We start from the raw sequence: 60948 nt of genomic DNA, 5'->3' as shown, positions 1-60948 counted from the left end.
GAATTCCAAAATAGCTCCCACGCCCCTTACTGTTTTGCAAATGGCTCACTTAGCCTGAGGTGGGTCTGCCTGGGAGACTGGCTGCATCCTTCTTCTCTTTGAGTCCTGGGGTCTAAGGAATTGAGTCTGGGGTCTCTGGGGAGGTTTGGTACCTGCAGCGTCACTCTAAAATCATTAGCTACCCCATTGGGCAAAAAGAGCACAGCCTGCTGTCGAACCAGGGTCTGCCAGTCACCCATGGCCCACCAGTTGCCTGCAGTCCATCAGTGGCCCGTGGCCCACCAATTCCCCAAGGTCCGCCAACGCCCCAAGGATTGCCAGATGCCTGAGGCCCGTCAGATGCCCGTGGCTTGCCAGTTCCCCTGAGGCCTGCCAGTTGCCCGCGGTCCACCAGCTGCCCGCGGTCCACCAGCTGCCCGCGGTCCACCAGTTGCCCGCGGTCCGCCAGTTGCCCGCGGTCCACCAGTTGCCCGCGGTTCGCCAGTTGCCCGAGACCTGCCAGTTGCCCATGGTCTGCCAATTCCCCATGGCCCACCAAATGACCACAGACGGTCAATTCCCTGGGACCCGCCAGTTGCCCCTGGTTCGCCTGTTGCCTGCGGTCCGCCAGTTGCCCGAGGCTGGCCAGATGCCTGAGACCCGCCAGTTGCCTGAGGCCAGCCAGATGCCCGCGGTTCGCCAAGTTGCCCGCCGCCCGCCAGATGCCCGAGACCTGCCAGGTGCCCATGGTTTGCCAGTTGCTCATGGTCCACCAGAGGCCCACGGTCTGCCAATTCCCCATGGCCCACCAAATGACCACAGACGGTCAATTCCCTGTGGCCCGCCAGTTGCCCCTGGTTCGCCTGTTGCCTGCGGTCTGCCAGTTGCCTGAGGCCGGCCAGATGCCCGCGGTTCGCCAAGTTGCCTGCCGCCCGCCAGATGCCCGAGACCTGCCAGTTGCCCGTGGTCCGCCAGATGCCCGTGGCCCACCAAACGCCCGCGGACTGTCAATTCCCTGCAGCCTGCCGGTTGTCCGCGGTTCGCCAGTTGCCCGTGGTCCGCAGCGGTCCGCCAGAGGCCCGTGGTCTGCTGGACGCCCACGGTTCACCAGATGCTCGCGGACTGCCAGCTGCCCAAGGCCCACCAATTCCTGGTGGCCTGTCAGTTGCCTCAGTCCACCAGTTACCTGTGGCCCACCTGTCATCCTGCAGCTTTGTAAGTGCCACATGGGATCTGCCCTGACCCCCCAGGTCCCAGGCTTCTTTGCTTCTCTGTGATTCACCACCATCTATCCTGTTGCGACTTCTTGGATCTCCGCGATGCTCAGACCCGCAGCTTCTCATTTCCACGTACCTGCATGTAATCACGCCTACCCCAGTGGTTCTCGGGCAAATCTGTGTACCCTCTTGGGGATTTGCTGAAATTCTGCAGTCAAAACTGCCCCTTCCTCCTACTTCGGGAAACTATTTAGGGGGCTCCAAAGATCCAGTTCTCCTTCTGACAGCCCGTGTGTAACCCTAAATCTTTCCCCTGACGGTTGGTATGGTTCTGGCCCCCCCGCCCAGTGAGTGAGAGAAGCCAGTTTGGGATTCTCCAAAGCTGGAGGACAGACAACCCACTTCCTCGCACAGTTGTGGTAAACAAATGAACTAAGTGTTGTAGTGTGGTTCCTGAAAATGCTATGAACTGTGTGAGCGCGCCAGGACCAACGCCCTCAAGAACCACAACGTGGTTCTCTCCACGTCTGGGGAAAACAGTGTCACCAGAATGGCCTTGCCTGGGCTGTTCAGGCAGCTCATCTCCCGCTGAGATGAGCTCCTTAAATTTCAGCCTTAGATGCTGTTCCTTGCAGCCCACCCAGGGACACCTTTCTCCTTTAAGAAGAGAAAGATGGGCTAGAGAGAAAAGACTAACTCACCTCCCAAGCTCCAGAGGCGGGGTGGCCCCCGACCTGGCCTGCTGTTTTGCAAATGGCTCTCCCCCGCGGAGGCTGAGCTACGAGGTGGGGGGCAGGGGGACGGCCCGGTTTGCTCCAAGAATGAGCTCGGCGGCATCTTCCTCCTTCAGGCCCGGGATCTAAGCTCTCGAGTTTTGGAGGAGGTTTGACTCCGGCAAACCTCCACTCTTCGAGAAAAGAGAGGACTGCTCTGCTGTGCCGAGGGTAGGCTGCTGGGCGGCTTGGGGACCAGGGCAATATTCAAGCCCCAGACTCAAACTGGGGATTGCTAAGGGTTCGTGGGTCTGAGCGGAGGCGGCACTTGCCGGGCTGAAGTCCGCCAGTTGCCAGCGGTCCGCACCGTAATCCCGCAGCGCTGTAACCGGCACACTGGTCTGCCCTGACCCCCTGGCTTCCTGGCTCCTCTTCGCCCAGATGCATTTCTCTGCAGCATAGCTCCCTGGGATTTACCACAATTCGCCACGGTGGGTGACGTCATGGGTCTCCGCCGTTCTCGGTGCCGCGGGGTATCCACGGTCTTCGGGCAACTTTGTGCGCAGGCTCAAGTCTTCGCGGGTAAGGCTGCGGCCAAATTGCTCCAGGCCCTGGTCCTGCACCTCCTCCATCTGAAACTCTGCTTTTCCAGGCGAATTGATACTTGACTCTTAGTCGACCCTCCACCCCGCCCCAAGGCTCTTGGTTCCCGGGGAATCACGCGCCTGTGGTGGGGGGGGATGGTGGAGTCAGACGGAGGTGCAGCCTTGTCTCCTGCTCCCAGGCAGACTTCAGCCCTCTAGGCGGTTTGAGCAGAGGTGATCGAGTCCTGGGGGCCCCCGTCAGCACTGGGCTATGATGCCAAGCTGGGTATCATACTCCTGCAGGCGTTAAGTCTGAGCAGTGTCCCGCGCTGCAGCCCGACTCACTATCACTGCCTTCACACGCACGTCTGGGCCAGCTCCATCCCCGGGGGCGGACCTAGGCCGCTTCCTAGCGCCGAAGGTGCAGGGACTCAAGCCCCGTTACTCTGAGGAGGATCAGTTCTTGTTCCCCAACACCGAGCGGAGTGCTGAGTCCTGCTTTTCCAGAAGACTCTCCTGCAGCAGTGAGAAAGCCCTGGCTATCTGCAGACTGGTCCTCGTCTTAGCCCTGCCAAATCATAGCTGGGGAACTTGGGTGAACCTCAGCCCAGGCTTTTATAAAAGTGAAGAGTGGGCAGGATTTGGAGGTGAATACAAGAACACAGCACCATAGCACGATCCCTTAGATCACGATAAATTGTGAGGAGAGGCCTGAACTGGTTCCCTGGGGACCCAGAAAGAGCCCTTCTACAGCGGTGTCGGATGGGGTGCCAGTCCCTCCCCAGGCTGTAGCATGAAAACTGCACAGCCTGCGGGATCTGTGGGTTCCCTCCCTGAGCCTGGAGTGAGGGGAGTGCTGCTTTTAGCCCAGGAAGTGATTGAAAACGAATTCCCCCAGGGGAGGGGGTCTTTGACCCTGGGGCTGCTCCCAGCTGGGGTTGCTCTGTTCCTTTAGGAAGGGGAAGAACTCTCCAGCGTGGGAGGTTTCAGGCCCCCAGCCCGGTCAGGCTAGTTTGCAAAAGACTGTGTCCTCCGTGGGGGAGGAGTGAGGCTGCCCATCCCCCACCTCCTGCCCAGCCCCAAGGACTGAGGAAAGGGTTTTGGGGTCGGGGAGTCTCAGAGGAGGCCTGGCACCTGTAGGGTTCACCCCAGACCTCCGAAGCCCCTTGGACACTTGCTAGCAACATTTGCCCATTGTGCTAACGCAAAGGGGGCTTTGGGAAGCACCGGTGTGTGCCTGGGCTGCTTGATGGCCTTGAAAATACGGTAGTTTGAATGCGGTAGCCTCCAAGGCAGTGATTTTGAGCCACTTAAGGTCCTGTAAGAGGCCAGGATCCTGGTGCGTGCGCCTTGCTAGTTCCCCCTGTGCTGCCGCGCTTCAGCTCAGCCAGCTTCCCCAGCACGCTGTGGCCTCCGGGGCCCTTGGTGTGTGGGCACCGGCTGCCCTTGCCAGGGGGCCTCTGTGTACAATACCACGGCTCACTCGGACGGCAGCATCGGGAGCCCCAGGATTGTGGAGCTGGGGCCCTCCTTCACCGCACTCCCTGCGGCGCAGTTCACGGCAGCTCGGTCAGTGACCCCTGGGGCCATGTCTTGCCCCTTGTGGTATTTGCTGAAGAGTCGGGGTGGGAGCCGCTACAGGCCTTTCTCCCAAGTTAGGGAAACTGAGAGGCCCAAAGACCCAGTTCCTCTGCGGAGGGTCAACTCATACTGATTTCTGCGTGGAGTTCCGTCGTACACCAGAGTGCCCTCCAGGCGCAGCGATGCCACCTCCCCTGGCCAAATATGGGGGTGCCCGTGGCCCTTATCACGGCTGGAGGAGAGAGGGATAACTCCCAGCCTGCAAAGTCCTGAGCCCCTGGGGGTTCCCTGTCAAGACCCGCGTTCAATGCCCTCCCGGTGGGCAAGGGGTGGGGGGTTGTGGAGAAAATGTGACTACAGCGCAACAGGGAGGAGCGCCTTGTGGCCCGAATCCCAGTTCGGTTCGTCACTAGCCGTCTCTCAGTGCCTCGGTTTCCTTACCCACAAACAGGCTTGATCAAGTACATGGGTGAAGGTTAAACAAGCTATTAAATAGGTACTAAAAGCCTTGAGAACCCACCGCGCACAGTTTTTGCTTTGCCGACTGACAGCCCCAGGCCGGATACCCCCGTCGCTCTGCATCTCCGCCTTGCGCAATCCTTTCGGTGGGAATCGTTTCTAGAGGAAATGGCTGGGCTCAGAATCCTGTGCATTTAAATGTTTGGTCTCTTCTGCCAGAAGGCTTTTCAGAGAAGTCGTGCCTGTTTAGATGGCAGGCGCGGTATCGAGCTGATGAGGGAACCTGCGTGTGTTCGTGTGTAGGGGGTGGGCGAAATTTTATGGTGAATCTTCTAACAGTTTAGTAAAAGAATGTAGATCTCAAACAAAGTCCTGCAGAGACATCTTGACGTGGTCCAAATCAAGCGTTTCCCTTTTCGCTTTGTAGCCCCTCTGCGGAATGATGCTGGCCCGGGACCTAGAATCCCACAGGCCATCACTCCTGGCTGCAGGTCTGGGGTGAGGGGTGTTAGAGGGTCAAAAAGCTGCATGTGGCCTCAGCACACGGTTTTGCTGGGAGCAAGTGAATCTTGGCACGGAGTGGAAGGACGATACGGGCTTTTTCACTTTATTTAGGAGGAACATGGGCTCAAGTCTGAATCCTGACCTAGGGGAACGCAGCTCCGCGTCTGTGCTCTGCTCAACACGAACGGACACCCGGGCGGCTGCCTGTTGGCCTGAGCCCACATCCACGGTTCAGAGAGCCCCGCCCCACCCTTCGGGGTGAGGCCACCCTGAGCCCCGGAGCCGATGTTAAAGTCCCTCACATCTTCCTTCTGCCTCCCTCTGCCTTTCTTCCGTTGGGTTTGAAATGTAGGCACGGCGCTGCCTTTAACATATGGGAAATGGTACCAACTTCCCAACCCCCATCCGAGACCTGCCTCGCGCCTGGGGCCACCCTGGAAGCGCCTCCGAAAGGCTGCAGTGTGAGTTGCTTCCTGTCTTCTGCTCCAAAGCATTTTTGAGCGGGAGGGGCACAACAGGCCCCGCCTTTTGGGCTGCCCTCCTGGACCCCCAATCCTCCTCTTAATTCACAGAACATGCAAGGACCCTGGGGAGGCCCAGAGTGAACAGCGGCTGCCTCTGATCTCCAAGGTCCCCCCAGCTGAGGGTTGGGGTCTCCCTTCCCCCGTGCCGGGACAGCCTCTGATGGGGTATACGACCCCAGACCTGGGACCCCTCTTTCTCCCATCCCACATTGCTCACCGGGTGGGACGTGCAACGCACATGGCGGCAGCATCTCCGCCAGGCTCCCAGGCACCTGTTCCATCTTCTGCCTCATTCACTGGGGATGTTTGTTTTGAGCCTCTGCTCTCTCCGGTGAGCTGGACTACGGGAACTCAGCTAGGATGTTTTAATATGAGACTGCAGTGATTAGGATGCTGGGAACAGAGGGGCTTCTCTTAGGACTTAGAGCCTTCCTCCTGGCCCCCTCGTTGGTCCACATTTCTTCTGCCGTGGTCGCTCCTGGGTGGGATTTGTCAGCACATCCTTTAGACAAGGTCCTGGGCTGGGGCAGGGTGGCGCCTTCTGGTTCCAAGTGGAAATGCTCTTCCCCTGCGGAAACCTCGCCCAGGGAGGGGACTTTGAGGGGGCTTGCCGGTGAGCACCCAGTCACCTGGACCCCCTGCCCACCCTCCCCATCTTCCTCTCTCCACCTTCGGGCCCCCACCTCATCCCAGCTTCCTCTCCAGCCTGGCGGGAGATGGCAGCTTGCACACGCCCGCAGCCGCTCCCTGCTCCCCGCCCTCTGCCCCAAGTCGAGATGCACTCAGGCTTCTCCAAATGAGGGCCTTGATTTGGTCTGTGGAAATCAGCCTAAATCCGGGCCTGGGTCTGCACTGGCTGTTCAGGGAGTGTGTGAGGGCCCCGTGCGAACCCCCAAAGCAGGGGGCGGGGGTATACACTGAAACCTTTCAGGGACAGTTCAGGCCGGGCAGCCAGACAGTTTTGCTTGGATCTCTGGGGTGGCCACGTGGCCATACGTTCAACGTTCTGAGATGTCTGTGCCCCGAGCCAGCCAGAAAGTGACTTACGGCCGAAAGCAGCATTTGAACGACTTCTGCTGTGTGGGGAGGCCCCTCAGAGTAAACAGTGAGAATTTCTGGGAAATGTACATAAGGCCAGACTGTCGGGAAAGGACATGGGCCCAGGATTCCTGATACTCGGAGCTGGGAGAGAGGTCCCAGCTTTCCAGGGGCAGCCCAGCCCCAGTGGCTCTGTCTCTTTTAGGTAAATGACAGTCTGCCACTCGTTGGCTCTTCCTTCTAGGGAGGGTGGGGCTCACTCACTTGCTCTCAGGGCCTGGACTGAGCACACTGTCCACCTGAGATGGGAGCAGAGACAGCCAGAGCTGAGCCCGGCACACAGTAGGGGTGCAGCCCAGCTCCCGGAACTCCCAGAGGCAGGGAGCTTGCCCATCACTTGCCGTTTTATCCCCGGCCCTTGAAACAGTGCTGGTCCTAGGCACCCAGTAGGTGTTTCTTGAACTGAATGAATGAACGCATTAACAAAGTTATCTGGAATTCATCTTTCAAAGTTGACAAAGCTCAGGCTAAAGACGCAGTGTATTTGAGGGTGTATTTGGGGGGCAGCCAGTTCTGAGTGTGCCCGGCCTGGCTCCCCTGCGCGTGTGCCCCTACCCGGTGACTGGTTCAGAGAGAGACGCCACCACCCCAGCCCTGGACGTTGACCCTCAGGGTCCCTCCGAATAAAGCAGGAGGCTTCTCGTTTTTAATAGTCTGTCAGTCTGTCTCAATCTGTGTTCAGGGCAGACCCGTGGTGTGAGTCCTGATTTCCGTATTTTTGCAGTGGAAACCGGAGCTCAGTGGGGTGAGTGGGCAGGACCCTCCTCAAAGGGCCTGGGCCTCCCAGAGTCTTCCTGAAGCCCTCCACCCCCACCAGTTCACAAAGGCAACGCTGTCTTTAGGTTGGAGCAGGCTTTGAAAGGTGGCCGTTGTTTGCTTTTCTTTATCATCAAATGTGCAAGGGCAGCTCTGTTTACCTAAAGGCAGGCGCCTTTAAGCTCATCCTTTCCGCAAACACCTAAAGGGTATGTTGAACATTTGAGCCCGTGTCTCGGAGGGCGAAGCGTTTGCAGAGCGTAAGCCCAAGCAAGTGGGTAGATGGGGGCGAAGTGCGGAGACCCGCGGTGACCTGCGGTGTTCAGAGATGACCCTCGGTGACCCGCAGTCACCCCCAGCAACCCTGGTGGTGAAGTTGCCCTTCAAGGAGTGGTGGGGGGAGCTTTTCAGGGGCTGAGGCTGCAAGATGCGCCTGCATTCTGGCTCTAGGAAGGGCACGCAGCAGGGGCTGGCATGCAGGGCACCTGGCCACCCTCGGAATCTTTGCCACTGTCCCTATTCCGGGAGTCCCAGGATGGAGAGACTCACAGCTCTCGTCTGCCAGGCCCAGGGCTGCTCCCCCTGAACCAGGAGACTGTGGCAAAGGTTTCATGCCCTGTGTCCCTGCGGAAAAGGTGGCCTTGTTAAATCAACTCTCTCTGTGGGCAGCAGGGCTGTCTGCGTGGGCAGGGGGAGGATGCCACCTTGCTTGGTTTACTGAGCCTCTACTGGGTACTTGGGCACGGTTCTGAGGGCTTCACATGTATGGCCTCATTTCGACTTCTCAAGAACTCTCGGGGGGCAGGTACGGTTATTATCCCCATTTTATAGATGCAAAACCCGAGACACACAGAGGCATAAGAGACTCACTCAAAGTCAAGCTGCTAGTAAGTTGGTGGTATCAGAATTTGAACGAGCCTGTCTGATGTCAGAGTCTGTGTTTTCATCCACCTCTCCTTGCTGCCTCCTCGCAAAACGTTTGGTGCTGGCCGCAGAGGGCTTGTGTCCTACCACGGACAGGAGAACAGCAGGAAAGTGGGGGGAGGCAGGCCAAGTGTTCTGGGAATATTTTTATCTGGAAGATCTATTTCCCTACTGAGCTTGCAGGTTGCATCTCACATCCCGGTCTTTGGGACGGGGGTCCTGCTGAGGAAGGGAGCTGGCTCTTGTTGGTGGTGGGGATGGAGGGTACTGGTCCAGGTGGCTGCACTAGGGTGGCCAGCCTGGTCCACAGAGAACCCACGGGGCTCAGCAAAGAGGCTGAGAGTGGGGAGGCATGTTTCTCTTTACTCCCCAGCTGATTGTGCAGAGCCCATCCCCCAAACTTCAGCTTACAGCAGCCCAGCTCTCAGGACTCATGGAGACAACAGCATTCAGGGGTGTCCCACCCACATAGGAAGGGCATCTCCATGTCCGTGTCAGGGCAACACGTGGCACAGACCTTGGCTCACTTCTAGCACGTATGTTGGATTTAACTTTGTAAACTACAAAATAAATGTATGCTTCATAGAGAGCAGCATAGAAAACAAGAAGGTCTCTCCCCATCCCCAGCCCTGGTGTCAAACAGACTGGGGACACATGGTGACTACAGCACACATTGTTTTCTGCCCACTTAATCTCCCCTCCCGAAGGAGGCATTTACCCTCATTCTACAGATTGTGCACTGAGGTTCAGGGAGGGTAAACAACTAACTCAAGGCACGTGGGTAGCGAGTGGACTTGCACCTGAGGTCTGAGCTCAGGGCCCCAAACCCTCACCCACCGGCGAGACTGCTGGTCTACCCAAGAGCTGGGAAACAACGCTACCAATCGGCATCGTGATTATGGGGTCTTAGCCCCTCACTTCGGGTGGCACTGCATAAAGTGGCCCCTACCTGCATGCCATGCTCTGCCCTTGGTTTGTTTCTTGTCTCCTTTCAACCCTAGGAGAGCCCCAGGTTGCAGGATATTATCACCCCCTTTCACGGTGAAGAACCTCGCCTGTCCCTCCCCGCTCCTGCCCCACGTTCCTCCCAAGCCTCTCACTGGCAGATGAGCTTCTGAGCTGTGCTCTCAGGCAGGAGTCTCGTGAGTGTGGCTCCTTCTGGCTTTTTGGTGCAGGGGCGGGGGGGTTCCTCTGTTTCTGGGTGACCTCTCTTGCGCACCGACTGTGACATGGACGTCGGCAAACCTAGGGTCAGCCAAGGAGGACGGTGTGCGCCCTGGAAGTCAACCTCTGAGGGCGCACGGGCTCCAACTGCAGAGTCCCCCAGGCACCCTTGATTCCACCAGTGGGCTAGTGGCTTCTGGGTGAGCGCCGAGACTCAGGTACCACCAGGCTTGGCCCAGGGAAGCCAACCGTGGGCTTTGGAAGGATCCAGACCTTGAGTGTTTAAACCGCAAGCGAGCCTGCAAATGGTCCCCTTGCCCTGGCCATTCAGGAGAAGGTCTCTGCGACCGTCTTTGCTGAAATCCAGCGCAGATGTCTTCTCTTGGAGCCTCTTGGGTGGGGTGGTAGTTTTTCAACTGTTAGCAATCTTTTAGTTAAAAAAAAAAAAAGCCAACTTTCCAGTCCTGTTCTACCTGGAATACATTTTCTCCTGGGGGGGGGCCCTCCCCAGGCCTCTGCAGTTCTGTCAACACAGTGAAGCCAGCCCCCTCCCTAGCCTCAGGCAGTTGAATGAAGCAGTTCTTTGCTCCACCAAAGGAAATATTTCCATGGAGTTGGGCCAGGAAAACCCCTTGCTTGAATCCGGGCTGGCCCACGCCCAAAGCCACGGGGGCTGTATGTGGGCGGGGTGGGGCAAGGTGGCCACCTTCTCCTGGGGTCAGGGTGTGACTCCTAAAATCCACCTCTGGGTGGTGGGCTGCTTCGCCAAGACCCTGCTCTCGGCCTGCCTCGTTCCTCCAGTAAGTGGGTTTCCTGGGGCCCCTCCTGCATGAAGGCAACCATTGAAGTTCATTTTCTTTTGCTGCTAACAGCTTGGAATTTCTTCACCTCTGCGGCAGGTTCAAGGGAGCCCTTCCAGAAGTCGGGTGTGGCTGTAGGGCTGCCCCTGGACACCCCCACGCCCACCCCATGCTCCAATCCTCCAACTACTCAGGAGGGGGGGTCCCGAGTCTCTTGATTTTTATTTACTTATTAGAAAAATACTTCCTATTCGCAGTCCATCAGAAAGAGGCTGAAATGGTCAGTCTTCTTGGGTTGTTGCATAAGAAAAAATACACATAATAAAAGCAATACGTGTCAGGAGAGAAATCCACAAATCATTCAGAATTTATTCACCCAGAACAACTAAGGGTTTGGGGTGGGTGGTATTTGGGGGTAATTGGGGGTGTTACCTTTCAGCTCTTTTTCATTGGCTCTAGTCATGAGAAAGATCCCTAAAGAGCAATGCCCACCCTCTCTCCCACATACCACACACCCCAGAGTCCAACACATAATGCTCTGCCTGGAAGGCCAGCAGTCTACCGGGAAGTCAGCTTTATCCGTGGCCTTTTATGAAAGGCGCTGAATTTTATTTGTCTTTTAGTATCTACAGTTTGGCAAACTCTTCTATGCAAAGGTTGGGGCTGAACCCGGAACTTAGTTTTCCTGGGTAGAAAATCCACAAGTGCCCAGGCGGCCGCGGTGCTCCCACTTACCAACCCCGGGATCACGACGCACGGCAGGGACCACCAAGCATCCAACCGGCAGGAAATGTGGGTAGGAACTGTGTTTGGATAAGTGACCAGCAAGAAAAAAGGGAGCCCCTCCTACAAGTCGTTAAATGCCAAACTCGAAAGTTTAGACTTGGTTTTGAAGGCAAAATCAAGTTCCTGAAAATTGGCTAGCATGGGGGCCGCAGATTAGCGTGCATTCTCGAAGAGGTATTGTCAATTCCAGGATCCCAGAAGACAGGACTGTATTTGATCATTTCCCCCAAATCCTTGGGGGCTTGATGCCCTATAGAAGGCACAGAGGTGGTGCCCGACAACTCCAGGCTCCCTCACTCCAAAGCAGCTTCATAGGAAGACCCTCTGTGTGCCCTTCTGCTTCTCTGACTTGGGATGAGGTCTAAGGGTGCTGGGGGTGGTTCAGGGGCGTGTGATCTTGGGTGGTTTGAATTGACAGAGGCTGGTACTGGAACTAGGGATCAGAAAGGCAGCAGCATTAGCCATCACGGTAGCCACCCTCGGGATGTGTGGAGGAGGGCCTGGAGGAGAGACCTCTGGGCTACACGAACATTTTACCTGGAAGCCTGGGGAGGCCTGCTTAGAGGGGCAGGCACTCAGGGGTCGCTGTTCAGTAAGAGCCTGAGTATTGTTTTTGAGAAGAGACACATTTACCCACGCCTGGAAGATGGCTGTAGGAGGAGCTTGTCTTCATTTCCTAGCTGAAGCCTAGGACGTTTGTATACTTGCCCACAAGTATGTACATGTGGATAGGAGACTGCTCACACGGCTTTTGAGGGTTCCCAAGTATGAATTAAAAAAAAGAAGAAAAATGTATGCTTTGAATTAGATCTACGTGAAAAAAAAAAAAAAAAAAGAGGCAGCAGGCTAAGCCCTGCGCCTGGGACACTGGCTCTCCTCCAGGGTTCTTCAGGAGGGTTGGGTTTCAGCATGTACAGAAAGAAAGTGAGCCGTTTCTCAAACCTGGATTTCCTTGTCTGTTTTGCCCTATAGATATGAATCTGAGCCCCTCAAATGTCCTTTTCGAGCAAGTAAAGCGTGCACGACGTTGTTCAGATGGAGAAACAGTTCGGGTCCAAATATTACCATAGATTTAGCTCTTTCAAGTTATTTCTTTTTTTGCTTTGGACCAACAAATATTTAAAAAGTTAGGTTCTGAGCTCCAGAAAAGCCAACGAAAACATTTCAACATATGGATTTTGTGTGTGGTTGAACCATGCTCAGTAGAGATTAGTTTACAGCAGTCTGTCTTTCTCTCTTTGCCTTTTCTCCCCCCCATCTTTTTCTTTCTTTCTTTCTTTTAGGAAGCCAGAAGGATAAACATGTTGCCATGGAGTTCTGTTTAAAATAAAATACAATGGAAAGAAAAGCAGCATGATGAAGTAACCACATGGACGGCAGGATACACCTGATACTAATTACTGTCATGCAGAATGTTCTGGAAGACATTTGACTCGCCTGATGTATACATTCAACTCAAGCAAAGCAGGACTGGAGGGCTCCTTGGGGACCATCTTGTCCAACTCTTTCCTTTTTCCAGATGAGGAAATAGGGGCCCGTAGTGAAGGGCCTGGACAGCAGCCTCCCAGTTAGGAGGGAGGAGAGCTGGGAATAAAACCCGCGGTGCTTTTGTCAGAAATATAGAATTTCCAGGGTCTTTTACCTTGGCCTGTCAGTGAGACCTTGAAAAAGAGGAGTGGGATTTACTGGTAAATTCTGAGCAGCAGCCTGACGAGTCAGGGAGTCCGGAAAAAAAAAAAGCAGAGAGGCGGCCTTTGCGCTGGGAGGCCCACCTCTCCTCCCGGGGGCCAGGCCTTGAGGGCAGAGATGCACATTGGCCATCTGGAGTTTCTCCTTCCAGGGCCTCTCAGAGGCACCCCAAACAGCCGGGGGCTCCTCCCAGAGCATCACTCATGTCCTTTTGGGGCGGCAGAGATGACGCCAGGAGGCCCTGTCGCTAGGACAGCCTCCGGGGACCCCAAGTGCGTGACTACCGAGCCTCTCCGGTGGCCGCCTCGGCTCTCACGCAGGCCTCCCACGCGCGGAGGGTGAGCTGGCGCCCCCATGACAATGCGCACCCCTCGCCTCTGCCCCCGAGAGGCTAGCAACCGGGCCTGCGGGTGTCTGATTGGCCGCGCCGGCTTGACGACAGGGGCTCCTGGCCGCTGATTGGTCCCCGCTGGCTCCGGCTGTTTCCTAGCTATTAATACCGTGGCTAATAAACGCTCTCCTGTTGACTAGGATGCTCGGAGCCATGATTTTTTGAAGCTTTCTTGACGTCCGCGGTTCGTGCGGGCCTTTCTGTTTCGCGAGTCCCGCTGCTGCGGCTCTCGTCTCTGGGGCGCCGTGCGTGCTCCGCAGGCTGTAAATGGGGTTCTCTCCCCCCTTTACGTTATCTGACACTTTAAGGTAGCTCCCCGCCATGGCCTCCAAAGGCCACTTTATCTTCATCTCCCCAATAGCCCGCCTGCGCATCTATAAATGAGCCCTCCCACCCAGGCTCGGTGTCTCGTGCAACCTGGTGGCCCATTTTCACCTCCCTGTCGCTAGCCGTGGGCTTACAAATAGACCTGTCCCTTCTTTTCAGCCCTGGAATCTCCCGACTGGGCTATAGTTACCTACAGGATCGCCGGGCATGGGGGGGGGGTCGCTCTGAAGCCGCTGCTTTGAAGCCCCTCAGAAGTGCGGGGGAGCTGTTCTAACTTGATACCCCCGCGGGGCCCCTTCGCCTTTCCCCTTTGGGACACATCACTCATCCTCACCCCTCTTCTGTCACCAGGCGCTTCATCCTTGCCCTCCCGGCTGCCACCCACCTGTCGCCCTAAGATAGATCCTTAGTCCCTTTCAACAGCATTTTGACCTTTGCGAGAGGACATTTGATTGACGGTTCTGCCCGCTTTGCCACTCAGTGCCCGGCAGAGCTGCCGAAGGCGCCACCTGTTAAGGATTAAATCTCATGTGCCAGGTCCCGGAGCACGAGGCCGTGCAGCTATGTTCTGCCGCAACATGTGTCGCTGCCTGTTTCCCCCGGGGGCGGTGTGTGTGGGGGGCTTTTCAAAGTGTATGTGTGCGGACGTCATCTCACATTTGGGGGGTACTCTGTGCATCTCCTTGTGGGACACAGTCGTCCTCCAAAAGTACTTTCCCTATAGGAACACGGCTCGTGTCTAGATTATTACAACCCTGGTTAGGGGGTACCCCCTTGTTAACGTGGAGGAAACGGACCCCCTGGCAGAGGAGGGGGCATTGCAGGGTTCAGGGCACGCAGGTTGTAAGCGGCAGAGCTGGGGACTCAAAAGCCAGTTTTTCTGACTCGGAGATGCGATATCGAGTCTCCCAGTCGAAAATGGACGAGTGGGCTAAGAGGGGGGTGACAGACGCTGACTTACATTTGGGTACCGCTCATCTTGCCCGGGGCATTTTATTTCCCAGGACAAGAAGCAGACAGCATCGTTTTCTTCTCCTAAGCCGCATCCTCTGATGGAGGTTCCGGAATAGCCAGGTGTGTGATCTGCTGCCTGCGGTGCCCCAGCTTTACCCTCGGCCCGCCTGAGGATAACCACCCCTTGTCCAGTTCTCCCAGCAAATTGTGCACAGAAATCTGCCCGCCTGGCGCGCGGGGCTCATGTAGGAAAAAGCACCAGCGAGCTCAGGGTGTTGGTCATGGCGGCGAGGGGCACTGCGGCAGAATTTTTTCCTCCCTTCTTTGCTGCAATCTGGGTGCGGCTAGAGCAATTTGTCATAGAATCTGGGGGGCTCATTTTTCCGGCCAATCGCTTTTGGAGAAATGAGCGCATTGCAGCAGAATGCGCTGACGTCAGAGACCACCCCTTCTGCGCCTCGATATAAACCCCACCCAGCCAGCCCCTAGCGCAGACGGCGGAGAGCTGGGATGGAGCGCGCCCTGGCCCGCTGGCCTTGGCCGCAGCTCCTCGGGAGAGCCGGGGCGCCCGCGCGAGAACCTCCCTACTTGGTGAGTGGTTGGCCATCCTTTGCCCGAAAGGATGTGCAAAAGGAAGACGACACCCCCTTCTGGGCTGGGCTCCGTCCTCCTGGACATGCCGCAAGAGAGATGCCGGGACCTTCTCCTGAAGGCGGCCACTTCGCCTTGTCCCCGAGCATCGGCAATGAAATTCTGTCAGGAAGGAAAATCTCGAGGCACATTTTCCTGGGGGGGAAAATCACAGGGCCACTTTCCAGTGCAGCCCTTGAGGGAAGGCCGGGTGGTAGGAGCTTCAATGAGGACGCGTGGGAGGAATCTAATCAAAGCCCTGTCAGAGGCCAGTGTGCCTCAGTCCCTGGGGTCCAAAACCCAGATTTTCTGTGTTTGAAGCCACCTTTAGAATCACGAGTGGTGGGAGATATGGCGGCGAATGTATTCTGCATGCCGTAGATTTAGGGGGGAGAGCACCCGAAAACAAGAGTCTCCTGGGCAATATTTTCCCGCTAGTTTTTGGCCCGGTTCTTGGTGGCCGTAGGCGTGAGGAGTAGAGGTACTTACCCGCTAGGGATTCTGAATCCAAGTGCACAGGTTAGTGCAAAGCCTACTCCAGTCAAAATTTAGACAGTAAAATTGCTACCTGGTATCATCTGTTTATTTAAATAGTGGAGATGTGGCGCTCAAGTGCAAACCTACCAGAAACCCCCCTAGGATGAGTTTGGTAGAGAAGGGCGGCTGGGGGGAGGGTCAAGTAATAGGGGGCGAAGGCAGAATAGAAGCAGGGGGTGGGCTGGGGTGGAAATAAGGCTGTGTCCTTGGGTCTGGGAGAGGCTAATTAAGAGGGAAGAGAGAAATACAGAAAAGGGGGCGTGTTGGGGGGGTCTGGGCACTGGGAGCTGAGAATTGGGTGTCGGGGGTCTTTTCAGTGTTGCGTGGTGGTCGCTGGAAGACTCTGAGATGTTGTGGGCTTTTGACTTTTGATAAAGTCGCCTTTTGCCATTTCCTTTGTCCCTGTCAAGCTCCCCCCCCCCCCACGTCGCCCCCTCCCCACTGTGGGCCGGCGGGCTTGGGGAGGGGAGCGTGAGAGAGTTGCTACGTGGCAGGTTTCTGGAAGGTTTTCTTGCTGGCCGCCAGAGGGCGCTGGTGGCACTGCGGAATTTTGGGGGGCGGGGTGGGGAGGGGAGGTGGCCTTTGTTCTCCTGCTGGAGGGGGTCGGGCACGGGATTTACTGGAGAATTCTGAATTCATTTACCTAAGGGGGAAATGTTTTAAGACCCCCGGGTTCACTGGGGAGCAGTTGCAGGTTTCGCGCTGGGCAGAGATGCCGGGATCGGCACTGGTTGCATGACCTAGGGTGTCGTGGAAGAGCGTGGACGCAGATTAGTTTGTTTTCGGTCGGTTTTGGTTTTGAGGGTCTTGGGAAGATGTGTGGCTCATTTGAGTAGGATGTAGAGGGTCTAAGATGGTTCATCAGGCGCCATCGTGCGGGGGTCTTGAAATTCTTACTGTGACGTGGAAGGGAGGTGAGATTTGGGGTGGGGGGCTCGATGGTGGTCTGGATAATTTTAGGCGGTTTTGGTCGCCTTTATATTATTTTCTAGTGGTACCATATTTTGTAGCATGCGTCCAGAGACCATAAGTGAGTGAAAATAGTGTATTGAGAACTGGGGCTTTATAATTTTAATTAATTTATGTTTAATTGCATTTTCTGGAGGTTGGAGCCAAGATTTCTGTGTTTTTACCTATTAAAAGTGGAATCTTGTTCTGAAAAGACCCTTATGGCGACTGTCTCCTTGAAATCCTCGTATCTCTCTGGTGCAAGATGACAGTTGGGGGGCGCAGAGGGACCCCAGGACGTGTATGGGGGCGTGCTGCCTGACGTCCACAGGTGGATTCTGGCTGGTGATGGCAGGCGTGGCGTTTAGGGGACACAGCGGCCGTGCGCGATGAGCTGGGGTGGCCCCTGTCCCCCCTTCCTAGCCTGAGACCTGTTGGACCCCCCATCTTATGCCATATATGCCCCTGGCAGCTGCGGGCCAGGCGCGGGTGGCGGCGCAGAAGTTGTCTCCCGCGCGCACGCCGCAGGTGTCTGTGCTCTTGGGCTGTGGGTGCTGGCCGCGCGCCCCCTAGCGGTCTGTGTCTGAAAATGGTTCTCGGCCCGCTAAACCGGGCTTCAGGTCGCGCATGCGCACACAGCGAACACTTGTGCCCTGTCAATCAAATTTTCCTTACCCCCTCCCATTTCTCTCCCTCCTCCCCTTTGCTCTTCTCTTCCTCCTCCCCCTCCCTTTTCTCCTCTTCCCCCACCTCCCCTCCCATTTTCGTCCTCCCTCCTTTCCCGTCCTCTCCCTCTCTCCCATTCCTTCCTCCCTCCTCACCCCTTCCACCTCTCCCTCTTCCCCCCCTCCTTCCTCCTCTTTCTCACTCCCCCCTGCCTCTCCCTCTGACTGCCCCCTCCCTCCCTCTGCTGTTCCTGTGCTGGCCATTAGAGGTCATCAAGATGGTTTCTAATCCCACCCCCTCCCTGCCATAGGGTCTCTGTTCAAGGATGACATCATCCGCTTGCCTCCCTGTCTTCAAGGACCACCTCTGGATGCCAAGCTGATGCCAAGGTGCTTGCTGCTCACCTCCACCTCATGGTACTTCAACCCCTCCTTGTGGCAATTTACACACAACATGGTGGGCAGAATCCCTCACCCCTGCCACCCTCCTTGCACCACCCCCAGACCCATTAGCAGTTAAAAGGCAATTTAAAATGTTAACGAATTAGTTTTAGTTGTAATTAATTCATTTAAAGTTTAATTAATACTGAGACTTGGGCTTGTAAGTGGGTCCTCTAACCTTTGATCTATTGCAGAGGATGCTAGGAGCACGGATTCCTGGATGCCACCAGCATACAAAGCAGCCACTGGCAGTGCCCCCCGGGACCAGGACGACGAAGGATGAAGAGGACCAGAACTGACCAGCTGTCCCTCTTGGCTAACGGCTTAAACCAATGCCCTAGTGAGGGGGCATTGGTCATTAACGCCGGACCTTTGCTATGCTTCTGCCTTGATGCTATGACTGCTTTTCTGTGTGTCTCTGCTTGTGTTAACATGTCAGCGACCTGGAGGGTTTCCAACCCCAGGGAGGTGTCAGTCTTTCTCAGTCCACCCCGTTGTTACCCCCGTGATGTTCTGAATGGAAGAGTCCCTGTGGGAACTTCTCAGGAGGGGGACCTGGGCCAAGGGCTTGACCAGCATCTCACTGGCGATTCCAAGGCCCAGGGTGGGCTTCTGGAATGAGCATGTGTCCCAACGCCGTGCTACTGAACTGCCAAGGGCATCCCCACCACCTCTGAGATCACCCTGTCCTTTCTGGGGAACGGGGTTGAGAAGAGCAACCTCCCAGGGTGTTGTGAGTATTGAATGAATCCAAGCAGCCTTGGGTAGGGCCAGGCATAGAGGAGGCGGTCAACAGATGTTTGTTGAAACAGTTTGGTTGGCCAGTCCGTCCCTACCCCTCTCACCTGTCTTACACCTCTTATTTATTCTCCCGCAGCGCTCCGGACAGCCCTAGTCCACGGGGCTCTCCCTGCACCAGGTAGGGGCTGCACCCAGATGGGGGCTGGGCTGACTTGAGTAAGGACATGCATGGCGCACGTGGTCATTTCCAGAGCACTTTCGATGTTCTGTGCCTCTGTTATTTCTATGTCCGATGTCCACGTGAATGAGGCCGCCTCGTTTACAGGTGAGGATGAATTTGGCATCGACTTGAGTAATTCTAAAAGCTGGAGAGCGAGAAGACGTATGTGAACAGAGTGCCCCTCCCTAGGGGACGGGACTGAGTCACATTTACAGTGAGGTCGCTGAGGCTGGAGGAGCGTCGCTGCTGGCAAGAGAAGGGGTCAGAGTTGGACCCTGGGTGCCATTTGTGGCCGCCCCTTACCCCCTGCCCCAGTTCTACTAAGAGCCCTTTGATTTCCAATCAAATGTTTGACAATGGGGCAGCCTGTTTGAAATCCCAGCTGCCCAGGGTGGTCTTGGGGGTCTTGGGTGGCCTCAACGCTGGTACCATGTGCTGGCCTCACCTCTCAATAATGGTGTGACCTTAAATACGTTGCTTAACTTCTCCAAGTCTCAGTTCTTTTCATGGCCTAAATGGGGATTAGGGGAAAAAAAAAAAAAAGCAACACAAAAAAACACCCGCGTTTATCTACCCCACAGGGCGCTTTTGAAGGCCAAATGATGTAACCACTATGAAAGTGCTTTGTAAATTGCGAGATACGTAACACCAGGAAGCTGTCCCTGATTATCGCATGCCCAGCCCTGTCTCCCCTCAGTTAATAACAGCTAGCACCCACTAGGTGCTGTGCTTGCGCTCAATAAATAAATTCCAGAAGAAATAAAAACAGAATTAATTCAACAAACATTTTCTGGACCGCCTACAATATGCCCCGCACGCCAGGCCTGGTATGTGATACAAAGATGATGAAAACGGCCTCTTGGAAGCTAATTGGGGTCCTCGTTCGACCGGCACTTTCTCTCGTCCCCTTTTAAGCCAACCAGTTTTGTCCGGACGAGACAAAAACAACTTGGGCTGCTTTAGAGAAACCCGGCTTGGTGTAGACAATAGCTCCCGGGCTTCTGAAAGGGGCTGATTGGATTATGTGGCAAATGAAGGTGGAAGGATGACTTGGAAGGTGACAAATGAAGTGGGCGGAGATCTGCTGTGAGTTAATCCAGGCTATTAGGAGGGACCTTTTGTCTTCCAGAGGCTGGCAGGAGCTTTCACCACTGGGTTTTACATCCTTAATGCAAAGGACGCATAATTTATGGTCAGTGAAAACCCAGGCCCCGGTGAGATTTGAGTGGGCTGTAAAATTGCGCCTAGTGAGTAATTACAGGGAGCATTTATGTCTCCCTTTGCAGTTGGCAAAGACCTTTTTGCAACCATCAATTCATTTGAACCTCACAACTCCCTGTCCAGACCCGGGGCTGGCCTGAGCCTCCTAGGGGAAGAGGCCGTCAAGCGGCCTTCAGATTGGGGCGTCTGAGGCATCTGACACGGTCAAGGGAGAGGCGTCCCCTGCCCTGGCCTCTCCTGTCTCAGACCTGGCCTTCCGGCCAGCAGCGATTCCCTCCGAATTCCTAACTTTGCTCGGTCGGCAGCTCTGAGCCTCCGGGCCCCTCCTGCCCTGCTTTCTAGCCACTCTCTCTTTCCTTTCGCAGCCAAGCTTCTCGAAAGGCCTGTCTACACTTGCTGTCTTCCTTCCTCACCTCCAGTTTCCTCTCCAACCCACTGCTTCCTGACCTCTTCTACTCCGCTGATCGGCTGTCACTAAGGTAATGACTTTTCTGGAGGTTAACCCTGGACACGCTCATGGGCACATGCCACACAGACACGTACCCGGTGTTTCACATTTTCTAGCTCCAGTCACTTCTATGGACAGACACGCCCCTGTAGACCTCACAGAGTCACCTGCTCCTGGCTTTCCTCCTCCTTAGTTTCTGCTAAGAACTGGGGTATCCAGACCTCTCACCTTCTGGAACCTGCCTCTTAGCATCTCACCCTGGGTTGGTGTCTAAACCACCTAGAGCTGAGGCCTTGGGGTAGGTCAGTTTTCCCAAGCCACCTTTTTCTCAGTTGCAGTATAGGGTGTCTTTACCTGGCAGGTCAGGTGGGCAGTCTTGCAGGTAAGATTTTAAGTCCCACTCTTTGAGGGACTTGAAATAAATTCAATAAAGCGTTCATGAGAAAATACAATTGGGGTCATCATCAGATTTTCTTGTAGGTTAAGTTCCCACAGGGAGGACCAAAGAGAGAAGAAAGAAGTGGGGGGAGGGGGCAGTGGGAGAGAAAGAAGCAAAGACTAGAAAAGGGTACCAAAGACAAAAAAGTAGGAAAGGGAGACTTAGAAAATATGAAACCCCACCAAAACAAACAAACAAAAAAACCACATCCAGAGGAAGGAGTTTCTTCTTGGGTTAGGCAAAAAGAAAGTAAACAGGAAAAAGGTTTAAAATTCATTATCCCAGTGACAAATCCCAGGAAGCTTTCAAATCAAATTGCCCCATTTTGGGTTTTTAACTCCTTCTATCAGGTTTAACCTCTTTACCTCTTCCATCCTGGTTAAACGCCCCCTCGGCTGGTGATTAAATCCCGGAGCTACACGGAGTCTTTCAATGAATGAATGGCCGACAGAAAGAGCCCTTCCCCTCCCCCCAGCTGTGTTTTTCAGTTTTATTCCACTTTCCGCCCTTTTCCGTTAATGAACACAGGGCTAATCTTGGGCCTTGTCAAGGAAGAGGCTGCAGACGTTAATGAGGTAGCTGCTGGATCCCAGTATTCGCCTCATAAGGAGGCTTCTTTGTCTGGGAAGGAAAAACACACTGATTATCATAATAAGTGCCTCAGGGCCGCAGCCGCAGGGCACGGGCTTCGTGGGTCTGAAGCCACGCTTCTAATTTCGGTGCTGGAGCCCAGGATTCGTTTTGCTTCCCATTGAAGTCTCTGCCTCTGTCCCAGCTCGCGATCCATCGAGCGGGGTGGAAAGTTGCAGGCAGCTTTGGGCCGCAGATAGGGCTGCTTTGCGGAAAGTTCCTTTGTTCGACCCTACATGCAGACCAGCAATGGGCCAGGGCGTTTCAGGCCTCTGGGATCCGTTTTTCCAAAAGCAGAGAGATGGGGGTGCACGTTTCCAACTCTGCCTCACACCAGACTTGTTTTAGGACTCACTGGTGTCGAGCCTTTAACGTCCTCAAATGCTAGAAAAGCCAAGGCGTAGGCGTAGGCCCTGTAGAATTATCGCAGGGTCAGTGCCCGTGGGACGCTCCTTCCAGGTCAGGAAATGGATGGGTATTGGTACCCCAGTCCCCCCACCAAGGGAAGGGCATGGTTGGGGCTCACATTTGGCCCCCACATAGGATGAAGGACCAGCGATCTGTCAGGACCACTCAGATCCAGAACCTGTAGTCACTCCTTTTACCCCCTAAATGTGCCCCTCCCATATGTCCTGCGTGCCACCCACCCCCACCCAAATTCTCCCTTTCTGTCCTGATTCTTGGACTCCCAGGAGCCCATGAATGTCTTTATTTTTAATTGTTATTACCTTTTTTTTTGGCTGCACCCTGCGGCATGTGACATCCTAGCTCCCCAACCGGGGATCCAACCCGCGCCCCCTGCATTGGAAGTGCGGAATCTTAACCACTGGACCACCAGGGAAGTCTCCCAGTAATGTTTTTAGAGCAAGTGTGCCTGAGTTGGAAACTTGCCCTTAGGAATCCTGAGTTTTGGATGTTTCTCACCCCAAGACAGATCAGTCAAGATGAGATCACTCCAATTAAACCTCAGGCTCTACCCAGACCTTCAGCCAAATGGGGGGAAAAAAAACAACTAAGGGGAAAGTGAGGTGTTGGGTGCAAGAACACTTTTAGTTGAAAACTTCCTTAACTTACTTGTTGGCTAAAGGTTCCCTGGCATTCATGGACCAGAATTTGATGCTCTTTCCAAGTTAACAAAACCAACCCTCGTCCAGCCCCCTAAATGAAAATGTTGAAGGAGGCCCAGGTGGCCGGTTGGGGCAACTCCACTCCTTTTGGTGGCGGTGACCCGGATGTTGCCTGGACTTGGGGACTGGATGAGGGCGAGCACCTCTGAGAATGGGGATCCCACCTACACTCCTCCGTGCACTTTTTGGAGAGTAAAATAATAGAGCAGTTCCTGATGTTTCTAAAAGAGGATTTATTTTAAATAGGAAAAAACAAATAACCCATAGGACCCTTTTCACCCTCACATACATACTAATTAAAATACATGTCCCAAGTCATTAATATTCCAGCACTTGAGAACCTGGGGAGGGGGTGGAAGGCAGTTGAATTCAACCTCTGGGGCCACCAGCAGAGGGGTCTGTGCTCTCGAGTGTATGCCTGTTTTAACCTGCATCCTTGTCTCCGTGGTCCCACTTCTGTGCCTGGACGGATGCTGCTCCCAGCTGCCTATGCACACGGGACCCCTGTGCCCCACGCTTCCAGCCCAGAGGTCCTGCCCCGTGACTCCCAGGGCCCGCTGGTCTCAGCCTCCACCATTAAGTCAATTCCAGAGGCTCAGGAGATCCCCTCGACCCCAATTCTTCTGATTTTCTGTTTTTTCTGCTTTTATTGCCCCTTTCTATTCTCCATCTACCTTTTCTTCTCTACTTCATCACCATTTCCTCATCTGGTCCTCTGGGGGGTGTCCTAGGCCAGCCACTCCTCCTTTGGGTGTCCCAGCACCAGCCTGGCACAAAGTGGGGTTCAGTAAGAGTATGTGGGATGTATGTTTGGACAGGTGAGTCAATGAAGGAACTTGACTGCCATACGTGAGCTGCTAGGCGGGAGTTGCTGAGGATGCAAGAAGCTTTAGGTCAAAAGGGTGGAGGGTGGATGTCCTTTTACTGAGAGGAGTGGGCATTGCCCCACCCCCAGCCCCATTTGAGTGGGGGCCTCACCAGTCTCACCCCTTCGTTCACTCATGCGTCCATCCCGTCATCCAACAGTTGATCCTTACTGAGCAAGCCCACGGTCCGGCCCCGGGCTGGGCACCAGCCACCCTAGCGCATCCCTTGATGGCCTCTGCGTCCCCGGGGGGTGGCGGGCCAGGGGGTTGCTTCTGCCCAGGGTGGCCTCGTGGCTCCCGGGCACGGGGCTCTGCAGGCAAGGCAGGTGGGGTGGGGTGTGAGGGGCGGGCCTGGTTTGGCCGGCTGGGGGGCGGGGGCGGGCCTGGAACCTGCCCTTCTCTAGGGCTCGCCGCAGGTCCCAGCCAGCCCCTCCGGCCCTCTCGGCCTCCCACCCCATCCCCTAGCTGAGTGCTCGTGGCTGAGCTGGACCCCCGTACCTGAAGTTCAGGACTGAGGTGGCGGCGTACGGGCAGCTGTGGTGTATGTCCCCTTGGGCTCTGGCCACACAGGTCTCCCTCTTGAGTTGGGGTCCGTGAGCTGGACCCCTCCCTCCATGATGCCTTCCTCCCCCTGGGGCTAAGTCCAGCTCCTTTGCCCCCCACTTGTGGGCTGGGGCGTGTCCAACGTCAAGGGCCCCTGGCCGGGACCCTCCAGGGAGCACTGCAGGCTCTGCCTCTGCCTAGCTGCCCACCTGCTCTGCTCTCCTTGGCGGCTCCTCCCCTGGCTCCCCCCGCCCCTTGCTAGGTTGACTGCCCACCTGGGGCTCCGCTTGCCCCACCTGATCCATTTCCCCTTCTCTGTGCCCCGGTCACTGGGCTTGGGACCCTCTGGGTCTCACCCATCCAGCCCTCTGCCTAACAGGTTGGTTTTCCTCGCTGAGCCCACACCTGTGGTTACCTGGCCCTGCCTGCTGCCCCGCCCACCTCCCACCTGCTTGCCTTTCGCCTGCCTCTCCCCCAGGGCAAGGAGGCCCTCCCCCTCAGGGTCGCCCAAGTTTCCGGTTGCTCGTGGCACCCCTCCCCTACCATCCTCAGAGGCCTCCTCCCATGGGCCTGGCCTCCCAGGCTCTGAGTGCCTGTGGGCTGCGGCCAGACCTCTGTCCTGCTCCCTTCCCCCCACCCCAATCCCCCCAGACTGCTTGTCATCATGTCCTACCGGGCCTGCCTGTACGGCCGTCCTGTACCCACGAGTCCCAGGCTCTGCCTTGCCCCCGGCCTCGTGGCCGGTCTGGGGGCTGCCACCTGGCCTGTCGCTTCTGTTCTTGCGCTTCTCTTCTTGCACCTTCTCCTGTCATTGCCATCCCTACGAGCCACCTCCCTCCACCGAAAACCAGGCTGCAGGTGAGACTGGGCTCCGTGTGTTTTCTAGGGGCGTGTGTGGTTTTTCTGGGGTCTCGCCTTGCCGGCGTTCTAACTTTCTGCCCCTCCCCAAGGTCAGCCCGTCCTCGACACCCTGGCGGCGACAGTCGGCTGAAGAACTGGATGGAAGAGGCAGGAGAGTTGCCCTGGACCAGCGCTCCTTCAGGACGGTCACCTGGCATCTCACGCCCACCTGGCGCCCCGCGACGCCCTCCTGGTTTGGGGTGAGTTTCTTGCTGTTCTGGGACACGACGATTTCATTAGGTTCAGCTCACGTCTCTCAGTTCAAGGATGTACACATTTAACCTGGGAGGGGTCACTTCCAAGGGCAAGTCCTCTTCTACACCAGACATGGGGCTGGGGTTCTGGAAGTTGCCTAGAGCTGAGGCCCTTGTGGGCCAGCATGGTAAGTGGGGAGCGTCCCCCTCAGGTCTGGGCCCCTGAGAACCAGCTCGGGCCGGGCACATAGTAGGTCCTCACAAAGCTTTACTGAGCATGTTAATGAAATGAATAGTGGTGCATTTGCCCTCCTAATGCCGGCCAGTGGGCTGCTTTGGAGATGTGGAAACAGGAATGCTTGTTTGCTGTGGAGCTGGAGAAACATTTCTCCCCACAAGCCACGGGAACGTCAGTCGCTGTGAGAAAGCTGGTTTCTCACACATGAGGCCTTGATAATGTCTTTTAATCAAATAGTGGTTTTTTGAGTGAGTTCTTCTCTTGGCCTCTTCTCCTCACCCCTGAAATTGCAATGAGATGGGAACGTTTTGTTTGTTTAAATAAAATCAGTAATCGTAGAGCAGAAGAAAGCAGGGGATTACAGCCCCACGACTCACTCAGGGACTCCTCATTTGTTTATCTGGGGTTCACTTATTCAAGATGCGTTCATGGAGCCCCGGGAGGCCCAGGTGCCCAGGACCAGCTTTGCCTTAGGACTGGAGGGTCTAGCCGGGTGCCCCAGGAGGTCCCATGCGGTGCCATGGCTTGTGTGGCAGCTAAGCAAGGCGGACAGGGAGAGAGGGGGCTCTGCAGAGGGCGTCTTGCTTTCTACGGTCTGGGCGACTGAGCCCATGGCAGGGCTCATGGAGGGGCCTGGGGGTGTTTTCAGAGCCAGCAGCCCCAGTGGACTGTGGCTGCCTCTGTGCCCCACAACTGAGACATTCGGGGTAGCTACTGGGGCGCTTAGACGGCCGGGGTGGTGCAGGGGGGAGATGGGAAAGGCCTGGATGACGGGGGCGAAGTTGACTCAACTCCCCAGATGCTCATGGAGGCTCCAGTGGGCCCAGCACCGTCCTGGTCCCGATGCCAACAGCCCCCCAAAACCACCTTGATGCTCATACACGGCGTCTGTCTCTGTGACAGGGAAGGTGATGGACGGGGCTCACGTCAGAGCCGGGGGCCCTGCCTCGGGGTGCGCCCGCCTGTGTGTGACCTGCTGCCCAGTGGGCAGAGCGGCTGGACCCCCTGCACTCCCTGAGGGTCTCCGGCTTCCAGCAAAGCTTCCATAAGACTCTTTCGTCAACCAGATTTTGGAGACAGCTCTTATGTAGCCCTGCCCTTCTCCCCTGAATTGGAAATGGGGTAGGGATGGTATTTTTTAATAACGCCTGGCAGTGCAGGTAAAGGGGGGTAGAGGTATCCAGACCCGGGGGCGATGCCTTTGTCTGCTTGTTTTCACTCCCCGGAGAGCCCATCAGGCTGCAGAGAGGTGGAGAGGGTGTGCCCAGGTCTAACTCCAGGGAAGGGGCACTGGGCAGACTCTGCCCCGTGACATTTACTCCGCAGCTGGCCTTTGCCATCTGCAAACACAGTGGCGTGGAAGAGAGGCCTGGGAGGGGAGCTTTTCAAAGGGCAGGATGTGGGCTCTGGGGTGGCATATCCAGAGCTTACCAGAAAGATCCGTGTGGCTCACTGGATGGAGCTAAATGCCCATGGCTCCTGGACTCCCTCGGGGATGTCTCGGGACCCCCTCAAGGTGGGCTGGGCCGAGGGGCAGAGTCAAGGTGGAGGCAGGCCCCCAGCCGGCCCCAGGCTTTGCCAGCCCCCCGCCCCTCATCCTCAGCATTTGGGGTGGGCTGCGTTTGGGGTGTGTTGTACTTTAGAGACACTTGTGAACGCTCAGTCTCAGGTATACACATATTCTGGGTTTTGTGTGTTATTACGCAGAAAACAGAGAAAAATAGGTCAAGTTCTCCATTAAAGAAGTTGAAACATAACATCGTCTATCAGCTTCGCAGCCGATCAGCCCAAGAATTGCAGCAAGGCCGTTATCAAGTGTTGAAAGAAATGATCATTTTCAGGAAAATTCTGTTGTGATGCATTGGCCCGTCCCCGAGCAGTAAGGGGTGGAATGATGCCCTCGCTGGCCAGACAGGCAGAGGACCCTGTCCTCTTGGCACGAGGGGTTCTCTGGCCACTTGTCTTTGTGCTGAGCTGGTCCCCGGGGCCACCTCTAGCTGAATGCTTCCACGTGGGCACAGGTATCAGGGAAGAGATGGGTGGTCTTGCCCGAAAGCTGGCCCTCGGGTCCCACCTGCTTCCCCCCAGGTGGATGAGGAAGGGGGCCGAGAGCGTAGCCCGGCCTCTGCGCTCCCGGAAAGAAAGAAATGCCCCCTCTCTCACCCTCAGATTTCCCACCTGCAGGGCCCCTGACCTAGAGCCTCCTGACTTGTGATTCAAACCCCAAATGTATTTCCAAGTACATTTCTCCAAATAATGTCAAAAACTGGCAAGACTTAAGGGCAACAGGATGCATGTGTTTCTTATTCATTCATTTACATGAAGGAACTTAAATGTGGTTTTTTTTATGAGCAATCTGACTTCCAGAAAGGAAAAAAAAAAATCACCCGTCTTTAATGAGCTTGCTAATGAATTTTTCCTTGAAAAGAGGAAGGTGGCTTTACACAGAAGGGGGTGTGGAGGGAGACAAATTAAGGCCCCAAAGGGTTAAAGGGCAGTGGACAATGTCGAATCCGGCATTGTCAGCTGAACCAGGAAGGCTTTGGGGCACTGGGAGCACTTTCTTTTCAGAAGACTGACATTTAACAAGCTGCAAATGAGTCCCAAGAACTGGTTCCCTTTCCCTTCTGCGTCTTTGAGCCCTGTCCCCTGTCCTCAAGGAGCTAAGGGGGTTGAGTCCAGCCTGATCTCCCATCCCTGGTTTGAGCAGATGGAAAATTCTGGAAAAGAGTTGTATCTTTCCAAATGAGGCCATCTCAAGCGTGGGGTCCCCATTTGAAAGGGAGAGGCCAGTCTGGGTAGGGAAGGAGGGGAGGCTTTTTACTCTGGTGCCCGGTTCCAATGGGCAGCCCCAAGTCCCAGCTGCCTGAGTGTGTCTTCAAGAAGCCAGGCCCTTTCGGGGGGAGGGGTCTGCAGGAGGGGGTGTTGCAGAGGTAGCCCCCCCTCCTGGGTATGGAGTGAGTCAGTGTTTTGGAGCCAGGAGAGGAGGGGACCAGGGTGCCCTCGGGAATCCACTGGGAGGAGGCCGACCTCCGACGGTATCGCCTACCGGGCATCCCCACACCCTGCAACGCCAGCGGGAGAGGCCCCTAGTTCATTTGGATCCTGTGCCCAGGTGAGCACAGAGAAGGGCCCGAGAGGCCCGTCTTTGGGGTTCCCGCACGGCCTGGAATTCCTAGTGCTTTCCAGATTTTAGACACTTGGTCCCGTATCCCAGTCTTCATTGTGAGGGCTTTGGCTGTCCAGAGCGGAGCAGGTGCCGGGTAGCCGAGGCCGGGGTTGGCCCTGACTTGGGGGAAGGGTGTGTGAGAGAGGAATTAATTATGGGGGAGGAGGGTGGTGGAGGGTGTAGTCATGACTCTCTTAATTGCTCTCCAATTTCTTTGGGCTTCAGAAAAAAATCCAGATGGAGAGTTCTTAAGTCCTCCTTCCTGGGAGTCGGGGGGCCAGGGTAGCGGGGGAGGAAGGCTGCCCACCACCTTTTGCCCGGCGTCTCTTTGCGGAGTGAATAGGGGTCTTTGGCAGGGGCTTAAGGAGGAGACTTAGCCTGGGAGCTCCCAGGGCGGTGCAGATGGAAACAAAGGCCCAGCAGAAAGGAATGTGGGGAGCCCCCCATGGAGAACAGCCACCTGGGGGTAATTGGGAGGCTGAGTGCAGATGAGTTTTCCCAGGTTCTGTGAATACATTCTCTCAATAGAAGGTACCTTTTCTTCCCATGAAAAGAAGGAAACCTCAATTACCTTCCCCTGAAACAGAGTGTGTGTGTGTTCCCTCTTGGTAGGGGGAGCTGGGGCGCTGCTGAGGGCCCCTCGCCCTTGTGTGTGTGCCCTTGTGTGTGTGTCGGGAGCTCCGAGGCGCGCAGGCGAGAGGTGACACGATGCACGTCTAACCAGCAACCCCGTCGGCGGGACCCTGGACATGCCCGTGCTCCCCCGTTCTAGGGCTTTCTTTTTGTGAGTTTCTCAGGAGGAGGCATCGGGGTAGCTGTGCCTGTAAACAAGAAGCTGATCAAACCAGACCTGATGCCCAAGAGACAGCCAAGGAGACGGAACTCAGGGGTGGAAAGTTGGGGCAGGAGGCCCGTCAGGGGGCCAGAGACTGACTGCACGTCTGTGCTGGCCATCCGGGACCACGGCTGTGCCGGTCCTTCTGCCTTCCCAGCCCTTTTTCAGTGCTGTCCTGTGGGTGGGGATAGAGGCATTCCTACCAGGTTGAGAAATTGGGGGTTTGGGGGCTCGGAGATCACGGGGCTGGTGTTTGCAGTTAGAAGGGGTAAGGGAGGGGGAGTCAGCAGGGCCTGTGGGGTTGGGGGCAGCCCTCAGCAAGGGGATCCTCTGAGCTGGAGGGAAAACAGTTTGCACCACCACTGCCCCAAACTGCCCCGAGGGCTCAGGCCCCTCTGGAGGAACCAGGGGCAAAGTCCCTGCCACGAGGGGAAGGAGTCCCGGGTCTCAGTCTTGGGCAGTATCTTTGTTACTGCTGGCTGCTGGGCCTCAGTTTCCCCATCTGTAAAATGAGGCAGTAGCCTACCAGTTCTCTGTATTCTATGAGGCAGGAGAAGCATGGGGTGTCAGCGCTAGAAAGGCAAGGGCCCTTCCCCCAGAAGAGGGGAGGGAGAGCCCCAGGTGTCCAGATTGGGCCCCCACTGGCCTCCCGGCTGAGAGCAGGGCACATCCCTGCTACTCAGGCCTTGTCAGTCGGAGGAGAGAGTTCAAATCGGGTGCTTCGGGCACCTGAGAGTCAGGCAGCGGCCCTGAATTGGCCCTGTGGGACCTGGTTCCAGCCTATGTTCAGCTCACACTGTGGGTGTGACCTTGGCCCCTGTCTCCAGCCCTCTGGGCCTGTTTTCCCATCTGTGAAATGTGACGGTGCAGGCTCGAGGTCACCTGAGGGTCTTTGGAGCTCTGATTCCTTCCAGTTGCTCCGTGGTCGTCTGTGGGTGGTTTGTTTGCTAGGTCTTTAGGATCAGAGGCTGGAGATCTCTGCTCCTTTGCCTTCCAACCCCCCTCTACTTTATTATTTTTTTTGCGGTACGCGGGCCTCTCACTGCTGTGGCCTCTCCCGCTGCGGAGCACAGGCTCCGGACGCGCAGGCTCAGCGGCCATGGCTCACGGGCGCAGCCGCTCCGCGGCATGTGGGATCTTCCCGGACCGGGGCACGAACCCGCGTCCCCTGCATCGGCAGGCGGACTCTCAACCACTGTGCCACCAGGGAAGCCCTACTTTATTATTATTACTTTTTAATTTTTTATTTTTTTTGGCCGCGCTGAGCGTCATGTGGGATCTTAGCTCCCCGACCAGGGATTGAACCCTGGCCCCCTGCAGGGGAAGGCGGAGTCTTAACCACTGGAAGGCCCAGGAAGTCCCACAACCCCCCTCTACTTTAGAGACAAGGAAACCAGAGACCCGAGAGGGCCGGGGTGGCAGGCTGTGGATGTGAAGCCCACCGCCCATGGCCAGGCAGTGGGGGAGCAGTCCTCAGCCTGTCTCCATGGTCAGCCTTTTGTGAACACAGATCTAATAGGACTCACACTCCAAAGCGGCTCCAGGGGGCTGCCTGCGTGCTGCGGTGCAGGGATTGCATTTATGGAACATTCTTCCACACAGGTGGGCTGCCGGCCAGGCCTGGAACACCTTTCGGGGCCGTGTAATGAGCCTGGCCCCGTGGCTGCAGTCCCAGGAGGGCGGGCCTGGCCGCACCATCCCCTGTGGCTCGCCCTGGGCCTTTTGGTGCTCCGGCTTTGCTCAGCTGAGAACTTCCTGAAAAAGCCGTCAGGGAGGCAAGTTCTGGAAAAGCCATCAGTCGCCCGGCTGCCCATCGCAGACTCAGTTTTGCAAACATCTCTCGCTGTCTCTTTGTGCTTCAGAGTGTGGTCATAAAGCGCTCACAAAACCCTCGGTCAGGCCTGCGCCCGGTGACTACCACGGTGGGCCGCAGCCTTTGTTTTGTGACCTTGGTTGCTACAATACCTGCAAGCTGAAATGAGGGATGGAAAAATTGCCCGCTTCAATTAGAATGGCAGACTGCCTTTCCCAAGGCTTCCTCTGCCACTCTATCCATTAACGGTAAACATACGCCAGATAGGACTTAATTCTCTCTAATTGCCACTCCTGAAGCAAAGAGTGAAATTCCAGGAAGAGGCATATGTAAACATCCTCCATAGCCCGGCCAACTGAAATTAGAGGGCTGATGGGGGCCAGCAAGAGCGAGGAGGACATGATTTCAAAAGCTGTCCCAATTACCTCTCCCATTTTCGTAAATGAGCCCATAATGTCTAGGGCGCTGGCCTTCACAAAGGTACAGGAAATTAACTCCGCCAAGAGCTTGCATTTGTTGGGGAAAGTTGTAAGAGGGTGCTCGTTACTCAACAGGTAGGCAGCGTGAGATCCGAGGCGAGGCTCACAGCTGTTTGTATAAACTACAGGCTCTATTTCTGAGAATCACCGTTTTATTAAAAATCATCCTTTTCCACCTTTCTCTGCTCTCAACATCCACAAATGATTTGTACCAAAGATGTGCCAGATCAATGAGGCCCCATTTGCCCCCAGAAAAGAGGAACTTTAAGAATTTTGAGAGGCAGAGCTTGAATCGTCTAATCCTCTCAAGCTGCAGAGGGCGTTTTCCGTGTAAGCAGCAGCACTTCCTGCGTAGATTACGGACGCAGCACACGCGTTTATGAGGTCTTCGATCCGTCGCTTGCGACAATTGTTCCTCTGGACCCTCTAAGGAGGCCTTGTGTTCTCCTTTGGTTCCAGACACTGACTCATCTCTGCAGTGTCTCCATCTGTTACGATTGCAGCCTGGCACCGTGGTGCTTATGCATCACGGCAGACCCGGGGCTGGGACACGCAGCTCGGAAACCAAGGCACGACTTTGCCGGGGCTGCGTCTTCAAGGAGCAGCCTGGGGTCTGCACGAAAGTTAATTACGGACAATCGGGAACTCTGAGGGTTCCTGGGGCCTCTGGGCAGAAGCAGGAAAAAACCCAGATGCTCTGAGCTGCTTTTGATTTCCCGGGTCCTATTAAAAGACACCAAAGAGAACCAAACTGGAACGACTCACCAAAGCCCTTTCCCGTGTTTCTTTGTCCCACGGGAAGAGGCAGTGGCTGTGGTCGTGCTGCGTTGGCCCCCCCAGGCGCTCACAGGCTCCTGGGGAGGGCTGGAAACTCTCCCGGGGGTGTCCAGTGCAACACGGGCACCCAGAAAGCCCTTAGAAAACCAGTCTACCCTCGGTCACCCATGGGCTGATGACTGCTTGCTTAACACTGATTTTTTAAAAAGACTTTCTGTTTCTTGGTTATAAAAGCAACCAATTAGGGGAGAATGGTGTTTGGGAAGCTCAGGGCCAGGGAAGGAATTCTTACAGGGATTGGAAGCAAGAGGTGAGCCCTCTGTGCCCAGCCAGGTCTTGGGCACCCCAGTGAGTGAACCACTGGGAATAGGGGGGCAATGGCAGCCGGGGTGGGCACCCAAGTGGCTTAAGTCAGGGCAGGGGGGTTGGAGAGGGTCTGTTCCTTCCTCGGGGTTCCTTGGAGGACCATGGGGCGCTCCTTTTTCATTCACCTTTTTCTCTAGCTTTTGTTATCATTCTAGCCCCTCCCCTTACAGTGTTGTTCAAACCTCAGCCATCACAGACCATCTGTCAGCCACACCTGCCCACCTTCACTAGAGCCTACTGAATGAATGTTCAAAATCAAGTCCCTCAAAATATTTTTAAAAAATGAACAGCCTCTTTTTTTTTTTCTTCTTCTGAGCAGTTTTAGATTTACAGAAAAAGTGAGTGGCAAGTACAGAGAAGTCCCATACCCCGCCCCCCATCCCCTGATGTTAACATCTGGCATTAATGTGGCACATTTGGTATCACTGAGGAGCCGACCTGGATAACATAGTTATTCACTGAAGTTCATGGTTTATATCATTCGGGGTCACTCTTTGTGTCCTACAGTCTGTGGGTTTTGACAGGTATATAATGACATGTGTCTATCATTACTTAACGCTTTTTAAAAAAACTTTAAGGCAAATACTTGAAGTCAAAGACTTGATGTAACCGGTCAGGCTTTTATATGGTGCTGATGAAAATTTGTATGTAATTGTTAAAGTGAAGGTGTCTGTCCAGGCAGCATCATCCTTCATCTTCCATCCCATGGTTTTAGGACACACTGCCCATTCAAGACTCCACAACCCTGGTGTGGTCCTCAGCCACTTCCCTTGTCTCATCCAGGGCCAGGCGCCCAGCTGACCGCACTCCCATCATGCCTGAGCACATGCTAACGCTGGCCTGGCTGTGCCCCGGGGTGCCCTTCCCTCATGGTGGAATGTCCTGCCGGGAAGCCTTCTACCCAGTCTTTGGGTGTGTCCAGCTCAGCTCTCACTCATGAAATGGCCCTGAGCCTTTGGGTTCCATAAAAGGGCACTTAGCATCATGGGTGGCACCAACCAGCCCAAGGGCTCTTGGGTTGAGAGCCGTGTCCACACCGCCACACCTGCCCCATCGGCTTCAAATACCCCCGGAAGCTGTGGTGGGGAGCTTGGCGGGTGAGCGAGTGAGCCAGTACAGTGAAAAGCAAAATGCTTGGCTTCACCAATTCCACGCTTGCTAGAAGCTGGGGCGTCCCTGCTTCCGTTGGGTGAGATTCTATTTCAGTGACCCAGTGCTTTCTCATTCCAGCTGAAGCCGTCTCGAATCCTCCGTGGGACAGGACCGTGGACACGCCACCCCAGTACCCTCCAGCTCCAAAATCGTAAGTTGCTGGGCCGTGGGGAGCACCTCTGTGGTTGGTCACCAGTGGGGGCCGGCTGCCACCCAGAGCAGCCTCGTGGGAGGGGCTGGTGAGCGCTGGTCCGTGGTCCGCTCACGGGGAGAGGGGTGCCCGGTGAGCCCAGTTGAGCGTGGACCTGGGGGGCTTGTGTTCGGAGGCAGGACCCCCCCAGCCTCCTCGTGTCGTCTCTGTGGCAAAAGAATTCTATAGGCGGCTTCAAGTGCCGGACCCCCAAAGAATGTTTCCTCTTTCACTCCTCTAAACGAATGACCCTTTCATTGCTGAGTCTCCCTTCGGCTCTTATGCCGCAGGGCAGACTAGGATGGAAGTGGCCTAGCTGGGGGCCCCTTCAAAGGGCCGAGGAGAAAACGCGGGCCAAGAGACCAGCCTCTCAAACAGGCTTCGAGCTGCAATGACCTTCACTTACCTTCCCCCCCTTGAAATGTCTGGAAAACGGAATGGACAGATTTTCTGTCTTCAAAGTTTCCGGCTAAACCTCTTCAAGTTCTTTATTGTTTGGGACTGAGACACTCAGCAATGGTAATGGGTAGTTCCTTTTGTATTTGCCTTGAAAGGCCAAAATATTTTTATATGGCTACAGACAAAGCCGTCTGTTTTCAGATGAACTCTATGTCCGTCGTTTCCCACCGGGGAGATCATGTATACCGTGTGTGTCTCTGTGCACTCTTGGGTCTTGAAACAGGTTTCTCATGGGGATGGCCATTCACAGGGGTCCACGGGGAAGCACCTGCCCCACCAAGGGGGCCTGGGGACTCTGACCCTCATCTGTGTAGGATGTGACCCCCGGGGGGGCGGCGGGTGTTCTGGCTGCACTAACATGTACTCTGCCTGTGCCTGCATCCGCCATGCATACGTGTCAAGGACTGTGGGCTGTGCTCACCTTGGTGGTTCACTTGGTGGGAAGAAGCTGGAAGGTCAAATATACTGTGAATGTTCTATTGTTCTGGTTGGGAGGTCATTTTGCTGGGCTCTGTTACCTGGTCCAAATGAGTGAATGGATGAATAAATGAACGAAGACATGAAAGAGTGAAGAAACTAATAAATAGGTAAAGAGGCGTACCCTGAAGGAGATCCAATTTGATGCACAGGAGCTCGATAGATAAGTCAATAAAGCATTGAATCAATATATAAATAGGGCCACGCAGGAACCGATGTCAGGTCATCGTGGACTAAGGGAACACGTGCAATTCAAGTATATAGCGCCTAAAGTCTGTCCATAAAAGAATAAAGCCTAGATGAAAGGATGAATAAGAAGTCGAGATGCATAAACCAGTGGTGAGGGTGAGATTATGCGGCCCATCAAAGTGAAAAGATGCAAGAGAAAGGGCACAAATGATTGAAAGGAAGAAGAAAAACGGAAAGACGCAAAATAATAGCTAAGCAGGAAGATGACTTTTAAAATTAGGGGGTGAGAAAATACATAAGGAGGACTATGTCAGGTTATTAGAAGCCAAGCATTAGGATTAGTCCAGATACGTGCTCCAGCCATAGAAAAAAAAGAGAAACAACAGAGGAAGAGTTCAAAAGATAGTTAAACCCGAAAAAGGACCCGGGGGACCAGAGATGAGAGTTAACTTTAACCAAATTTTTCTAACTCTGGGCACACATAAATAAATAAACACTGAAATGAAAGAAAGCCAAAAAAAAAAAAAAAAGAAAAAAAAGGAGAAAGGAAAGGATGGGATGAATAAGTAGTGGACATACATGGACCCAGATGGGAGCGTGGCAGGAGGGGCTTTGAGTCATCCAGTCCTGGGACCTGAGGTCTGTTCCATGAAAGGACGAAAAAAGAGAGAGAACAAAATAAAACATCTAAATAAAAATCGAGAAATACGGAAGAAAAAGTAACAAGTGTTCAGTCCAGGAATACATTAGTGGGTGAATAAATAAACATATAAAAGAAGGCAGTGCTAGGAGTCGAGTAATAGACTGTCATGAATCAAGGGTTATGGCCGGTCCAATTCTAAAAGCCACAGTACTATCAAAACATAATAAGTATCACCATAAAGAAGTGAATGAGTATCTAGAGAAACAAAGGCATGATAGAGTGAGGCGGGGAGGGGCCATGGCCACAGGCACTCCTCAGGGGCCTGTTGGAAGGTTGTAATTAATCCCCCCCACCGTCTGGGCACCAAAGATCCAGGAGGATGAAAGAAGACAGATGAGAAAGGAGGAGATTTGGAAAGCTGCAACAAAAGAGAGAAAGAAAGAGTTAAGAGGTGGTAAATGGGTATATTCTTGGAAGAGGGTTAGGCTGGGAGTGATAATAAAGGACCAGCCCAGACTGTAGATCACAATGGGTCAAAATCTGGGCACTCCATTAGTAGAGGAGTATATACCTAATAAGAAGAAAAACACAGCAGGAAGGAAGAATGGTATGAATGAAGGAAGGAAGGAATGAATGAATGACACGCGGAGAGGCAGGGCCCCGGGATGCCGTTTGCAGGTAACGTTAGGATTCATCAGTTCATGGCACCAGAGCGCTGAAGAATGAAAGAATGCAAGAAAGAAAGAGTGAGAGAGTGAAAGAGAGAAACAGTGAAAGTGGGAGAGAAATGATAAATCAGAGATTAAATTAGAAACGAAAAAGGAAAAAAGGAGAAAGGTAATATATTAACAGACAGATAGATAAATACATATATAGGAGAGAGCAGCTCTAGGAGTAAGAATGAGAGGGGGGCCTGAACCAAGCACAGTGATGAATTCACATCTGGGCTTCTCAGATGGGCCGCCACCTACCCACCCAGGAGGCAGTTCAAAGCTGAAATGCATAAGGGAGGACCTCAGTGAGGCCAGGGAGGGGAAGGCCCACTGCTTGTAGATGATCATGTACCCAATTAGGTGCCCCTGCCAGCCAGAAGTGTAAAAACACTCACCAAAAAGGAAGAAAACCCGAATGGATGCATGAATGCATGAATGCAAGAGTGAATGAGAAAAGAGATTTGCAGTGACCAAGGAGGCCGGTCCTGCAGGGTGTTAGGATTCATCCAGTCCCTGGTGCCCGATCTCCAAGAGAAGGAAAGGCGGTAAAAAAAAAAAAAGGCTGAGAGACTGGTAGAAAAAAACAACTGAGATTGGAGGAAAAAAATAAAACAATTTAAAAAAGGAGTAAAGAAGGTAATAAATTAGTGAGTCATACAGTGAAGTCTGTGAGAAGGGACTGGCTTAGCACAGACCATCCACATTAATTCAGATCTCCGGCCCCGAAGTTGATAAATAATAAAAACAATCACATAAATAAATGCCTGAAGGAATAAATTCACACATTCCATGAGAATGTGAGAAAAAGTCTGAAAAGTTATAGGAGAAACTGGGAGAAAGAAAGATGAAAGAAAAGAAAAGAAAATAGACCTGTGGAAGAAGAGGCACTTCCTGGATGAGTACTTACATATAATAAACAAATATTAGTCATTAAATACAATAATTAGTAAGAGCTGAGGTTCATCATAAAGAAAGAATAAGTAGAGGGATGGCTGTGTGAACAAATGAGTGAGAAGAATGATTTTGATTAATTCACGTCTGCACCCGAGGCTCACGGGAATAAAAGAATGCAAAAAAGAGAGCGGTGAAGGAGGGGCGTAGACAATTATGACAGGATGGATATTAGCAATAAAAACATATTGAAGGAATAAATCAATACGTACATAATTCTACGAGAGAGAGGGCCATGTTAGAACAAAAAAACGAGACGGCACCGCGAGCCAGGAATTATGACTGATTCAAAACTGGGCTCTTGAGATAGTTAAATAAATCCTCAACCAAATCACCAGTATGAGGAATTAACAAACAAAAGCGAGCCCCACATGGACCGGTGCTGAGAAGGCTCCGGGAACCACAGATGATGGTTAATCCAATTCTGTGCACCTGAGGTCCATAAATAAAAGAATAAATATTGAAATAAAAGAGTGACAGAAAGAATGAATGGACCCATGAACAACTGAATTAGAAATGGACATGCCTGGAACGGCCAGGAGCGCGTCGCCCATGGGATTGTCACTCATCTCACTCCGGACACCTGAGGTTCCTAAGAGTGAAAAGATGCAAGAAAAAAAAAAATAACAGAACACATCAGGGAGTTAAAGAAAGAGGTGAGGGAAGGCAAAGTGAAACTAAGTGAAAGAGAAAGGCGGGGTGGGGGAGGGACTAATAAAAAGCTAACGAAGACGTGGGTGTGTCTGAGAGGAGGATGTGTTAGGATTAGGGATGAGGTCGTCATCAATCCCAATGATGGATGAGCTCATCCAATCCCCTTTTTTAGGGCAAGGGAGGATGGAGAGATGAAAAAAAAGAGAAGTGAAAAAAGGAGAAAGGAAGGATGATAAACCTGCAACCAAGGTGATAAATGGTTAGTTAAAAGAGAGGTTGTCTGAGCAGGGATTATAATTAGTTTACATACGTACTCCTTAAATAGATAAATACATCACACCTTTCCAAGAATAAATGAAAAATAGAGGAAATACCCGACCCAAAGACAAGGCTGCATCTTCCAGCCTTTTATCATCTTTATGTAATAAAATATATGCAATTGAGGTCCATACATAAAAGAATAAATAGCAAAGTGTAAAACGTGACTAAGGGCGAGGAAGAAAAACAGCAAAGGCAAATCAACACACGGGCCAACGATGGTTATTTTGCACATGCAGTTTTGACTAATACAATTATTTCCCAGGAGACTGGTAAGTAAAAGAATACCCAAAATAAGAAAGAAAGGAAGGGCAAATGCATGAGTGCATAAATGAATGAATGAATGAATGAGAGGTGGTGCTGCCTGGACCAGGGACAGGAGGATGTCGCTCGCGGGAGCCCGATTCATCCTTCTGTGCACCTGAGTTTGTAAGAATGAAGGAACGGAAGGAAGAGTGAGAGAAAGGGAGAAATACAAAAGAGAGGAATAAGGAATCAAAATAATGTATAAACGAATAAATAGGAGAAGGGAGAGCTTCATGGACGAGGGGCTGTGATTAATCGAAAGCCGTGCTGTTGAAGTCGGTAAATAAAGGCGTCAAATCTAAATGAATGAACGAATGAGCGACTGGAAGAAATGCATGAATGACTGGAAGGAAGTGAGGGAGGAAGGAAGGAGGGAAGGAGGGAAGGAAGGAAGGAGGGAAGGAGGGAAAGAAGGAAAAAGGAAGGAAGAAATAGCAGGCAGAGAGGAAGGGAGGACTCTTCCAGTTTGGGGTCCCTGGGTTCCCGCCAGCCGAAGGGAGTGGGTACCAGGGAGGCGTGGCTCTTGGCATGTTATGTGCCTGTCACCTGCACTTTCTTGGCGGGAGGAGCTGGCTCAGGAGGACCCTTGCCTTGGAGCGCCACTGTCACACCCTGGCTGTGGGGGCCATTTCACTTCATTGCTCTCATTCTCAGTTTCCCCATCTGTAAACTCGGAATGGCATCAGCTCCCCGCTTGGACGGATCGTGGGGCAGATGCTGTCCTGCGTGTTGGCAGTGTCCCGTCGGAAGGGCTCAGGCCCCGGGCCCTGCCGAAGGTTGTGGGAACTGGACGTGGGTCACCTGCGAGGGAGGCTTTTCCCGCCAGGGGGCAGCAGAGGGTCAGGGAGCGGGAGACCCTGGGGGCTGTGTGGGCCCCGCCCGCTGCGCTGTCCTGGGAGGGGCGCCACTCACATCCAGGGCCTGTGCAGGTGGCTTGGGAAGGGGGCCAGTAGGGGCCAGATCACCAGAAATCGTGTTCCCGCAACTTTCCGAAATGTGCCCGGGAGCCCACCAGCCCGGTCTTCTACGGGGTGGGCTGCCTTCCCTTCTCGAGTCAGGGGGTCCCGGGGCAGGTGCCTCTCAGCCCGGGGTTTGCAGAAGTGGTCCCAGGATCCCGGCCCCCTCGCCCTGGCATCCCCAGAGCCGGTTTCAAGGCCTTGCTGTCTTCTCGACTGTTTTCCGATGTACTCTCTGTATTTCGGCGGAAAGCGCGTTTGCACTGTGTTGTTGAACTTGTCCTCTCCCCTCCTGACCTGCCTTCCCCCGCCCCCCGCCCCCCCGCCGGGGTTGGGGGCTGTTTGTACTGGCGCTTCCGACCCCAGGGACGCCCTGGCTCTGTGCAGTCTCCTTTCTCTGTACCGGACAGGATTTGTGCACTTGTGTGTGTGTTGTGTGCCTGTGTTTGTCTCTAAAACTGAGCACCAGAGGCCCTCTGGACTTCTCGATTCCGATCTGGGACATTAAAAAAAAAAAAACTGGATTCCTAACAAGCGCCCTGAACAGGAGGAGCCAGCTTGGCTGGACCCAGGATCGTGGCTGGGAGAGCGCGGAGCGCAGGGGGGTTGGGTGCGGCTGGGGCTAGCGTTTTGCCTGGTGGGGGGGAGGTGCCACGTGTCTGGGCCACGTGAGCAGGGCCTCGTGGGCCTGAGGTGGCGCTGGGGCTTCAGGGCTCTGCACGCTTATTAACCCTGAAGACACCTGTTCAGAGGGGGTCTCCAGAGAGCCCCCCGAACAGCCCAGGTGTCATCGTGGGGACCAGAGTGGGGGTGGCAGGGGCTTGGGGCAGGAAGAGCCTGGGAGGGTCTTTTTGGAGAACCCTTGTGTGGTTTTAAAAGTCAGCTGAGGGTCGAGAAGACTTAGAAAGTATTGGGGAGAAGTTGGGGGCCACGGCCATGTGCACAGAGGAACTAGGGAGGGACAGGAGAGCAAACCTCTCGGGGAGCCTCTCCCCAGGTCCGAGGGGCTGTCGAGGGGGTCACCTGGATGGAAATGGGCTGGTGGGAGAATGCCCCAGTGGGGAGGGTGGGTTGGGATTGGGTGAGTTCTGTCTGTTTAGGAATGTTGAGGGCCTGAGGGTCATCGGGTCAGAGCTCTTAAGAGCTTGGGATCCAGCATTCTAAGGGTCTCCAGTTCCGAGATGCCGAGTTTCAGGACAGGGCTTGAGGGCCGTAGAAGCCGGGGGTGGAGTTTCCACATGGGCCCCCATCTGGTTCTGTCCACGCTTGATCCATGAGGTCCAAGATGGGATCTCAGCACTCCTCTCTGATCAGGGCTTATCTCAAGTGTGTGTTTCTTCTTCTCACTCTTTGAAAAAAAGACAAATTTTGTCTGTTGACTTTGACCTTTGCATGCACCCCTTGCACAAATCCTTCCCCTGGTGACACCAGGAGCTGCAAGTCTCCTTGGATTTCTGTACAACTCCCAACTCCCTCCTCAGGAAGCTTGGCCTCGGGGCTGGCCTTCCAGAGGGTGGAGGACGGAGGCTGGGCCTCTGGGGCAGATGGGCCAAGGGCTCCCCTGTGATCCTAATGTAAACGGTGTGGATAGCACATGACCTAGAGCAGGAGATCACCCATCATTCGACATGTCACCCATCTTTATTTCTTCCCTTCCAATTCCTGTTTATGAGCACACTTTTTTTTAATGGACATCTACTTTTTTAAATGAGCGTTCATTTTTTAAACCTAATTGCCATTCTTCACCACATACACTTCTTTTTTTTTTACAGTTTGCCTTTTCCACATAATATTCCATCGTCAACATTTTTCTTTCTTCCATAGACTTCATCACGTCACTGGCTGCCTTGTGTCTCATTGAGAGGCTATGTCAATCATTCCCCACATCAACCTGCTATTGTTACTATTGCTATGCATAATTCATCTTTTTTTTTAATGTTACAAATTATGCCACAGCTAATGGCTTAGCACACCCACTTTTTTTTTTTTTCATTCTTACCAATTATTTTCCCACACCTAGAAATGATCATGGTATGTCAGTTTCATGGTATGTCAGTTTCTCCTGCTAGGCTGTGAGCCCCTTAAGGGCAAGAAGCTTGTTGAATTGATCTTTGTATCTTTAATGCCTGAAATGTTGTAGATGCTAAATGTTAGAGGAGAGGAGGGAAGGATGGATGAAGATGTGAGTGAGTGAGTGGTTGGTTGGCTGTTAGAGGAGAGGAGGGAAGGATGGGTGAAGATGTGAGTGAGTGAGTGGTTGGTTGGCTGTTAGATGAGAGGATGGAAGGATGGATGAAGATGTGAGTGAGTGAGTGGTTGGTTGGCTGTTAGAGGAGAGGAGGGAAGGATGGGTGAAGATGTGAGTGAGTGAGTGGTTGGTTGGCTGTTAGAGGAGAGGAGGGAAGGATGGATGAAGATGTGAGTGAGTGAGTGGTTGGTTGGCTGTTAGAGGAGAGGAGGGAAGGATGGATGAAGATGTGAGTGAGTGAGTGGTTGGTTGGCTGTTAGAGGAGAGGAGGGAAGGATGGGTGAAGATGTGAGTGAGTGAGTGGTTGGTTGGCTGTTAGATGAGAGGAGGGAAGGATGGATGAAGATGTGAGTGAGTGAGTGGTTGGTTGGCTGTTAGAGGAGAGGAGGGAAGGATGGGTGAAGATGTGAGTGAGTGAGTGGTTGGTTGGCTGTTAGAGGAGAGGAGGGAAGGATGGATGAAGATGTGAGTGAGTGAGTGGTTGGTTGGCTGTTAGAGGAGAGGAGGGAAGGATGGATGAAGATGTGAGTGAGTGAGTGGTTGGTTGGCTGTTAGAGGAGAGGAGGGAAGGATGGATGAAGATGTGAGTGAGTGAGTGGTTGGTTGGCTGTTAGAGGAGAGGAGGGAAGGATGGATGAAGATGTGAGTGAGTGAGTGGTTGGTTGGCTGTTAGAGGAGAGGAGGGAAGGATGGATGAAGATGTGAGTGAGTGAGTGGTTGGTTGGCTGTTAGAGGAGAGGAGGGAAGGATGGGTGAATAAAAGGATTGGTGAATGAACAAGTGAACTTCTTAGGGTTGAGTTTCTTGAATGAAAGGCCAGGAATTTTTGTATGAATATTGACTAATAGCCGAAGGCTTACAGCATTTTATAATGTCCAGCGATGTATTAGAACTTTGTCATGATATTGCTAGTTTATCTCTGTTAAAAAGTGTTTTTCTGTCATTTTAACTTGCATTGCTGTGATTACTAATGACGGTTGAACATTTTCACATGTGTTTGTTAAAAAATTGCATTTTATCTTCTGTGAACTGTTTGTCCAAGTCCACCGGGTCATGGCTTTGTGATGAGACTGTCAAGGATGGAACGAGTGTCCTCAGGACGTAGTGAGCCCTTCCTCACTGGAGGCGTTCAAGGGGCAGATAGTCGATGAGGGTGGCTTTAAGGAGATTCAATTAGTGGGAGTGGGGTTGGCCTAGATGACCCTCCATTTGACTTTAGGATTTTGCTTCTTCCTGGGAAATGGGCGTATTCCCTCTGTCAGCCCAGCAGTATCTAAGGCCACATCCCCCTGGTGGGCTTGTGCATTAGTGGTTTATAAACTCTAACCTCACCCTCTATAACTCTTGTGGGGCAGGAATATCTCTTTGACCCTCCAGGGTCCAGAGAGCTGTGCTACCATCTTGTAGAGTTCAGTGGTGGATTTCCCATCCGCCCCTCCCCCATTTCACCTCGAGGAGGACAGGCCCCTGCACCTCCATTTGCCACCTCTCAGCGCAGTCAGCTGAGGCGATCAGCTGCCGTTTACGTTCCCGGGGTCCTGTGAGCACATGTCCCCTAGGCCTGCGTGTTGGTCTTTGGGGTTTAATTGATTAAGGGGATGTGTCGGATCAGGTCTGATAGTGAATCCTCCTTCAGAAATGGGACAGTTCAATTCCGTGAGCCAAGGAGCAGAATGGACCCCATGTTGTTCTCGGGCTTCCCCTCACGGCCCACCCCAAGGCTAGCCGGGGCTCAGAGGTCACCGTGGCCATTCGGGGAGGGCACGTGACCCCAGGAGGGCTTGCACCTGCGTCCCAGAACACGCTCTGCTCTCAGCCAGGGGCCGCATCCTCCCACTGACCCTCTACTATAGCACCGAGTGCTGTCTGCCTGTACTGGAATTTCTCACCCACACGTTTGCCCCAGCATCGAAGCTCGGGAGGCCATGATGATTCCCAACATGATTTCGATCCATCCATCCATCCGTGCATTTGGCCTACGTCTCCTGACCTGGCGCTTCGGCCTTTCCCTTTCCTGAAAGCAAACCTTTTCCTCTTGGGCAGGCTGTGTAGTGCCATGGGCTGTGGTTATGAAGTGAACGCCCTTATTTGTGGCTTCTCCCTCCGGGGTCACTGCTCTGAGCACGTCCCAGCTGGATGTCATCCGCCACCGTCACCCACACGGCTTCCTTCCCCGTGGCGCTTTCCCGTGCATCACACACCGTGAGGGAACCAGGGCCGGGGTCCGAGAGCGGCCCCCCTCCCCCCCAGGCCACCCTGCCTGGTGCATGGTCCCTGTCATGAGCTTTGCCCTCAGCCTTTCAGCTTCCTCCCACCAGATGGCAGTGGTTGTAACTCATCCCTTCATTCTTTCATCCCTTCATTCGTTCACTCAGTCCGCAAACATTTGAAGAGATCCGCCGGTGCTATACTAGAGCTGGCTCACAGGACACATTCCAACCATCCCCTTTCCAAGGAAAAGATGAGCATGTCTGCCAGGGGCCATGTTTGTGTGTCAGTAACACGGCGGGACCCTTGATTTAGCTCCCACCCCTAGACCCGAGTTCTGTTGACGGTTTGGTAGCCCTCCTCAACTTTGTTCCTCCCCAAACTAAGTTGATTAGTAATCAGCAAACTGTGTTTCTTGGCGCTCAGAAATCACAGCCCGTAGCCTCAAGAGGCCAGAATGAGAGCTGGGGGTTCTGAAACGAAAGGCTGATTCTGCCCGTGAGCAGGCTTCCAAGTCATTAGAACACCCCGATCTTGCACAAAGGGGAACTTGGAGTCATCCCGTCCCTTTGGGATTTGCTAATTCTGGGCTCTATTTAGAGAAAATTGGGGAAGGTGGTTGCTTGCTTGGATGGCAAGGGTCCTGCCCCACGCGGGGTCTGCACAGAACAATCTTCTGGCACAAGAGGGCATCCGAGGCACACAGCGCTTGGCGAACCCTGGATGCAGCCCCCAGCATCCACGCAGGTCCCGGGCCAGGCGGCATCCACCACCGCTCCCCCCCGCCAACTCCAACTTAGCTCACTGCTACTGCTTGGGACAAGGCGTAGATCTAGGGGCTCTACTGAGAATTCTGTATTTGCTTATCGCCTTGGACAGTGGGGGTGGTGGACAAAGCCAGGACCCTGGAGCTGGACAAACGTGCGGTTTAAACGGATGGCGACAGCTTGAGTCTGTCTCCTGGGGAGACCATGGCACACCCACCTCGCAGGGCTGTTGTGAGGCTTGATGTAACTAGGATCTTGAACTGCGATTCTGAAAGGGTGTGCGCGTGCCCCCAGGGGTGGGTTGGGGGTGGGTTGACAGGCCAGGAGGGGCAGCCTGATTTGGGCAGGTTAGTGGGAAATCTTTTTGTCAAACATGCAGTCGGTATTGTGGGAACGAATGCTAAATTTGTATGGCGTTCGAAGGTTAGATGGTTGTAATTTGGGCAGGAACCTTCATGCTGGGTACTGACGACTCCTTTGGGCAATGCCCTGGACCCCCTGGGGTACGCGTTCACACCTGTCTCCGGAATCGGAATCGGTTGGAAGGCCCCATCTGTGTCTTGCCTACCGCTGTGTCTGGCCTGTGGGCGGCACTTATCCTCCACAAGAGACCCCTCCCAGCAGTGTCCTCCCCCCGAAATATTAGGCACCAGCTGTCAAAGACACTATACCCCTCCCCACTAATGTCCCCTCACCCCATTCACAACATTTGGGCTCACATGTCAGCAGCCTGGGTGCCTAACACAGTACCAGGCCAGTGGTAGGGTCACCTTCCATTTCCGTTGAAAGGATGGATAGGTAGATGGTCAAATAACAAAATTGTAACCCAATGCAAGTGACGGTTGTTTATAACCTTTACTAAGAGATTGTATTTTGTTCCTAATTAACCTGTTAACAGTTGCTGTATCTCACGGACTTTTGTATGATGTGTGTTGTTCGAAAACCAGGACTCTTGCCTCTGGTGTCACTTGATGGAACTTTCACTGTCCGATTAACGAGTCAGTGTTTTGTGTTAGAAATGAGAATCCGGGGGGCGCTTAACTAACTGTGTGGTGTTGGGCAAGTCACTCCTCCTTCCTCTCTGACCCTCGGTCTCCTTTTCTCTTAAACCGTGGGTCACCAGAAAGCTTATTACCTCACAGGGTTGTTCTGAGGGCCCAGGGCTGCTAATGAAATGCTGGCTGTCACTGAGAATGGTCGCGTGTTGGGGGCCGTCTGGAAGGGAACAGGGAAGCCTTTCCTAGTTCCACGTGAATAAAAAGTCAGCCTTGATCTTATGCTAAGATTGGATTTCCAGCAGTCAGTGGGATGTGTAAGGCAGAGGCCCAGCAGTTTGCAAGCGTGTAGTGATGTGGGCCCAGGGTAAATATTGGTTTGGTTCACGAGTGATGGCTCTTTCCCTCCCTCGGAGCCTGCCTTCCTCTCCCCCCGCATCCCGAGCTGCTGCTTGTCGCGTGCAGGGTGACTGCTCTGGGTTTGCCCTACCTGTCGCTGCCTGGTCCGTGGAGGGGCTTCTGCAGACCTCTGTGGGTGCCCCGGGGTGTTTCTCAGGGAGGAAGGCGGGGGGACAGTTTCGAGAGAGCGCGAGCAGGTTCCTGGGTAACACCTTCAGGGACTAAAACACCTTCTTCTGCCTTTTAAGGGAGAGGCCCGTGCTCCTAATTTCCTCCACCCCCTTCCTTCTTTCCCTGACTGTAAGGTAAAGAAATGAGTCTTCAGCCCCCTCCATGGGCCTGGAACCAAACCTGGGGCTGTTCCACGCCCACGAGCTCCCTGCTTGACTGGCGTGTGGGCCCATTTTACAGATGAGCAAGTTGAGAATCGGGGACCGCAGAGCGTCAGAGCCAGGACTGAACAGTCTTCCATGAAAAGCCGTGGGGCGCTCTTTCCACTTGGCCAGACGAGCCCTCCCGGTTACCGTGGCCAGCCTCTGTCGGCCCAAATGTGCCCCAGTGTGTCTCTGTCCCCATCGCGTGCCTGGCAGTGCTCCCGTGGAGGTCACGCCCTCCAGAGCTCTGCCCTGCTCTGGAGGGAGCCCCAGGAGGCACCCCTGCAGTGGTCATTTTGGATCGGGGGTCTCCACGTGGCCACGGAATTCCTTTCCTGGCCCTCGTCTCACGCGTGTGGGACATCAGTGTTCAGCTAGAACATCCCAGATTCCATCCCAGGTAGGCTTGAGCTGGGGACCTTGTTGAGTCCCTCCCTCCCGGCCCCTCCCTCTGTGGAAGCCTCACCACCCTCCTGGTTTGGCCCCTGCCTTTCACAGCCTCGGTGGGCTGTGTCTGCACCACGGCCACCCCATGTCCTTGAGCACTTGTCCGAAGCTCCCGAGGGGCGGGCCCCACTGTAGGGACAGGTTGGTAGGGTCCTCCTCTCGGTAGACTGTGGGTCTGTGTGTAGGTGTCTGCTCCCTGATGGACCTTGGTCCTGTGTGACCCAGGGGGAGGGACTTTCTCAGGTGCCTGGTGTTTTCAGGGCCTCGTCCTCTTGAGGGGGGCAGGCCTGGGTCCCTGCCTCTGGAGGGCAGGTAGAAAGTCGAAGCTCAGTGAGGTCGTGCCTAAGCAGCTCTTGGACCCCCTCCCTGACTCTGAGACCTATGCTTCTCTGACCCCACCTAACAGCCCTGCTGTCTACACTCGTAGGTGCCTAACAGGCGCTCGCTGACTGGTAAGGCAGGGTTTTAGTGGATGTGCAAAGCTGAATTGACCGTTGGCTGATGTACGCGTTGAATCTGCATGCGTTTCTGTAAGAGAAAAAGGTGTGTTTTCTCGGCAAAGACTCTTCAGGGCAAAGCCTGAGGGACTTTGTCTGCGCTGGGGGCTCACCCCAGGGGGTGGCCGCCGGACAGACCCTCCTGACGGAAATAGCTGTCTTCTGAACATTGTTGGAAATATTTATGTCTAGAATAAAACTTTATTTGGGCTAAAATGTACTCCTATGTGTAGTGGTCCAAGTGATTTTTTTTTTATTAAGTATAGTCGATTTACAATATTGTGTTAATTTCTTCTGTACAGCAAAGTGACTCGCTTATACATATATATATTCTTTTTCATCTTCTTTTCCATTATGGTGTGTCACAGGATATTGACTATAGTTCCCTGTGCTGCACAGTGGGTGGTCCAAGTGATGTTGATGATGTGGCACTTGGCAATTCCCAAGTGGGAAGTGTCCTGGGCCCGCCCATGCCCTCTCTGGGCCTCGGGAGCCCTCGCCTTGGGGAGGGGAGGTCTTTTACCTGAAAAGTCTTTGTCTGTCCTCACCATTGGTGACAATCAGCATTAACCTGTAAGGCACAGGCCCAGTCTGGGATGCAGCCCTGGTCGGCCAGCGAATGAGGGGGGGATCGGACCCCAGACCTTGATTCCTTTCTCCTCCTCTCGCCCTCCTCTCCACCCCCTCAAGCTGAGGGGCGGGACGCTTACCCATTTGAGTTCTGGTACTGGCATCACCATTTGCCAGCTTAGTGGCCTTGGGAGGGTTACTTGGACCATCCCGAGCCTTGGTTTTCACCCCTGTAGAATGGGTACATGATGACGGTGTCCGCTCTGGGGTTGCTGGCTCAGTGCCTTGCTGCACTCCATATATACTGGCTCTGAGATCAAGGCCTGGGGCTCGAAGCCACCCAAGCACCTTTACGTGTGTGTGGCCTGGATGAGTTTGCTCACCTGTAATCCGGAAATAGGCACACCTACCTGGCGTGGTTACTGTCGGATTCAATGAGATTGTTCATGTGAAAATAAATGCTTCGTCACCCGGCCTCCCAGCTGGGGCTGGCCACAGCACCCTGCAGCCTGTGGGCCCTGGTCGCGGAAGCCCTGGGCTTTCTGGAACTGCCAAAGGGGGGCTGCAGGGTGGGGTGGAGGGCGTCAGGGGAGCACCCGGCCAGCTTTGGAGGGCAGCGAGGGAAGGAAGGGTTTGCTTTTCAGTACAGAGATGTAGCGGCTTCAGAGGGGACGGGATTGAGGTCCAAGTGGGCAGGATCAGGGAGAAGTTTTAGAAAGAGGAGGAAGCTGATAGTTTAGAAAACGCCCAAGCTTAATTGGCGATGGGTTGGACAGGAGAGCTGGGGTGGGTTTTAGCAAGGCCGAGCGTTCTAGATTTGGGTTAGTGAGTGGAGGACCATCAGAGGTTCCTGGTGCAGGGGGGTGTGGTGCTTCTGGAACTCTCTCCGGGAGGAGGAGACCAGGTGTGGGGTGCCAGAGTTGAGGGGCAGCAGGTAGAGGGCAGGGGCTAGTGGCTGGGTGCTCACCTCGCCCCCATGGCTGCTGGGGGCCAGGGCCCTGTCCCCGTGTGGTCCAGGCCCCCGAGCGACCCGTCTCCTAACCCTCTCTCTGCTCCTTGCCTCCAACGTGCCTGTGTGCATGAGAACTCGTGTCCGCCAGTGAGCCCAGGAGCGGGTGGCCTTCATCAGCACCTGTGTCTCTCTCAGCCTCCACAGCCACGGGGATACCTGCACGCGTTCCCGTGGGACAGGCCGGACCCAAAGACTCTGGACCCGGGCCACTCCCCTGCATGGAGGGGCGCGTCCACCCCGCCTCCCCGCCCTCTGACTGATGGACTTCACTGATCTGAGTGTCAGACACGCGGGCTGGACCCCTCCCCACCCCTCCTGAACCCTGAGACTTGGGGGAGCGCCGAGCCTCGCTGTCTGCATCTGTGAAATGGGATCGGACGCCTACCTCACAGGGCTGTTGTGAGGGGCATGTGACGCGGTCGCAAAGTGCCCTCCCGAGGGCTTGGCACACCCTGTCGTGTCTCAATAAATGTGTTTCTTGCCTTAACAAAAACTGATGGATGTGCTACTAATCTGAGGAGGGGTGAACGTCGGGATGCTCTCCGGCTCGGGCCCGTCTGATGGGAGGGGCAGGGGAGCCAGCTCCGGTCCCAGGAAGCCACCTGTCCCCCGCCCACTGGATACTCAAGGGTGATGGGATGCCCAGAAGCAGAGCTGGCCTGGGGGGATCCTGAGGTGCTTGCACGTTTGGATGAACTAACCCGGGCAGGTCCCCCTTCTTCTAATGGTTTTAGGAAGCCAGGCTTCTTTCCAGAAAGGAATAGAGACAGGAGGTGGAGGAAGTCTGCGCTGGTCCCTGGAGCCCCGGAGGGGCCGCCCCCAGAGCCGCGACTCTTCCCGCCCCCGCCCCGCTCCTCACATATTCTCAGGTAGAGCAGTCGTCCTGCTTAAACTAAAGGGGAGCGGACGGCCGAGCTGTTCCGCTCCAGCCTGGCTGCGACCCGGGGCCAACACTCATTCCACGCGTTGGCTACCGAGCAGGCCCTGAGGCACCGCACAGGTAGTGCCCAGATGCAGCCCCTGCCCCGCTGGCGGGGCGCCGCCCAGCTCAAGGAAGCTCAGGCCGTCGGCCAGCCGTGTGTGGCTGGGGCCGAAGGGGGACAGAGGGGAGCAAGGGCAAGGGAGCTTCGGACTCGAGTCCACGAGGAGTCCTGGGGTCAGTGCACCTGGCTTTGCCGGAGCAGATGAGCTGGACACGCAGCCAGTGGGAGAGAGAGGCTGACCGCTGCCACTGCCACCGTCAATGCCATTGTCAACGCCAAAGCCGTGACAACCACCACCACTACGGCCACCTCCTCCTCTTTCTCTTTCCACCTTCCTCCTTCTCCCTCCCCTCTTCCTCCCTCCTCCCCTCCCCTCCCCACAGGGAGGTGCCTCAAGGGAACTACAGGCAAGTCCAGCCATGACTGCACGGGGCCGAGCGTGGCTCCTCGCCTCGGGGGATCGTGGGCACATCTCAGCCGAGGAGACCTGAGCCCAGTCCCTGAGGAAGACGGAGACACGGATGGTGCTGAGTGAGGGTCCAGGCAGCGCCAAGGTGAGAAGAAGACAGCCTCCAGCTGTGCTCGCCTGGATGAGACCGCGGCCAGCCAGGGGGCAGCCGAGAGTCCAGGAGAGAGAGTCCTGCGTGCGGTGGGCCCCCAGCCTCTGGTGAAGCTTGTGCGTCCACATGAAAGTCCCCTTGATGTTCTGGAGCGGAGAGCCCAGCTCCAGCCTCCAGTGAACCTCGGGCAGCCGGAGGGAGGGCCGCTGTGATGTTCTGGAGCGGAGAGCCCAGCTCCAGCCTCTGATGAAGCTCAGATGCCCATGATGAGGGGCCCCATTGATGTTCGAGAACTGAGACTCCAGCTCGGCCTCCAGTGAACCTTGAGCCTCCCAAAGGAGGGCCCCCTTGATATTTCAGAACTGAGACCCTAGCTGCAGCCTCTGACGAAGCTCAGACGTGCAGAACTGCTGAGAAAGCCTCAAGGCCATGGGCTTGCCTGGGCACGACGGGGTGTGGCCAAGGTTTGACTTGACGGGAGGTGGCAGAGGAGACTCTGCTCTCCACGCATGGCCTGCAGCTCTCTTCACTAGCGACACTGGAGGTACTGGAGCCCGCAGGGAGCTGGGTTCCAGATGCATAAGGAGAGACGTGGAGCAGGGGCTGCTGGCCGGAGGAAGCGTGTTAGGAAGAGCCTGGCAGCAGAAGTCATGGATTGCGGGCGGGGCCCTGCTGACGGAGCCTGCCCGTGAGTGTGTATCTCGGCAGCAAAATGCCGTTTTATGCCTTTTAGTTGTGCCGGACTCATGGCTGGCTGCACACCAGACTTGACCCACGGGGCTGCCAAGTTGGCTGGACCCTGGAATGTAACCCAAGCTCGTTTCTGCGGCTTAGCTCCTCTCCCAGGGGAAGGCGCTAAACACCCACTCGCCAGCCCGGCACGAAGCCACGACCTCGGGGCTGGTCAGATCTCGTTGCCTCTTTCCAGCAACGGAAGTTTGCTGAGGTTGGGACTGAGACGGGGCCAGGCCATCGCGATGGGTGGTGCAGATGGCATGGACAGCAAAGGAGGCCCCCCAGTACACAGGGACACGATGGTAGCTTCCCAGATGCAGCTGCATTCTGGGCTGGGACCCTGCCCCGAGCACCTTGAAGGTCACTGTGGCCCTTCAGACATTGGGTTGACACCAGACTGTCCACTAAACTGGAGAGAGATGGCAACGAATGAAATAAGGCTGAAAACATCGCCTTGTTCAGAAACCGTAAGAACGTCGTGGGTTGACACAGTTGAAGTGATGAAAGTGTCAACATTGGGAGGAGAGAATGCTGAGTGTGAGTCTGGATGTGCTGACTTTGAAATCTTTAGACTGGGAGGTTCTGAGAATCTGATATCATCATTTATGCCATTCAGACATAGCTACAATAATATATCCCAGAAACGGACTTATTTTCTGCAGTTGGAGTCTGCAGGAAAAGGGAGCAGCTAGCAAGCGTTCTTGAAAAACACATCCTAACGATGCCAACATCATTTTGGTGATATTTCCTGGAAATTCATTCGAATTTGAAACTATGCACACAAAAACTTCTTTTATGAGTAACTGGAACTCGAGACCTGGGATGGAATGGAGGAGAAACGTCCTCTTAGAGGACTGCCCTGCCCCCCTCCCCCCTCCCCCCCCCCCACACTCTCATTTGGCCAAGTTATTTTAGGAGATTTCCAAGAACAAGCAATTATTAGAATCACCCGTTGCTGATTTCCTAGAAGTTTCCACAACAAATTCTGAAGCCAAATGAAAAATGGGTGAGCCAGCGGGCTTGTCATGTTTGTGAAGAAAATGTGAAACCACGCCATGACATCATCAGCTTCAGGGGGCGAGGCTCAAAGCAGAACCACAGTAGTGGAAATAAGGACAGATGAAACTTCCGGACCTCCTGACTTAACGTAGGTCAGAGATTATGACACAGCCCCTCGCAGGAAGGTTGCCGAACTCTTAAGATTTTTCTGGAGTGTGCTAGGTATTGTGCGGCACCTCTGGAGGAAGAGATGAATTTGACTCAGCCCCTGCCCTCCAAGTGCGAAAGACCAGATTCCAGGTGCTACTGCTGCTGTGGTCTCAGTGTAGAGGGCCGCCCTTGGCGCAGGGCTGGATGGCCGGCCATCGTGGTCTCCCAGTCCGCGCCCACTTTACAGATGAGAACACTGAGGCTGAGAGAAAGATGGGTTACTCGATGTCCATTAAGACCAGACCTCTCTGGAGGTCAACGTTCCCTACCCCAGGCAGCCTCTGATTGTACTGAGATTCAGGAAGAGCCCAGAAGGCTGAGTGGATTGCCCACAGACACCCATCGAGAGAAGTAGGAAGGCTTGGCGCCGGAGTGACTGTGTACCCGTTCTCCAAGAGCCCAGCCCCAGCGCCATCCTGGAAGACCAGGCCAGAGGGAGTGAGGATGCTCGGGGTTGGGGGGTGGGGGGGATGGCACAGGAGGACCCCCGTCCGGGAGTCTAGGGAGCCAGGCCCGGCCACTGTTGGTCTCTGACTCTCCCTCGGAGCTTTAGTTTCCCCATCACTCACTCTGTCCTCCTCCCGCTTTTTGGAGGGACATTCTCTGGTGGGATTTCCCACTCCCGCTTTGTGAGAAGTGGCCACTGGGTGAAACGGCTTCGTGGCAAAGAGGCAGACGAGTACTGAGGGAGAGGAAAATCATGGCCTTCTTCCTTCCCAGGAGGGGTCGGGCCATGCCTCCGATTTCACAGACACTCCCAGCTCAGCTCCTAGAGGAAGCAGGGAACGAAGATGCCTTGGGCTGCAGTTTTCTCCCAGCAGATTGTAATCTTCCCCTCTTATCCACACTGGTGGCCATCGTTTTGGAGCTGGGAGCCGGAGCGAGGCAGGGGCAGGCGGCCCGTGGAAAGCTTTCTCTCCAGCTCCCTTCACGTGCAGGGGTATTCTCCCATGGGGCCCTCCCTGTACATCTCAGGAGACAGTTTGCGCTCTGCCCCTACTCCTGCACTCAGCCGTCACGTCGGGTCTCTGGGGAAGCCAGTCCCAGCCACGGCCAAAGCTCTCTGCAGAGGCTGGGCCCGCCCAGGGGGTGGGTGGAGGTGGGTTGGGAGGACAGATGGCAGGCAGTAAGGGGTAACACAACAGCCACGTGGTCTAGAGTCGGGCCAAATTTCAGCCAAATGCGACAGCAACGAGGGGGAGCCCCTACTCCAGGGAGACGTTTTTTAGGCGAATTTGATAGCTGTGTGCTTCCCAGACAGCCCACAGTCCCGGAGCTGTCTTCTGCGGCTGAGGAGCCTCCGAGGCCAGAGCTCCCCTGGACTCTGAGTTGCCCTCGGGGGGGCTGGGTGAGGGTCCGGAGGGGCTGGCAGGGCGTTGTGGAATGTTACCTATATACCTGCACTTCACAAAGCACTTTATCTGTTTGCTTGGTGGTGGCTGATGGTGGAAGGAGTGGATGGATGTGTGCCTGTCAGGGGCTGGGTGCTCCTCGGGCCCCCCCATGTCACGGTGGAGACCTCGGGCTCAGAGACGGCATACTCACATGTCCGTAGGGGCGATGGGGCCAGGAGCGGCCTTTTCTGCGAGGTCCTGGCCGGGGCCTCCGTGCACAGCAATCAGAGGCCACTGTGCTAGGAAGAAAGCGCCCGGGGCACCCCTGCTTGGCCGTCTGGGATTAATTACCCAGGCTGGAACCTGCCTCTTTAGAATTGACTGTGACTGCAAAGGGTCTTATCAAACCTCCCATGCAGCCTGGGCTCCTGCCACCTTGCACGGGTGCTGCTTCTGGAGGTTTCTGCAACCTGAGACCCCTGATCCAGGGATTAGTCTGCACCCCTTCACCGCAGCTCCTGCACTGCCCCCAGCGCCAGATAGGTGCCCGGTTGGTGTCGCGTGGCTGCCCCAGGTTAGGCTCAAGTGCTGTCCCAGCCCTGGGGGACGGTGCTCAGGATGCAGGGGGGTCCTGGCCCGGGGTGGGGACAGATGTGAGCCTGAGCCTGCCTGTGTGTGCCTGGGTGTGCACGGGTGTGTGCGCCTGGGTGTGTGTGTGCATGTGCGAGTGTGTGCGCGCGCACGCGTGCATGTGTATGAAAAAGAGACACAGGGTGGAGAGTGACTGGAGATGAGAGACAGTGGGCCTCTCCCTAATGCCAGACGCCCTGACTGGATTCCACGTCCACTCTCCTCTAGACCCACTCCCCGCAGCCACCCCTGCCACGTGCCCCCCGTAGCTTTCCACCAGCCCGTCTGTGTGTCCACTGCAGCCACAGCAAGTAGAAAAGTGGCAGCCTTGGCCCTCATCCCTTACCCTTCTGTGACCCCCCCCCCCACATTGCCTCTCCTTGGCGATGCGCCCACAGGTGGGGGGGACCTTGCGCCGGTGAGTTGCTGACACACCCACTCACCAGCTCTGCCCAGTGTCCCGGAGTGGAGCCTTCCCTGCCGCAGCCCCCCACCTCCTCCCCACCCACCTGGGGTTCTGCTCAGCTCCCCCACGCCAGGTCCCAGACCCCAGCTTCCCTGGCAGCTCGCAGGACACGTTCAGCCACTTCCCGGATGGAGGGACAAGGATGGCTTGAGCAAGGTGTGCTGGGTCTTGTGCCGGTCTCCGCAGCCTGCCCAGCCTCCCTGGCCGCCGCCTGGGAGCGGCCGCCACCCACGGGCGCTGGCCGGGACCTCTGGACCCAGACCTCGGCGGCTGCACGGTGCCCTCCACAGAGCCTCGGAGTATGCCTGCACCCCCGTGGCACTCAGCCCAGATGCTGCACCATCCAGGTCAGTTCCCGCCTGCCCCACGGTGCCCCACCCGCTTCTCACCCAGGGGACGTGTCCACCTGAGACTCAGAACCCAGAGGGGCAACGTTTGTCGTCGCGAAGCATAGAACGCGTTGGCCTGGAGTGAAAGGTGCTAAAAGTGACAGACTCGCTGGTGAAAATCTGTTCTGTCCGATCGGTTTGCCAGCGAGGTTGAGAGTGGAGGAGTCCAATGAGCTCTGTGCTTTTGACAGATGTATATCTACACGTTACACATCTAGTATGCGGCACCCAGGAGGTTATGTCATTGCCACTCTGTAAGCTTGGCATGAAAGCTGTGGTGCCAGTTTACAAAGGGGCTGGGGGAAGGCGGGATGGCTTTGCAAAATTCCTTCATGGGGTCTGCAAGCAAAAATGTTTGCTGACCGCCAGTCTAGGGCATCCACTGTTCCTCACTGGCAAGGCCGTCAGCTTGGTGGTTGCTCTCTGAGCTTTGCACACCATGGTGTTCTGTTAATGCGAGTGGGCGGGCGTGTGGAGCAGGGCGCCCAGGTCTTGAGCCCCAGAGATTTCCACACCCAGTTCGTGGGGTCCTGGGTTCCTCCTCCACCCGCCTCTAGTCTTTGGGGTCCATCTCACGCATGTCTGTCACTGTGGGCTCCATCATCCTCACCCATCATCACCACTTCACTATACCCTGCAACTACCGGGTCCCGGGGCCTGGCCCATCCTTCCCCGTGGGCTGGCCATCTCGGGCTCCCATCACCTCCACCTGGCCTCTGTCATCCTGAGCACAGCATCTCACCTCTGTCACTGTGGACCTGGCCATCACCCATCCATCCTCTGCCTCACCTCCATCATCCTCGCTTCGGGGCTCACTCTGGCCCCCAGGGCCTTGTACATGGTAGGCTTTCATTCATTCGTTTGCACATTCGGTGAAGGTCTACTGTGTGCCAGGCCCTGTGCCAGGCAGCAAGTAAATGGACGTGGCCCGTGGGAGTGCACACCTCGGGGAGACGCACGAGAGCCGGCGGATGGCACAGAGCCTGGGCCAGGGCGGCTTGGGGACGTGGTGCAGAGAAGGGCGGGTCTGACTGCATGGCGGTGGGGACGTTCAGCCCAGGTCCTGCTGAGTGAGTTCTGCAAGGAGAGCCTACCTGTGTCCACTTTCTTCCCTGCTGGTGGCCGGCATCTCAGAGCTGGCACCGGGAGCCCAGGCCCTCCCAGCCTGCCTGCAGGGTCCTTGCTCCCAGGCCCCTGGCACAAGTCCAGCCCCTCTGGCAGCCTGGGCTCCTTGCACTGCGCACCCTGTTCTCTGACTCAGCCTCCTTGCTGTGCCCTTTGTTGGGGATCACCCAGTCCTGCCCAGATCCTTCGATGTTGGTCACATATTTCCACTTTTTAGATGGTAAACTGATGCTCAGACTGGGTCCCTGAGTGTCACATGTCAGGACTTGGAGGGAGGGTTAAGGACTAAATTTTGTGCTCTTTCCACCAAAGTTGAAATGAATGAAAGAATGAATGAATGAACGAATGAATTGATTACGTAAGAGAAAGGAGGTGGGTGGTGGGGAAGATGTGGACTTCTCAGTCTTGGAGTGGTTTCAAGGCAGAGTTAGACCACATTGGAGGACGGGGGGTCACCGGGGGTCAGGGAGGGGCAGCCAAGTTTGTGATGGAGGGTTAGGGTTAGGGTAAAACCAGACAGTGGTGGACAAGGCAGTGAATTTCTTGTAAAGCAAAATTTATTTCATTGTAAAATTCTGAGCTGTGTCCTTGTAGTTTGGTCTGTTACAATGCACTTCTGTTCTCTCACATCGTGGTGGTCAAGGATGGTTTGGTCTATGGACTTGAATGTCTTTGCTTGGCCAGGTGGTGGTTGTCAGATATCCATCTGGGCATTTTCCAGGTCTTGGAGAGTCAGAAACTGGGACCCTCTAGTGTCCACCAGGACCCTGTGGATGTGCTGGGGGAGGGGCACCGGCTTGTGGGGAGTGATGGTGGATGTCTTCAAGGTCCTCTGCAGGTCCTGGAGTGGACTCGGTTTTAGGGGACCTTGGGTCACCCCATGTTGTAGGTCTGGTTATTTGGAGTTCTCCCCTTGGAGGAGGAACTTCTGTAACGTTGACGATCCTTAAATTGCCTGTTAGACTCTGAATCTGAATGAGAATTGGTGTGGCGTGTGCATGCTGCCTGGGAGTCTGTAGGTATGAGGTTTCCGCTTTGACCTGAGAACGTCCATCATCTCGCAGGGTGGGGCTGCACTTCATGGCAGTTGGAGGCTGAAAAGCACTGCTGGGTTCATGCAGCAGTTATGCCTGTCCCCACTCATGAGTCACACAACCCCCTCCTCCACTCAAGTGTCACACACACCACCACCTCGACTCAGGTGTCACACAGACCCCCTCCACTCAGGTGTCACAAAGACCCCCTCCTTCACTCAGGTGTCACACAAACCCACTCCTCCATTCAGGTGTCACACTGACCCCCTCCTTCACTCAGGTGTCACACAGACCCCTTCTCCACTCACGGGTTACACAAAAACACTCCTCCACTCATGTTTCACACACACCCCCACTTGCACTCATGTGCCACACAGACCCACTCCTGCACTCAGGTGTCACAGACACCCACCTTCACTCAGGTGTCACACAGACCCCCTCCTCCACTCAGGTGTCACAGAGACCCCCTCCTCCCCTCAGGTGTCTCACGGAGGCCCTCCTGCACTCAGGTGTCACACAGACCCCTTCCTCCACTCAGGTGTCTCACAGATGCCCTCCTTCACTCAGGTGTCACACAGACCCCTTCTTACACTCAGGTGTCACACAGACCCCCTCCTCCACTCAGGTGTCACACAACCCCCCCTCCTACACTCAGGGGTCACACAGACCCCCTCTTCCACTCAGGTGTCATACAGACCCCCTCCTCCACTCATGTGTCAAACAGACCACCACCTCCACTCAGGTGTCACACAGACCCCCTACTTCACTCAGGGGTCACACAGACCCCCTCTTCCACTCAGGTGTCACACTGACCCCCTCCTTCACTCAGGTGTCACACAGGCACGCTCCTACACTCAGATGTCACACAGACCCCTTCCTCCACTCAGGTGTCACACAGACACCTTCCTGCCCTCCGGTGTCACACAGACCCCCTCCTCCACTCAGGTGTCACACTGACCTGCTCTTACACTCAGGTGTCACACAGACCGCCTTGTACACTCAGGTGTCACACAGACACCCTCCTAGACTCAGATGTCACACAGACCCTCTCCTTCACTTAGGTGTCACACAGACCCCTTCCTACACTCAGGTGTCGCACAGACCCTCACTCCACTCAGTTGTCACACTGAACCTCACCTGCACTCAGGTGTCACACAGACCCCCTCCTTCACTCAGGTGTTACACAGACACACTCCTCCACTCAGATGTCACAGAGATCCCCACCTCCACTCAGGTGTCACACAGACCCCCTCCTCCACTCATGTGTCACATAGACCACCACCTCCCCTCAGGTGTCACACAGACCCCCTACTTCACTCAGGTGTCACACAAACCCACTCCTGCACTCAGGTGTCACACTGACCCCCCCCTTCACTCAGGTGTCACACAGACCCCCTTCTCCACTCAGGTGTCAAATAGATCCCCTCCCACACTCAGTTGTCACACAGATCACCTCCTCCACTCGTGTCACACATATGCCCTCCTCCACTCAGTTGTCACACAGAGGCCCTCCTACACTCTGGTGTCACACAGACCCACTCCTCCACTCAGGTGTTACACAGACCCCTCCTGCACTCAGGTGTCACACAGACCACCTCTTCCACTGAGGTGTCACACAGACCCCCTCCTGTACCCATGTGTCACACAGACCTATTCCTGAACTCAGGTGTCACACAGACAACCTCCTACTCCACTCATGTGTCACAAAGACCCCCTCCTCCACTCAGGTGTCAGAGAGACCCCCCACTCTACTCAGGTGTCACACAGACGCCCTGCTCCACTCATGTGTCACACAGACCCCCTTGTGAACTCAAGTGTCACATAGACCCCCTTCTCCACTCACGTGTCACACAGAACGCCCTCCTCCACTAACGTGTCACATAGACCCCCTCCTCCACTATGGTGTTAGACAGACCCCGTCCTGCACTCATGTGTCACACAGACCCCTCCTTCCCTCAGGTGTCACACAGACCCCCTTCTCCACTCACATGTCACACAGACCCTCTCCTTCACTCATGTGTCCCTCAGAGCCCCTCGTCCACTCAGGTGTCACACAGACCCCCTCCTCTACTCAGGTGTCACACAGACCCACTGCTCCACTCATGTGTCACACAGACCCCCTCCTCAACTCAGGTGTCACACAGAACCCCTTCTCCACTCATGTGTGACACAGACCCCTTCCTATACTCATGTGTCACACAGACACCCCTCCTCCACTCAGGTGTCAAACAGACGCCGTCCTCCACTCATGTGTCACACAGAACTCCTCCTCCACTCAGGTGTGACACAGACCCACTCCTGCACTCAGGTGTCACACAGACTCCCTTCTGCACTCAGGTGTCAAACAGACCCCGTCCTCCACTCAGGTGTCACACAGAACCCCTCATTCACTCATGTGTCACACAGACCCTCTCCTCCACTCATGAGTCACACAGACCCCTTCCTCCACTCAGGTGTCACACAGACCCCTTCCTTTACTCAGTTTTCACATAGACCCACTCCTACTCTCTGGTGTCACACAGACCGCTTCCTAACCTCATGTGTCACACAGTCCCCCTACTCCACACATGTGTCACAGAACCCCCTCCTCCTGTCAGGTGTCACACAGACCCCCTCCTGCACTCAGGTGTCACACAGATCACCTCCTCCACTCATGTGTCAAACAGAACCCTTCCTTAACTCAGGTGTCACACAGAACCGCTCCTTCACTCACGTGTACACAGACCGCCTTCACTCATGTGTACACAGACCACCTTCTGCACTCAGGTGTCACACAGACACCCTGCTGCATTCAGGTGTCAAACAGACCCCTCCTTCCCTCAGGTGTTACACAGACGCCCTCCTTCCCTCAGGTGTCACACAGACCCTCTCCTCCACTCAGGTGTCACGCAGACCCCATCCTCCAATCAGGTGTCACGAGACCCACTCCTCCACTGAGATGTCACACAGACACCCTTCTCCACTCAGGTGTCACATAGACCCCCTCCTGCACTCATGTGTCACACACACACCCTCCTGCACTCATTTGTCACACATATACCCTCCTGCACTCAGGAGTCACACAGATACCCTCCTGCACTCATTTCTCACACACATCTGCTCCTGCACTCAGATGTCACAAAGACCCACTCCTTCACTCAGTTGTCACAGAGACACCCTCCTGCACTCATGTGTCACACAGACCCCCTCCTTCCCTCAGGTGTCACACAGACCCCCTACTACTCTCAGGTGTCATGCAGACCCTAACTTCCTCTCAGGTGTGACACAGACCCCATCCTCCA

The 60948-nt window shown here is 54.9% G+C and overlaps 1 protein-coding gene across 10 annotated transcripts; it reads left to right on the top strand.

Moving 5' to 3' along the window:
• The first annotated feature begins 14925 nt into the window (after positions 1-14925).
• On the top strand, positions 14926-49695 carry LOC137218546 (uncharacterized). 10 transcript variants are annotated; one of them, XR_010940740.1, is made up of 8 exons: positions 14926-15041; positions 17542-17647; positions 17866-18590; positions 18738-18893; positions 20219-20332; positions 24857-25006; positions 33908-33980; positions 34310-35695. XR_010940740.1 is itself a non-coding variant. In XM_067725597.1 (4 exons), the coding sequence occupies exons 1-4, from the start codon at positions 24471-24473 to the stop codon at positions 49460-49462; spliced, it is 642 nt and encodes a 213-aa protein (XP_067581698.1). In that variant the 5' UTR covers positions 23756-24470; the 3' UTR covers positions 49463-49695. The 10 variants fall into 10 exon arrangements, 2 of the variants coding, with proteins under 2 accessions (XP_067581698.1, XP_067581706.1); XR_010940746.1 differs by lacking the exons at positions 18738-18893; positions 34310-35695 and adding an exon at positions 41510-41673; XR_010940747.1 differs by lacking the exon at positions 18738-18893 and having other exon boundaries at positions 17542-17620.
• The last annotated feature ends 11253 nt before the right edge of the window (positions 49696-60948 follow it).

Source organism: Pseudorca crassidens, chromosome 1 (assembly GCF_039906515.1).
Source record: "Pseudorca crassidens isolate mPseCra1 chromosome 1, mPseCra1.hap1, whole genome shotgun sequence".
NCBI classification, from domain to species: Eukaryota; Metazoa; Chordata; class Mammalia; order Artiodactyla; family Delphinidae; genus Pseudorca; species Pseudorca crassidens.
This window is presented reverse-complemented; position numbering and strand designations above follow the sequence as displayed.

Bases quoted from the DNA above. Each gene is read 5' to 3' on its own strand.
- LOC137218546 (XM_067725597.1), top strand. From the start codon at position 24,471: ATGGGCCTGGCCTCCCAGGCTCTGAGTGCCTGTGGGCTGCGGCCAGAC. The intron at 24,765-24,856 runs GTGAGACTGGGC...CCCCTCCCCAAG, and splicing joins CACCGAAAACCAGGCTGCAG to GTCAGCCCGTCCTCGACACC. The intron at 33,981-49,337 runs GTAAGTTGCTGG...TGTCTCTCTCAG, and splicing joins TACCCTCCAGCTCCAAAATC to CCTCCACAGCCACGGGGATA.